The sequence below is a fragment of the Dipteris shenzhenensis genome, chromosome 30, assembly GCF_047967505.1.
Source record: "Dipteris shenzhenensis isolate YYH24624 ecotype China chromosome 30, Dip_SZ_1.0, whole genome shotgun sequence".
In the NCBI taxonomy this organism is placed as follows: Eukaryota; Viridiplantae; Streptophyta; class Polypodiopsida; order Gleicheniales; family Dipteridaceae; genus Dipteris; species Dipteris shenzhenensis.
In genome coordinates, this window is record NC_141625.1 from 37,352,035 (window position 1) to 37,424,123 (window position 72,089).

General features: G+C 41.6%; 1 protein-coding gene across 2 annotated transcripts; it reads right to left on the minus strand.

The window, feature by feature from the left end:
* Positions 1 to 23,453: 23,453 nt before the first annotated feature.
* Positions 23,454 to 57,764, minus strand: LOC147882066 (inner membrane protein PPF-1, chloroplastic-like). Of its 2 annotated transcripts, none has more exons than XM_087401304.1 (11): positions 56,657 to 57,764; positions 55,578 to 55,688; positions 43,656 to 43,730; positions 38,430 to 38,490; positions 38,275 to 38,348; positions 25,517 to 25,621; positions 25,279 to 25,386; positions 25,081 to 25,184; positions 24,451 to 24,618; positions 24,140 to 24,314; positions 23,454 to 24,061 (listed from the first exon to the last, which is right to left on the minus strand). In XM_087401304.1, the coding sequence occupies exons 1-11, from the start codon at positions 57,038 to 57,040 to the stop codon at positions 23,960 to 23,962; spliced, it is 1,467 nt and encodes a 488-aa protein (XP_087257430.1). In that variant the 5' UTR covers positions 57,041 to 57,764; the 3' UTR covers positions 23,454 to 23,959. The 2 variants fall into 2 exon arrangements, with proteins under 2 accessions (XP_087257430.1, XP_087257431.1); XM_087401305.1 differs by having other exon boundaries at positions 23,470 to 24,058.
* Positions 57,765 to 72,089: the final 14,325 nt, after the last annotated feature.

The following is a 72,089-nucleotide window of genomic DNA, read 5'->3' on the forward strand; positions in this document are numbered from 1 at the left end:
ACATGCTTCTTTGGATGTCCAACAATACTTGATATTATAGCTTTGCTCTCATTTTTTCCCTTGCACATCGCAAGAACATGGATTTCACTTTTCATATGCTCCTTTAGAATAGTTGGCAAATTGGACCCTCTAGGACATAAGTGCATCCATTTTCTATCAAAAGTGCACATCACTCTCACGAGATCTTTGTCCTCATAATTATGCAAAGTAGCCTCAACAAGCTCAAACTTAGCATCTGCATTATCAATGGAAAAATCATTAAATAATCTAAACTTAGTGAAAATATTAACAAAGGCAATATATAATCATTTGATAAAAAGGAGCTTACAAGCACAAATCTATACCTTCATTTGAAATATTGAAGGATTGAAGCTCCTCAATGGCAGCTAGGATTTGAGCCGCATCATTATGTGTTTCTTCTTCTAGTGCCACTAGTGTTAATGCTTCTAATTTTAAGCCACGATTGATTAGATATCTTCTCTCATGACTTTTCCTTCCAATATATGAGTTCTCATGAAGTTTGAGAGATAGTTATAGGCTGCTTGCTTTCCTTCAATAGAGCCCAGAACCATATGGTATACCGCATTCATGACACCATACTCGAACCATTGGCTTCCCATCTAAATCCTCTGTTAATAGCTAAAACTTATCATCTCTTGATAGTTTGCTTGCATTTAACTTCATATTCCAACCAACCTCTTTCTCCCAAGCCGCAAGAGTGGATTTAGATAGTAAGGTACTTCTATACATCTATGTAGTCTCCACAAGGGAAGCATCTTGCATGATAGGAGGGTGTTTTGAACCATCTCCATCATCTTCTACATTAGACTTATCATCATAATCAAATATATTTGATCTTATGCATTGCCTTTTTGCTAGTGAGCTCATGTCTTGAGATATGGACTATTTTTGTTTGATGAGAACACTACTTCTCTCTTCAAGATTCCATATCTCTTCTTGCTTTGCATTCAATAAGAAACCATCCTCATCCATAAAGTCAAAAGGAACTAATGTAAGCTCATCTGCAATATCAATCTCCTTTCATACCAAACTATAAGTGGGATTTTAAGAGACTCTAACTGATCCCAAAAGTTCATTTTCATTCTCTCCATGATTATAAACCTTAATCTTCATGTATGAACCCATTACAAAAAGAAATGATCAAATTAGAAGTCACGTGCCACCTATAAAAATTACAACAAAAACCTACTAATTTTTTAGACTCTAGAAAGGTTACAAAAATACATTCAAAATTTGCCCAAGTTTGCAACCATACAGTAGCCAATAAGTTTGCTTAGTCTATAGCAATACATTAGCTTAATGATGGAGTCCATTCATGCAGTACAGCTAATAATTTTGCTCAATCTACAACAATACATTAGCATTTTGGTTTGCTACAAGAAAATCATCCCCTTTAGAGTTCTCCACCATAAGCAAGGAAGTAGAAGACAATGAAGTCATGATGGCAAAGACTTGTGTGAAGGCGGGTGGTAAGCTAAGATGAAGAACCAAGAAAGAAATGGGCTAGTCATGGTACCTTTTCACATGACCATACTTTCCACAATAAAAACATTTAACACAAGTTCGAGAGCTAGACTTGCTCTTGGAATTCCCCCTTGAACATGATATTTTTTACCAGTTGATTTGCTTTTGAAGTGCATATTGTGGATGTATTTCAGCCCATCAGGGCATTTCAACCCATCAACAACTTGTAATTTCAGCCCATCAAGCTATAACATAACACTATCATGGTCATACATCCGGCATATACGAGTATATAACTCATATGCATGGCAGCCCACACCCTGTACACCATCGTGTACCTATAAGTAGATTAACTTTGAGAGTGATAACTAAATGATAGAGCATGCTTGCTCATCCATGTCATCCCAATCACTCTGTTCAATGCTATTAGGCTTAACACCTTTGCATTTAATGGGTTTATACTGCCTCTTTTGCACCAACACATGATAAATCTTCTCTTTCCAATACTAAAAGTTTGATCCATCCAACCTCTCAATATCAAAGAGGGCACTACTAGCTGTAGATGCCATATCTGTGGCATAATAGCTCACAACCAAAGAGCAGTACAGTGCAATAAGCAACCCAAATGACCAAAAAATATAGAGTTGTCTAGACCAATCAAGTCTCCAAATAAACTGGCTGATCTAAGGCTCAAAAGCACTCAGCCATAAAGAGGCATAAACAAGAATATATGCAGCCCAGTAACCTGCCAATGTCTAGCAATCCAAGTAAGCAATGCACTGAACCAAATGAGCAATGCCTACTTAACCAATGGCAATAGGAGCCCAGCTCAACTATCCATAAACATCAGTGCAGCATCCATCAGTGCAAATCCATAATGCATCAAAATCCATATTCAAGTAAATCCCAATCATGGCTGACATGCATAGAACACCAAAACTAGATGGTGAACCAAATGATCATTCAAACAGAATGACTGCTGCTAAGTGACATCATGAGAAATACTATGGGCATACATCAAGTATCCAACAAGTCAATGAGCATAAACCAACTTTGTAGATCCTTCAAAACACTACAACTTTTCGATTGGATGCAAGTTGATCCAATTTTTGGATCAAAAGATCTTGCTATTTAAATACAGTGACATGAAGTACAGTGCCATTTTTCTTTTACATTCCCTTGCATTCTTACGTTGTACAATCACTCCCGAGCCATTCTCTCCCTCATCACAGGGCTCGGCCTCTCTTATCTAGTATGCTGGTACGTGCATAACTTCTTGCAGATGTCACGAGGGTACAGTGGATGCATGATATTGCTGCTTATTTGGATGCCTATGCTCAAAAGTTGGATGCACAAATGCTATAGTGGTACTTACCATTTGGATGCCATTTTGGTTGTCAATTGACACATTTTGGATGCATCATTCCTCACATGTTGTGAGAGGTCTCAATGTTGAGCAAAAAATATAGCTTTGGTAGCATTTGTGAGGTGGAATACCTCTTTCTTGTTTGGCACATTCTGTTTGTCACCTCTCAGTTGTGCTTTATACCCAGGCTATGGTTTGATAGTTGTCTTGATGCTAAGTTCAGTGACATTCATAGTCACTTTGCATTAATTTGTTTGGCTGATTTATATCTTTTGGACAACTTTGGTCCTTCAATTTTATAGTGACTTTTCATAGGGGAGACTTTGACAGATTTATGATAGGCATTTGGTACACTTTTATGCATGAAAGTGGATACATATTTGAAGCTGCAGCTTAAAGTTTCCATGAATCTTGGTTAAAGAGACTTGCCAAATATTCTATATCAAGCTTTACTTTTAGCATGAGTTAATTGATTCAAAGGAGCTTCCAAAATGTTTTGTATTGTTTTAAAGGCTAGATTCTCTTCGATTATCTTATGATTTAATTTTGATTTCCTAAATGTTTTGTGTTATTTCGAAGGTGAGAGTTACTTTCGATTACCTTATGATTTTGAAAGGAGGTTATCTTTCATCTTTTATCAATCAAGCATGCCTATAGACCATCCATTGTATTTGATTTGGAGTAGGGTAAAGATTTGATATTGAGCTTTTCATTTATTAATTCTTGGAGGTTCCTCAACTTTAACACTCTCTTGTCATTCTGGGATGACTTGCTAATCATGTAGGTGTGCTTGATATGCAAAAGAAAATATGGATCTAATGTTTTTTTTCTCTTTTATAAGCTTACATTTTGCTTGACTTGCTCATCGTCATGTATTCAACACTAGCTTCACTTCAAAAATTGGTTCATCCTACGAAAGAAAAAGAATTGCCGAATGTTTTGTGTTGTTAACATCCTAACATGTTTCTTTTCTATTTAGCTTTGATATCATTACTTCTTGGATGTGTTACTTCACATATGCGAAGGTGCTTCTCACATATTTCCTTGTCATTTTCAAGGCACTCATTTGTTTCCAGACTGAGTTCATATGTTCTCTTTCATCACACTCAGTTGTGTCTCTGAGTACATGCAGGTTTTCATAGGTGACTGGATACAATCCAATGGACTAAATGCACATTGCATACCTACATGATGATTACATCTGCTTTCTTTTTCATACTCATCTATATTTACGAGTGCATGCAAGGTCTTGCTAGACTAGCAGTTTGTTTCTTCTTTCTCAATTAACTTATTGATGACTTATGGTATGTATTTACTTATTGGTTCACCTTGTATCTTCAAGCAAGGCATACTTTTATTTCGCCCTTCTACTCCATCCTTTATGTGGTGAGGTTCAACATCTTTCATGTGACAATATTTATGAACACATATGGCTAACTGCTTGAGTACTCATTTGGATGTGGCATATGGATTACTTATTGAGTACTCGTTTGGATGTGACACATACTTATATGGCTTTCACGATGAACACATATGGATTACCTATTGAGTACTCATTTTGACGTGTGCATAGCATCTATACTTTGCACTATCCACTTGCACTTCGCAATGTATCATCCAACATTACATTGTATCATTCAAACTGGCCTATGGCCATCCTTTGTATATATTTTTTCACATAGATATATATATAGTGGCTTGGGTTTTCCCCTTGTACTCCCCAAGGGTTTTTTCATCCGTAGCTAGAGGGCATAGTTTGAGTGGGGGTGTTAGTGCTATATATAGCTTGCCCTAACATAACGTAGTCATCAACAATACATGTGCTTATGATCTATGAATAGAATCACTTCCTTGGGAGCAACTCTTGTGTCCATCTCTCTCCTCTTTCTCTTCCTCTCAACAGCGGGGAGGAGGCTATATCTCTATGCCTTTTCCCCTGCCTCAATGGACCCACCTTCCTCAAAAAGAATATCCAAAACCACTGAAGCACCCTTCTTACAAAATGTGGACAAGAGGAATTCCAAGAACTCAATCTTCTCCAAACTTCCTCTCAATGGATTGTTGTCATCACTATTTGTGGTCCATTCTAATTTTGGAAGATGGCTCATAACTTTTTAGATTAAACAACTTTTCTTCCACTTCTCTTTGTCTTTTTCATACAATTTTAGCGCATGAAATTTGCAACATAAAATGTACAAATCAAGAGCCATGTCTGACATAGCATGCAAAACCAAAGCTAGAGCGTGACACACAACAAAAACATTCATCATTTTCTAGAATCCATGCTAGAAAGTCTTTCAAACAAATAATACACTCTCTACAAACTTTTGCAACTCAAAAGTAATTCCTTGTCTACCATCAACTCTATTTCTAAAAGAATCCACTCCACCAAAATGAATAAGATCACATCCACAGAGACCATGCCTCCCAATCTAAAAGAAATCAATAGCAACCACCACGAATTATCTGACATTGCAACATTGAGACCAACGGCTACCTCGATCATTTCAATAGCCCACACATTCCAACCAGGCATGCCATCAAACCCTCTACTACCATGCTAGTGGGCTTGTCCAAAAGTATGGCATTTGTACTGTATGTTGTTAAAACCCCCTTTCTCATTCTTCCTTCATGCCTCTTATGCAATAGCAAGAAAATCTTAATGGCCTCAATCTCATTTGACCTTTTCTTTCTTCATAATGCATCAAACATTGCTACCACATTAGTACAAATGACAAAAGACCCAACAAATGGACTTTGACTTATGACCTTACCCTTCCTATAGTCCAAATCTTCAATTCTTCTCTTAGGCTAGAAATCCCTTACTCTTGAAATCCATTTGTCTACTATGGTTTGCTTGCTTGTTCTTTTTCTTCATTGAAGTAGGTAGCTACACCTCAACTTCCCTAGGACTTATTGTGAATAGTGTTGTGGCCATCTTTCTAGCTTCTATGTCATCCTCCATGTTATGTGAAAATAAATATTTTTCATGATGCTCATACTGTGACTTTTCATTTTCCAAAATTGGCCTAAAGGGAGTTCTAATAACCAAGGATCATAGTGGCTATAATTGAATAAATGCTCACATACTTGACTATTTTTTGTTTGGTTCCACATATCAACCGCACTATGCATGTATTTGATCATACCACTTGCAAATATATGGAACATTAACGTGTCACTTAAGTCCATTGTTATCACAACTACTATCGTGAATTTTATTTTCAACAACACCCAACATAAACTTTAAAAAATGTTTACCTCCAATGGCATACAACCTATTTTTTTGCCAACTTTATTTCCAACTATAATTTTGGGGCTAATGTGGAATCATAGGCAGTGCGTAGGAGTTCATTAGCTGGCCCAATAGATATGAAGTTTTCTCTTACCATAATATGCTTGGTAGATTTTCCTAGATTCCATGCAAGGCTATGTTCTATGGTTACCATCCCAACAAAGGAACACTGTTTGTTTTAAATCTCCTGACATCTCATTTTCTTGTAAAATTTCCTTGAATTTCTAATTGACCTCCTCCCAAACAAGATTCCAAGTAGCAATAATATCATCTGATGAGAATTTTTGCCCTCAATGGACCTTTTATGGACAACAAAAACTATCCCTTCTCCTCCAAAAACCATATGTTCTTTTCCAAGTAGACCACCTCAAACCAACCTACCTAACACCATCATGTATGTAAATGTGTGGAGGTGGAGCATCTCTCACAATCCTAAGCCGATCCATTTTTTGGGCCAACAATTACACTTAAGAATGCAACAACTACATTGTTTGAGACAACAACTACACTTAAGAATGCACGTAGGTATTTCACTGTAGGAGTCATCCTCACTTTTATCTTTCTAATTCTCCTCCTTTCCCTTCACCCCATCATCTTTTGGCATTGAGTTATATATTACTCAAGTAGATAGTTCATGGGGCATGAAAATAAAAACTCTAATATAGTTTGGCCAAATTCATAAAATTCACAACTCTATGAAGACCCAACAAAGTTCTAGTCTTGCACTACTTTGACTTCACAATCAAATGGAAACACACTTATTAGTTACAAGTTGTGTATTCCAAAGAAAGAGTTGCTCTCACAAATTTATTTTTAGCCATGGGATTAATTTTAACAAGTGAGACAAATGCATGTAAAAATTCATTTCTTTCTTTATTCCCATCCCCACTACTTGTTCATCTTTGATTTTTCCTTTTTAGCATCAAATCTTTTGTCTAACAAAAAATTATGTCCCCCCATGTAAAATAAAATTCAATAATTTTGGCCCCATCCTTTCTGTTCATTTTTCCTCATTAAATTGGCATTGGACCCCTAAATTTGTTTGCATTTTATGTCTCTCTCCACCCCCAAATTAAGACAAAACTAACCATTGATCCTACCGTGGATTGAGTTGCTATAAGGAAGAATCCACAGAGTATACATAGTAAACTTGTTTCTTCATTGCTCTATTTATTAGTGACCCTTTGCTAATTGTTTTGTAACTAGGATTTCAAGAAATGAGAAAGGACTACAATATTGGTAGATTTGGTTGATGTCCTATGGGCCAATTGAATATGAGGTTGAGGATCATAAAGATCACAACCAAGAACACCATCAAGAAGAGTGTAAGAACATAGGAGAAAGTTGGCCTAGTGGTGGTTAAGAAGTTGCCTTGGTGGGTGAAGTAGCAAAGAGAGGGGGATTTGTTAAAGATGAGAGAGGTCCTAACTAAAGCATGGAAGAAGAGATTCATGCAAGGAAATGGAGATAAGGACTACATATAGAGCTGCTTGAAGCATTAAATTTTCTTTTTGTTTGATTGAATAAAATTGCATTCTTAATATTTCACAAATAGTTTTAATTGCCACCTCATGTGTGACATGACTCAAAATCCAAGAGAAGAATGCAAATATAAGTATGATAATGCTTGGCAATATAAAAATAGTGAGGCAACTATTATATAAATGCTCTTATATGAATGGTAGGGATTCGAGAATGTTTGTTTCATTTTTTAAGGATAATTTCTTATAATGGTCCATGGATATTTTTAATTAGTGAAAGGGGATTTCTTGGATGGACAAAGAGAACACGTGCCTATAAAACATATCAACTAATTCCAAATACTATAGACTCTCACCTCTTAGGATTACACATGTTTTATTTTTTGGCTAGGAAATAGCTTGTATGGGAAAATGAATTTTTGATAAGCTATGTTATATATGCATACGATCTTGGATACGCTTTATGCAAAGTTTAGATAAATTTCTCAATATGCCTTTGGAAAAGGGGAAGAGAGAGAGAGAGAGAGAGATTTCCATACCAACCTAGATAAGCTTCTAGGTAGAGCATTGGGCTCAAAATTCTCTAGGCATCTCCATTGTATGGATTGATCTAGTAAACAAAAAACAATAAATTTCACATTCTAGGTGTACTAGCCCTTAATGTCTCATGACACATCTTTTGTGGTACATAGCTAGCTAATTACCATAGGGTCGCGAGCATCTAGATGCTTGCACATGATCCATAAAACTTTGTGTCCAGTCCAATTGCCATCTTCGATACCCACATTGCATATGCATATGTGCCCATTTATTGACCATAAGTTTTGAATTAATTTCCAATATGCATCATAGCATATCAAGAATTGGTCATTCTTCCATCTTCCAATATCATACATCATAGAGGATACAAAGGAGGAGGAAGAATTAGCACCAACTTAACACCATCAAATAAGGTACTCTTTCAATGGCTTGTGAATCAAAAAGAGCCCTTTTGGCCACCACAGGTAACGAAGGATCACATGAAAGACCCCTCCAATGCCATTTTCTTTGGAAGGAGGTTGAAATGTTTTCAAAGGAAGCTAAAAAGGCTTGGATAGTATGATCCCTCCATCACCCCAAAATGAGAAGGGTGATCCCATAGTTCTTGGTCCCTAAATATGCATTATCAGGTGCTCTGTCTTTCACATCTAGGCCGAACTTCAACCTATGATCGGGAGATAGCCACCCCATTTTCATGACCACGTATAAAGTAGTACTGTGTAGAATGAATAGATGGAAGTGCAACCCAAAAAGAAGAGATTCAGAAAGGTTATCTTGGCTCTTGCGAAATGAATTTGGGCCATCTAAAGAGTCTACACAATGGGCTATCTACTATAGCATGCAATGCTAGTTTCCATGACCGAACTGATCTGGAGTCTGGGTTGCTTGAAATGAGGATTTTCAGTCCTCTGCTCTACCTACTTAGCTATCCTGGCTAGTGATTCTGCGATAATCCCAAACAAAGATCCCAGCATTCCTGATCGAAACTTTTCCCAATTTGCAAATCTACTTCTAATGCAAAGAGAAATTCAACTGAAATATTAGAGTCTTACCTAATTTTGTGGGACCCAAAGCTATATCCTTCTGAGGGAATCCAGAGCTATGCTATATCATTCCATCTCTGTAATTCCAAAGCTGTTCCATGGGAATCATCGTTATAAAAAAAGGCACTAAATGGGATTTGAACCCAAAGCCAATAGCTCCAATAACGCTATCAATGCAGGTATACACTGGAGGAAAAGCCACCCCTCTCACCCCCTACAAGTCCGATGAAAAATGGTTCATGAGTGAGGTTAAAGGAATTAGGATTGTTGATTTCCCCTCTCAAGATTGAGATGAGTCAATGTTAGTTGATGGTGTCAAAACACTTTCTAGTGTTGAATTCTAAAAACCAAGAGGTTTCAGCCCACTCTGTTTCGATTTGTCTGAGGGCTGAGTGGTAGCCTCGACTCGGGCATAAGACATGCAAAGTATCTCATCCCATTGATAGGGTGCTTTTCAAAAGAGGCTATGCAAATGATATGCCACCACCTCATGGGGGTCACTCATAAATATGTAAGCATAGCATGTGGGTTCAATAGGAGAATTTTTTTTAATCCCATTTTTACACATTTTTCACATATAAAAGGGTATCATATAAAGGGGGTATTCATAGATTGAATAGAAAAAGGGTGTTATTTATTTGTGATAAAGTTAGAGATATGGGGTTTTACCTTGGTTTTACAAATAGGCCTTGAACGCACATGTGATATATAAGGTTTATACATTGTGAACCCCCTAAGGCAACCACACACATTGGATTGGCTATCATTGGGCATCTTTTGTTAACAATAATGTAGGTATTATAATGGAATTTGGTGGGGAAATTAGTACTTGGTGGGGAAACTGGTACTTGGAAGAATCATTAATCGATAGACATTCACATGCTTTGCTCCATTGATGATAACCATGGCAACACCTCAAAGCAGTTTATAGCTTCATCCACCATCCAAGGTAGTAATGCAATTCAAAGAACTTAATAGATGTTTTGGGGACCCTCATGGTTGAAATTAAAGACCCCTTCTAATGGCATTTTTTGTGTTGTGGTATTAGAGGCATTCCATTTGTTCTCATGCAATAATGGGTTCTTTGAGAGTCTTCAATGGAATCACGTCCCACTGAGCTCCTAAAAGCTATGTAAGAGACAATGCAAGGAAAAGGTGGCATTTATTGTAGACACATTTGGGTCATTGTTTGCTTGGGTGTAGCCATTTTTGGTAAGGTTCAGGGACTTTTCTGTACATAGGTATCTTGCATGACCCATAACATATGCATTGCTCAATGGATTTCGACAAACTTTGTTTTCAAGTTGTAGTACACATTCCAAACTTCAACATGAGAGCAAAAAATTATGGAATAAGGATTTGTAATGAGACCGTTAAAGCATTACAAGTGCTATGTTGCATGTGAAGCATGCATCGTGAAGACTATAGCAATCTATCCAAAAACATCAAAATTTTGCTCTATACATACATGCAACCAAGTAATCATTCAAAAGTACAGTACTAAGGTTCTCCTCAACCTAAGGACTCACCTAAATGAGAACATTAGGCATGGGTTAACAAGCCTCCAATGTTGTGCTAAGTGATGCATACCCATTTGATGGCACACTCCATAAGTTTTTTTTTATTTGTTGAAAACCAAAATAAATTGAAAATTTGGAATCCAAACTTGTGGGACTAGTGCATGGTGGTCTTAAAAATTTGATAGTTGTTAGTATTAGTATCTAGATTCACCCTAAAATGGAAGAAGTTGGAAAAGTGCAATTTGTGCATGTGAAAAGATATTTATAATTTTAAATTGTTTCTTTTTCCATGCACTTGCTTGCTATATGGCTCATAATCATGCCAAAGGTCATTGCATTTAATAATACATAGCATCAAACCCGATATCGTGTCCTTTGGCCTATTTGTATTTTGAAGCATTTTAGGCCACATTGCACTTGTTTGGGATATCCAACTGACATGTATCGCCGAAGGGGGAGAAACTGGCAGTTGAAATTTTGCTACTTCCATGAATTTCAAATTTTTACACCTCCTGCCCATCAAATCTTGCAAGACTAAGTACTTGCAACCTACCCCTGCCCTATAAATGCCCTACAATCCACACGTACCTCGACATGACCTTATGCAAGCTTTGGTTTGCCATTGTCTTCTTTTGGGTAAGTTGTCTTCTATTCTTTGCTTACCTCACCAGCTAGGTTCTCTGGGTCTATTCTGGATTGATCGTGGCCATGGCATTAATGGCAACATGCAACTCACCATGGCTTGAAAGAGAAGAAGACAGAGGCTGTGAGATAAGAAAGCTAAAAATCTAGGTCACGGTACAAGGGATAGAGTGTGGGTCAAGGAAAGCACTGGCATGGTATCAAATCGGCAAAGGAAGACACTTTTGCAACATCTACAAAGGGAGAAAAAATTAGAAGAAAGAAGACTCCTTGTAGAGCAGCAACAAGAAGCAGTTGCAGATGCACGCATTCGATCATTGCCATCGGAGCAAAGAACATGAGCTGTGGTGTCACAATTGGTCTCGGGGGGGGGAGGGGCACTGCTAAGTATGTAAGTCTAGAACGTGCATTCAACACAAGGTATTAAAAAATAATGTCAATTCACAGATTTTACATTTACATGTAGGGGTTAAAAATCATTGCATCTGTAAAAGTTTTAATTATACATATAGCATTTTTTAATTGATAATGATTGTGAAAGGTGTTTGCCTCGATGGTTAAAACCTTTGCCTTTGTCCTAGGTGACCCGGGTTCAAATCTGCATCAAGCAAAATTTTTAAATATTCAAATCCAACCCACTCATAGGTTTTCATCAAGGTCATTCTAGAAAACTTGGAGTCTCTGGAGGTTTGAGGGGATTTCTCTCCTGAGGTTTGAGAAAGAACAACTTGCTTCACTCACACTTTTGCTCTTCTATTTCCCTTTACCAATTTGAGCATTCGATGACTTGGATTTTGAACCCGCCAATGAACGACTTTCCTTTTTATCGCCTTTTGCCTCTCCATCAGCATCTCCCAACAGTGGTTTTCAGACATGGGATTGGATTCCTGAATTCTTGCCATGAATGCTGGGTTGCATATTGGGTTCAAGGATCTTCACCACAGCTTCAAACAAGTGGACTGTACTCTTTGAAGCCAAAGGACTCTTGATGAGAGAACCAAGCCTATTGTGGCTCTTAGATAGAAACAAGATTGATCGAAATGTGGACTCTACCTGACGAGGTGACAATGTGGGGAGTTAGGAGAAGAACATAGGTTTTGGGTCATCAACTCTACATGTGAGTGCCCCAAACTGGTTCCCATTGTGCTCGCTTTGTGGCATATTTTCAGCCATCTCTTTGGTGGAAGTAGGCACATTCTGTTTCCCTAAATTTTTATCGAGTCTGATCAATTTCTCATTGAATGATGGAGTCACATATGACACTATGATGAATGTTGATTTTGTGATTCGCCTTTTTCTTATAGTAAATCACCAACTGTTCGCCTGTTGGGGATGCTTTTCAGATGTTAATTGTAGCAACCATACAAAGGGTTATAGTCGCAAGTGCAAACATTGGGAAGTGTCCAACTTCAAGAAGCTTTTCCCGACCTATGGTTTTTGGTCAGTGTTTTTGGGTCTGCATTGTTTCTTCTCTATATGAAGTTGTGTATGTTCACTAACGACATTCCAAGCATTGAGAAGCTAAGGAGGAGGCATCAGCTAGGTATTATTTTGTCAAGTGTTTTTTTTGGAGGTTATACTTTGCAAGCAACTTTAGGAAGCATCCTTTTTTACAAGACATATGTTTATTAGTCGGTGTTTGTAGCAGACTAAGTTCAATCAAAGTGTACTAGGAAATGGAGCAACAATAAATCCAATCATGAAATAGGGTGGTGTCACTGGCCATGCTTCTACAAATTTATTTTTGCGATATGCCAAGGTGTTGAGAAGAAGCATCATCTTTATTTTGTCAATTGCAGCTGAGAAGAAGCAACGTCAAACTTTTTGAGGTAGGTCGTATCTCTACTACTACAGGTAAGAACTTGGGAAGATCTCAATTAAAGGTGTCATTCTTGGAATGGTTCGTTAAAATCTCTCATCATTGTGAAACCTCCATCACATGGTTGCCTATGTTTCTTGTACGTAGATTGTTCAGTTTCAAGATGCCATAAAATAGTTGAATTTGAAGAGTCCAAAACATAAACAGTAGATCTGGGTTGCAAAATGTCAAGCAAAGTTTGCATCCTTATGAGTTTGAATTGTTCACCTAATCAATGTCTAACCTCAAGAATATGGAACTATGGGTGGATGTTGCCTTGCGAATTTTGTAGCTTTCCAGTGTCATGTGAGTCTGTATTATGTAACCGTCAATAAATGGAAAGATAAGAGCTCCATTGAAACACATACATTAAGATTGGATTGAAATTGCAATGAATGCTCATCAAGAATTCTTGGGAAACAATTTTTTAATCTATTTGGGTGTGATGAGGGGACATACATCTTTTGGTTGGGTTTGTCCGCCCTCATATATACATACACCTGCAGTTATGCTCTTCACTTACACACCGCCTTGCCAAGGCGACAACAAACACCTTCCCAGCTACCTCCCTCCCTACACAAGACTGATTTTTGATTTCAAATTATTCACTATTACTGCTCGAAGATGGCCCATCTCTTGTAAATCTTCTTTGACTTATGAGTTGTCAATCTAAGTCAAGTCACTTCCATTGAGTTAACATAAACAGTTATATGTGTCATCTAGAGTGTCAATCAAGTGTATACCCACCAAAGGTTCATTCCATCTTCATAGTTTAGTCAAGAAAGTCTATATATTCTTCTACTCTTCAACATCCCATAGCATACCCAAATCTCGTTTCATATATGTCATTTCTAGCTTCAACGTCAAGTCTCCTCTAATTTAGTTTTTAATCATGTCAGACCACAATCCAGTGGTTCCGTTCATCTTTCCCATATGCATCTAGGACACAACACTCTAGTTGTGATGTCCATTAGTTACTGTAGTTGTGACACAACACTATTGATGTGACATTTAACATTTTAGTTACTATGAAGACGCATCTTATCAATCCTCCCTAGGTGTTGGGGGTAAAGGATAGTGTGCCCGCCCACTTATACAAGGCCCATGTATACTCATATATATACTAGAGAGGAATAAGCTAGAGTAGCTTTTGCTCTACCATATACGGTGTCTCTTATCCCTTCCTGTGTGCTCCCTCTTCCCCCACAACTGGTATCAGAGCCAAGGAGAGCTTGGTGAGAGCTTGGTGAGTATGGCCAGCAAGGTCAAAGAGGAGCAGCCCGGTGGGAGCTTCAAGAAGAACCGAGAGAACCAAGCAAAGCTGTGATTTCTCTACATTGGTGCCTTCTACGAGGAGGAACATGAAGTGGGTAGACATGGCAACTACCTTTATCGACAGCTAGTGTCAACGAGCTAACAAACATCAGATAGAGGGAGGTCTATGTTTCTACCAAGTGCTGATGTAGCAGCAACTCGCAGAAAGAGCACTTACTTTCTTCCTCTCTAGTATCAGGGCACATGTGGTAGAATCGTCTGCCATGAAGCTTCATAGTTTAAGATGGAATATGGTTGTCCTTCCCCCTCTTCTGGCTTTGTCGTTCCAGGCTGGTTGTGGCCAATAGTGAAGACCACCTCAAAGAAGGTATCTTGAAAAGTCAAGATCTGATGCATTGATATCTTTGGCAACAAGCAACTTATTACTTCCAACATGGAGGTTAGCATTGTAGGGGACTTTATAGATCATGAGGTAAAGATGACAAGTTTGTAGACATTTAGAAATCTAGACGGTATTTCCCTATTACTGGTATAGGCTATTTCAAAAGGAAGAGATGTGAGCAAAGGAACAAGAGCATCCTAGCACTAGTAGCAACTCCAACTCGTGAGAAAAGGAAGAGCAGCCTAGTGATAGTAACAACATTCACTTTGGAGAAGAAGAGTGATAGTTCTTTTTTTTTTTTAACTCTAGAGATTAAGGTCACTTCTTTGCCATGACCATCACCTTGAGGGATGAAATGATGCAAGCAATGGATCAAAATCTTCGGGTGACCGCAAAATCCAGCATGTCCAAGGTGAGAAAATGTGTGATGTTTGTATTGAATGGCAAACCATATGGCAAATGAGTGTCGCATGTTTATTTTTAGGATCAATACACAATCAAATCCACCTTCAAGGCTATGGTGTCATATTTGTGTAGTTGATGGGCACGATGAGAGCAATTGCATATTCAACATGCAGAACAACCCACGCCGACCTCAACAACATGCAACCAACATTTTCCCAAGCACCGCCAACTCCAAGACCGAATCTTGTTCCATTCCGAACCCAAGCTTCGCCAACTGCTTAGAAACCCAAATCCACAACAATACACAAAAGCACCAAACCCCCCCCTCCAAAAGTTCCACTACAACAACTTCAAGCTGAGGAAGTGGATCCACAATTTGAATATGAGGTTGAGTACCTAGTGTTCTATGTGGAAGGGGTAAAAGGATCGATATCTTTCTACGAATCAAGCTCATCCAAACACATATCGAGCACCAATCAAGCACTATGGTTGTGGAGAGAATTACCGAATTGCAGAGTGCCCCCATCGTGGTAGCCCCACTACTTTCCAACTAGATTCATATACAAAACTCTTGGGCATCATGGATGGAGTATCCACAAAGATAGCAGGGATCTACTTTTCCCTCTAGTTTACACTCTTGGGTCTTCCCAATACTTCCTATCAAGTTTTACTTGGAAACCCTTGGCTACGAGCAGCATTATTGCTCCATGATTGAGTATTGATTAACTCAGGATACAAAATTGTGAAACGGCAACGGCGGTGAGAATCAATGTGGAGACAAGAGCAATAAAACCCATTGTGCCGAGACCATTGGATGATACCTCCTCTACCACAACATCTAGCAAATCGTACCTTCCACAAAAAATGTCTTAGCAGGTGACACACAAAGTAATATCAACAATTGGATCCAAGCACTGGTGGCGACAATCAACAATTGCCATGGACTATATCCAGTCCTCCCAGAAAATGATGCAAAGGTCATGCGAGTAGAATCTCCACTCATGCTTGAAAGCCCAATTGGTCCTATAGTTCCAATGTTTATGGCTGACTTTGAATGGGGTAGTGATCTTAAAGAGACTATCATTGACAGTGATGGCTCTAATGGACCATGGGACCTTGAGATAAAGGCTGCAAATGCTCAACTCGAAGACCATGTCTTCGGCAATGATTTAGCCATTCTACATGCCCTCATGGCTATTGAGCTGCCCAAAGTCAAGCATCCAAAGTTACATAATAGCAAGAGATCTTGAAAGAAGGCCAAAGGTGGGAATCGATGTAAAGCCAAGATTGAGCACTACAATTAGTTTGTAAGAATGCAAGATTGAGCACTACAATGAGTTTGAAAGAATGCAAAACTAGCATTATGGAGCTATACCTCACCAAGCTAGACCAATCTACAACCAAGCCTCCTCAACTTGAATGGGACCCAAATGGTCTTGAAGGAGTGTGCACAATAGGTGAACCATTACTTGGGAATACTTTACCAGTGGAAAAGTTACCCCATAATTCCTAACAGAAAAAGTTTTGACCCACATGTGAGAATGAAGATTGATTTTGACACTACAGCAAAACAAATCCCCCAAGATACTAAAAGTATTAATGATTATACTAAGCCCCCCAATGATGATACCATTTGCTCAACCAGTTCAGCACAATCCCAGGTGGATATTCGTGAAGTACCAGATTTCTTCACAAACTATGCAAGTGGCAATGTACCAATGTGGATATTCATGAAGTACCAGATTATTTCATGAACTATACAAGTGGCAATGTCCCCATAGCAATGCCAAGGCCACTATGGGAGCCAGAAGTACAAAAAGTGATAGCATTGGTGAGACTCCAATATATGAGGGACCAGCCAAAACCAAAACAATTAGCCTCACCCTTGAAGAGGAGGGAGAAAAAATATTGTTCAATTGGGAAACAACTCACCCAAGGAGAAGAAAACAACCTCAAGAAACTCCTAATGGAATATCAAGACTGCCTAGGATGGTGATACAAAGAGATGAAGGGAATTTCACCAAAAGTGGCAGTGTACCACCATACCTACTAGGGAAGGTGGACACCTTAAGGTATGTGGACCATATAGAATAAATCCCAAATATGACACCACGGTGTATGATGAACTAGAGAAGCTCTTAGATGCAAGATTCATCTCTTAGATAGAGCACACCGATTGGGTTTCTCCCATCATCATTGTGCCTAAATGTAACAAGAAGCTACAGATATGTGTGAACTTAAAGAATGTGAATGTTGCCACCATCAAGGATCATTATCTCTTGCCCCTAACAAAAACAGTATTAGAAAAGGTGGCAAGATAAGAAATACACAACTTCTAGATGGATTTAGTGGCTACAACCAAGTGCAAATAGCTCCTAAAGATGAATCTAAAATAGCATTTGCAACAAAATGGGGAATCTTTAACTATAGAGTCATGCCATTCAGATTATGCAATGCCCTATCACATTCCAAGGAGTCATGTTCACCGCTTTCAAGTCTTTGCTTAATAAGTTTCTACATGTCTTCTTGGATAACTTGTGCATCCATTACAACAAGAAAAACCACCTAGAGCTCCTTGAAGTGGTTCACATCAAACGCAAGGAGTATGGCATCTCCCTAAATCCAACAAAATGCTAGTTCATGGTCACCCACGGAGTTGTTTTGGGACACAATTGCATGTTATTCCACTCACAAGCAGAATGAAGCACACTCGAAAGAACCAGAACCAAAGCATGAAACACGTTTAAGCGAGAAATGAAACAAAAAATCGAATTTTTCCATTGATTGCTTGAATTTGTCTGCACCCACGAGAATTGGAAAGAAGAAATGAGAATGGAACGCAGAACTAAAGAGTAGAAATAGAAGCAAGACCCCTATGGAATGTGTTGCTCTCAGACCTAGAGGTACCACAAGATGATCACACATTAACTTCGTTGCATCGTTGCCCATAGGCTACCACATCTTTGTGAGACTATTGACAAGACGGTCGACATTTGCATTGTCTATTAAAGTCAAGAACCTTGAATAGTGCTGCATGTGTAGGGTTCCCATGCACCCCATAGCTTAGCTAGACAAGCCTTATAATTCTCCAAAAAGTCTCAAGTAGGATATTCTCAAGTGTCATCGTATATTTTAGGGTCTTGAATAGACTATGTTTCATGTAGGTCTGTTAGAATACTAAAGCATATGTGTGACAATTGCTTAATTGACCATAGCCCCCTTATTGTAGGCATTGGGACCCTCAAGGATGGTGAATCCAATGCCCCATCAAATCTAAATTTTTGAAGGTAGGCTAGGAGCCAATGTGTTTTTGATGCTCTTATACACAACAAAAAATAGCTTGATGAAATCTAAGTTTAAGTTCTAATTGCCATACTGACTAGAGGCCATTTCTCCCCCCTCTTCTCTTCTCACATTCTGGTAGTTTGCTAAACCCAGTGCTCTCATACTCACTCCCCCTTGAAATTTGTCCTCTTGCATGCATCACCATGACTGTTCTAATGTATGTTAGTACTAGCCCATTAGGACTACCCTTAGGCAACCACTACTTTGTAGAAGTCAAACTTAGGTGACTTAGGTCACTAATGGTAACTATCTTGCAAGAGATCTTGCAAGATATGTACTCTATATACTACACCTTGGTGAGGTAGCCCTTCCTAATTACACCATGGGTTTTGCAAGACTTGTACTCTAAACACTACACCCAAGGCATAGTGACCATCCTAATTGCACTAACAAAAGTTGTAAGGTGGAGCCAAAAACCTTTTAATGTATGGGGAGATGGTGAGAAAGCAATCTTGCACTCCTTCTCTATTTTAAATCTCCTATTTTGTAAACCCCCCTCACTCTTCCACCTCACACCTTGAGCGCATAGCGACTTGTCTTGTCACCTCACCATTTGGTCATTTGTCCTTCTCCCTCCTTGCCTTGCTTCTCGCAAACCCCATCATAAGAGTGTGCTTTCCATCCTCCCTTTCTTCCCTCCCCATCTAGCCGTGCCCATCTTCGTCGGTGGACTTCTTTGTAGAGATTTTTCTCTCCTTCCCAATGACCATCGATTACTTGCGTTGAGGAGCAAAATGGCTTTGTTCATTCCAAGTGTTTCTCACATGGATCTTGCTTCATCTCCTCCCGACGAGCCTATATCTTGAAAGAAAATGGAACATACTAGAAGATAACAATGAAACACAAGCACACAATAGAAAATGGACGTAGTGGAAGATTACAACGAAACACAAGTACTCAATAGAAAGTGAAGAGAATAAAAATTGTTCTATACCAAAACTGCTAATACAAATGCTAATATATAGTGTGCTATGCAGGTTGGTAAGATTGTTCGATTGTAGATCCTTTGAGGTGGTATTGTAGAGTCGACTATCAATCATATACAAGTCGTATTATTGAGTTGATTATCAATTATATACAAGTCGTAACACTCGAAGGCCCCTAGACCTTCGAGCCCCACTCCCCTGCTGCCTCACGCTGCTTGGGGGTGCCAATGCCCCCCCAAACCCCCCTCTCAATGTTGGTCTCAAGCTTTATCCCACTCCACACTAAATGGTCAAGTCCACATAGGCTATCACATAACCATGTGGTCTACAAACTAAGACCCCTTCCACTGTCTAAACTCAGGACACTCCCAATATCCAGTACCCATTATGGATTCTCCTCATATGGGGGCCATAATTTCAGTCGAAAGGAACCCCTATGGCTTTGGAAGAGTCCCTATATGAGTGTTCTGTCTCTACGACAAGAACTTACAATTGTGCATCCTGTTGGTGTGTTTTTTTGTACAAGTGTTTCTGGTCTATAATGATTGTTGAATGCACTATGGGTTACAATGTGTTTGACCCTTTTTTGTGTGGTCTCAATTGGGCCTATCTACTAGTTAAAACTTGGCCTAGTTGGTTGTGCTATTTCCTCCTATGTCTAGTATTGGTTGCTATGTGCCCACAGTGTGATGGATGTGAAACAAGAGGTAGTTGAGTAAGATGTTCATTGATTTGATCCCCCTTACCTCTTGGTTTCAATTAGACCTCACGTATGAAGGTGTGTGGCAATGGATCGACTAAGTAGCTGATGAATTGTCGCCAAACAACTCACACACACACATGTTTGGTGGCATGGTGTTGTGGAATCCCCCCCCCCAATGTCCTTCATGTGTCTACATGGTAGAATGTACCAAACCATCAAATGGGTTGGGATTAAGAGGGTTGTAGAGTCTGATGCTTGCCTCCTTGCTTGGTCAACTTAGCTATTGAAAATATACATGATTCTTGATTCATGTGTATACTTTTGCGTACCAATTTTTAAATATACATGTTTCTTTATTGATGTGTATACTTAGGCATAGTAATTTTCTATTAAGTTCTCCTATACATGTTTATATTTGTGTAGGTTTTTGTTTCTTTGTGGTATGCAATGGTGAGCATGTTTATATTTTGTGTGTATGCTTGTGTTTATTTCTGCATACCACCAACCAATGACGAGTATGCAAAAATAATCCTAGCCCTTCATCTCTTACAGGGGAGGATGTTTTGGCTTGGTCATGTGATTTACCAACATCTCGGTCTCTATGCCTTTAACAATGATGATATTCAATGGTTTACATGATGTGTGTTTGAATAACATTCAACAAATGATTAATCCAGTGTACACTATGTATTTAGACTCTTAGATATTCTTAAGGGAGAGCATAGAAACATATCTTGATTTGAATTCCTGTCTTTATGTGGATTTTGCTAAAAAGTAGGTTTAAATCCGCTTGTTTTTCTTAGCAATTAAATTCTGATATGTCCCCCATGATGGGCTATTTAGACATGTGTGTGTGTGTGTGTGTGTGTGTGTGTGTGTGTGTGTGTAAAAAAGGGAGAGAGAACTCCTCATCTCTCAATCTCGTCTCAATCATCACTTATCAAGACTATTCGGAATAAGCTCTCTAGCTTGGACAGGCCACTTAATTCACGCCGCTATTCCTGAATCTAGAGGCGAACATGTGAGATGGGGTAATTTACTTAACTGCACTACCACACCCCCAAGGTTTGGGACCATTCTTTTCGGGTCAGTGGAGTGTTTATGCACAAAGTCCGGACTCCGCTAGGGAGTAGGAACTGCCATTTTAACCTTTCCACTCAACACATGCTATGAATTATGCTGAATATTTTTGACATAGGGTCATATTTGCCTAACTAGCACTTGACACCTTTACACAAGATATATATGTTGTGACTCACTTGAGTGCATAACTTTGTACATGACATTGCAACAATAGACTTCCATTCCTAGCCTTGAAGACCTTTTGATTGATTTCGCATGAAAACATGCTTGTAGACTGGTCCCTTAGAAAGTAGGTTTAAATGTCTTTATAAGGAAAACAACAATCTCCAGCATCAATGGTGTAGTCGTAACAACTAACAATTGGTGTGGCATGTTGATCAAAGCTCCAATGGTGGTCGAAATTTGGACCTTATAGTATCTAAGTGTGGAAATCAAAAAGAGTTGAGAGGGGGGATGTGGCACTCAGTGGGCATCTGCTGGCGGGGCCATTGCACATTAATGCTAGAGCTTGTCTAAAGAGGGGGGGGCATAAGCCTTACAATCCCTTGAGGCCAATGGCCGAAAACAAGAGAGGACTCTTAGTTCCGCATGCAATCTAATCTAATCAGAGAGATGATGACCCTCTAGAGCCCCCTCCCAACTTGGGAAACTCTAACTACTTATATGGTTAGGAGATCTGGGTAGGTGATCAAGACTCCCCATGCCCACCACTACCTTTGGATCCGTGCTCTCGACTCATAGCATGACACAGTGTGACTATTGGATGCAAAAACAAGCTTCAAATTATTTTTTCAAGTTTTTACACTATGCAAACAAGTTTACTATAAAGAAATTAAGATTACGTTCTTAGACAAGTTGCAAACCCACAGAGATTGACTCATAGATAAGTCACAAACCCACAGAGAGAAAGTGACTCATAAAATTCCAAGGCCCTTATAGAATTGTCCATTAGCGTCACATGTTAGCTGTATATTATCAGATTTATCAATAAGCAAGTGTTACACAAACCTATACCAAATGAATTTTTCAAATCACTGTAGGCAAGGGCAACATGTCCTAGCGAAGGTGTATTAGCAGTGGTCGATTTCTTCGCCCATATATCTCACTTTGGATAGAAATATTACATTATGCTCAAGCATTGCTCAACATTCGAGTTGTCTATCTTCATATTTCTTCCTAAGAGAAGGCACACGATCGAGTTTCGAAGCAACTATAATTGCTTGGAGCTCCCAACCCACTATTAGCCCCATTGAAATGGAGTGCATGAGAAGATGCTTTGTACTTTCAATTGCATTACATGGGATCATGCTTTATGTGAAATACATCTCACGAGTGCCAACACACAATTGTGACAAGAGTGCCCATGACTCGAATATGACGAATAATCTGAGGATCATAAATGCAACAATAACACATCCATATGTTCTTAGTGCAAGAGTTGTGTCTGCTCGCAGAGAGCTTCTTGCTGTAGAGGCAATGAAACACAAGCATACACACACACACACACACTTCTTTTTTTCTTTTTGGAGAACGCGCGTACGCGTGCACCCACACGCATGTATGTACGTATGTATGCATATAATATAGCCATTCTACCTTCTAACTTGTGCTCTAGTTCTTGTCTTCCTGCTGTTAGTGTTTTTTGTTTCACAGCATTCATCAAGCCTCACTATAAATTAGGTATGGCAGGAGCCAACCAAACTCTTCATCGGTCTTTGAACTCTTTCCACAAACTTAAATACCCAGCTGATGCCCTAAAGCGAAACATTATCCATCCAAAACTATACGAACATGATATTACCCAACATTGTCTAAAAATAGTTTTAGTGACAAGGCCACTATTATCAAAATTCCTACCAAAGACAGGACGTCTCCTCGGAGATCTCGCAAATCTTTGCAAGGGAGAAACCTTTATTAGCTGCCCAAATTTATCCTGTTTAGTGGGTAGGTAAGCAAATAGAAATATTACAGTCAGCTACAAAGTTTACTTAGCTAAGAATATCCATCTTCAGAAGCAACTAGATTGCAAAAGGAAAAGGTATACGAGATGTAAGCGCCCACTTACTAAAATATGGAGCTTTGAGAAGCCAATTAAGAGGCATGGCTTGCTAGTGCGCTATCCACTTCAAGAACGACCCGTTTTCCTTTGTCGGCCAAGAAGTTCACTCATAATATAGATAAGCATGCTCCCTAATGAGGATAGTGAAATAATTTAAAAAACTAGCATGCTCCCTAATGAGAATGAGAGAGAGAGAGAGAGAAATGTGAGACACAGTCTTTGCACCTGAAGATGCCATCAAGCCATGAATATTGTCGAATATTGTCCAAGATACGAAGGGGAAAATTTTACATACCCACCCTCCCAAATATCCTGTACGCTCATGATACATTGAGGCGTTCCTATTCAGAAACCAGAAGATGCCTCTGCTTACAAGCTGCTCAGACAGCCTGAAACATTACTACAATTTTCTGTGTTTACTCCCACAACCAAATAACCGTCACGCAGCAAAGATTTAACATTGCACCATTCATCTTCGAACATACCATCATGAGCATCATGGCTCAAAGCAGAAGACAGTTGAAGATTTAAACCCAGTACTGCACTTGCAATTAAGCTGCACGTTTCCTCTTTGAACGCTTGCTTCGTTTAGATGTAGACGGATCTGGGCTTGCTGCTCCATTCGTACTGTATATCTCCTCCAACGAATCCTGCTGAAATAAAGGAATCATGCTGAAATCCTACTGTAGTATACATAACCCTTAAAATGTTTCTAGATAGCAAAGCTATACCTTTGCAGAAGATACATCTAGTATCTTGTCACCAGTTCCATTGTCATCACTGTCATCCTCCCCCTGAGAATCAGAAGATTCAATGGCTGCAGCGTTGGCAGCCTCAGCAGCACGCTTGGCAACCTCTGCTCGCTCTTCCTTCTTTCGTGCTTCCTCCAACTTGCGCTGCCTAAACCTATCAAAATGTTTCAAAGTATAAACACATCCCCCACTGACATAGGGAAACTTTATTCTGTACTGTAGCGAGATATAACAAGAGATAACAAAAGAGAAAAAAATCACAGCTGATTTTGATTTCATCACAACGGCACCTTTCTCCACGACGTTGCTCCTTAGAATCTATTACCGGTGATGAGGTTGAGCGCAATGCCTGTCCTGCGCTTATAATCTCACCCCCATCTTTAGTAACAGAAGGATTTGCACCACCCAGCTGCCTCAGCCAGACTTGTTGCGCCGTAGTCAAGATATTACTTGTTAACCTTAACAAACCAACACACGAGTGCTGCCTCACTATTGAAGTAAAATTCTGCATTGATTACTTAGGCCAACCCAACAAGGGCTCACAGTAAAGATCTAAAACAATTGCCTGTTTACACGATCGATCAGAGAGGGGCAGGTATCCACCTTAGCATCGATGTAAATAACAGGTGAATGTTAACGTATTAGTGCATTTAATACTTGCATATGTCAGCAGATATCAATACTATTCAGGTCAATCATAAACCTGAATCTGCCAAGGTATTTCCCCATGCCATCCCCAATTTAATGCTAGCTACGACCAGTCATGGTACCTTAATTTTGAAGGAAAGGTTTATTACGAGCTGAAATGGAAGTAACCTTGCTCAAGCCCACGACTTTCAAGTATAAAGAACTAACAAACTGACGATGACCCACCTCAGTTTGCTTCAACATATTAAAGTGCGGGTGCAGCTGAAAATTACCAGTATAAACTGAGGCCTGATGGTACCGATAACGAAAAGTAACCTATCATCAACGGTAGAAACTTTAATATGACCTGCGTGTTCTTCTGGCTCGGATCATCTGTCTGTAGGACAACTTGTAAGTAAATCGCCACATGCATCTGACGAGCAAAGCTCATCATTGAAATAATGCCAGCACTGTTTTTCCCAAGGGTTTACCTGTGGAGTTTGCATCATTTGCATAGAGACATATTGTGAAACTATCAATAGCACAGGCAAGACCAGGTAGGCTATAGTTTCACCCCAACCTAGTGGGGGTTGGCCATCCTGCAAGATGAGCAATCTGAGATATTAAAGTTTTTATCATATCCTTCGGAGAGAAACATCAACATAAGCCCAGTTAAACAAAGAGAGATTTTATTTAGTACAAAACAATTTAACGTGAAGAAAGACTTACAACAAAGGGGAACAGCCATGACACACCACTTCCGCTTTGACGGGCCGATATGCTAGTGGGTCCAGCTAAGGATGGAATCCAAAAGAACCCTTCAGTCAGAAGACCCTGGCAACAAAGCAGCAATAAGACCAAAAAAGGGACAAAGCTTCTAGAGTTTGTGAAAAAGTTGTCATACCAGAAATACAGTAGATACATGTGCTCTCTCTCTCTCTCTCTCTCTCTCTCTCTCTCTCTCTCTCTCTCGCCCCGCTCCAGCGGCTCCTTGAAGGCTGGTACAAAGAGGACTCCTCTTTCAGTGAGACGCGCATGTCAAAACATTGAATGGACAGTTGCCAATGATGGTGATGATGGAGAAACTAACATCCGGCATTCTAGAGGACATGCTATCATTATGCTTAACTCACAGATCTATGGACCAAGCTTCTCCGACAATCTTACAAGTTGAAAGGGAACAAGGTATGGATAGCGAAGGAGCTCACATGAGCTCAATTGAAGAATACGGCAACAAAATTAGCCAAGGTTAAGGCTGCTAGGAAGGATGGAATACAGGCAGTATACCATGAAAGCATAGCACTCATCAAAGAGTTTAAATCCAAACCAAAAGACTGTCGGTCTTGAAGTGATGTATGGCTGATTATGTTCCCAGACTATTAAGTAGGTACTCTGAATAACTAAAGTAGCTTTTTGCACTCACTGGGAGCTGCCATGTGCCCTCCCTAAGCAGATGTACTAAATGGTTTTTTTCTGTCCCATAGGCCTGTTGGTCTCCTGTGGACATTAATAGACTTTCTTTCTTTCTTTCTTCTTTCTGCAAAGGCAGATCAGAGCACCCATCACAGCTCTACCCGGCGGCGACTGTGCAGAGCAGAGGCTTCACTCTCGGTATGGCCCATCTGATACAAATATCACAGAGATTGCGCCCCCCGCCACAGCGAGAGACAATCCGACAGACACATACATGAGACATCTTCGCAGCTCACAGAAGAGCCACCATGGCACCTAGCTATGCATTTTGACCATGAGATTGAGTACTAGTTTTGAGTTTCACGTTTTGAGTTTAGTTTAGCTTAGTACCCAGCAAAGGGCCTTAGTGAACCCTCTACTTCAGCCCACAATGGCTTGTACGAGTTACCCTTGGATTGTAATTTGTCTCATAGACCTGCGAGGCCTTCCGAAGACAGTAATACATCTCTCTCTCTCTCTCTCTCTCTCTCTGATTGAGGCTCGATATGGACAGTAAGAGAAAAAAGGGGTATGCTATAATAATTAGCATGGAACAGAAAATGGACAGCATAATAAAAAAAGGGTATGCTAAAGTTATCAGCATGGAACAGCAAATGAAGAAGAAAACACAAGTGCCGAAAGGGTAAGAGAAAAAGGAACAAAGGCAATACCCTCATATGCAGCAAACACAAGACATCATTAGTACTATTGATGATATAGTGAAATGTAAAATGGTTGAAATCCATTCACTCTGAGAGAGGAAAAGGAACAGCAAGAGAAGGCACTTAATCTCTGGATAGTGGGAGTAGAAGAAAAAGAGGACCAGGATATATAAAAGATTCTAACTGATGTCTTCCAAGAAAACAATGCACATCTCAGCCACTTAATGGTACGAGGCTGGGAAGAAAGGAGGACAAAACAAGGCAAATCCTTGTCAAATTCCAGGACAACCAGTCCCATCTCAAGATGTTGAACCATAAGCATCATCTCAAAGAGCAATCCATATGGGTCGATGGAGATTTCACATGGAGTCAATACTACCATCCCCAGAGAAAAAAGGACTTGTAAAATCTGCCCCATAGGAGAGGTAGAAAATGAGCAGCATGTACTCCTAAGATGTAGAGCTTCCGCTCAGAGAAAGATATGAGGGCAGCAGAGACAATTTGAAAAATCTGTAGGTGCAGCCAGCCAAAAAGCTAGGAAGCTACTTGAAAGAGATAATGGAACATCGAAACAAGGTATTGGGTCTAGCCCAACAAGTTCTCAATACATAAAGTTTGTAATATTTTATTTCACTGGTTGTAAGGGATCACTATTAGTTGATAGTGATCGCCAGTCCCATAGATCCCGAAGGTCTCACATGGACTTAAATACAATCATATCATAGCATCTCTCTCTCTCTCTCTCTCTCTCTCTCTCTCTCTCTCTCCCCCTCCGACGAAGGGCTGGCTTTTGGACACTAGTGTGTGGCCGACTGCCATGTATGCAGCACCCTTTTGGGGGAGTGATCTCTTGATGACAGAGTGGAGGAGATTTGAGCAGCTACAAGTGACTATGGGATCTAGAATAATTCGGAGTAACCCCTCAATCCCACGAGATGATACAAGCAGAGTTCGCCATGACACCTCCCAGGTTGATGCTATCTTTCAAACAGTGACGTCCATCCACAAGGTTTGGGGCTTACCTCACCAACAAATAGTGGAGCAGGGCAGACACATGGTATGCACGTATATCCACATGGTTGGCCAGACACAGTATTCAGATGGACAAGCTTCCCCTCTTTCAGTACAGCATGGACATTCCTCCTGAGTCAAATCACACGAGATGAGTTAATTGTACCATACATTTAGATCTCCTCTAGCTCCATATATCTCGGACTTTTGGGGGGGAGGGAGGAGGGACCCAGAGCTCCCCACCCACATCCAGTTCTATCGCGACCACTTCCTGAGAGTATCAGAGGAGGGATTCATCAGCAGACCCCAGTATCTCGAGGACAGAGGAGTCTCACATGAACTGAGGATGGCCATTGGAGAGATGCCGGTTTCATCCCATCAGCTCAGAGAGTAGCACGTATACCCAGAGAATAGCGGATCTATATATGTTATGCACATTGGGGGTGGTTCAGACAGGAGTATTTTCTTTTTGCCTGCCCAACCTACTAGGAGATCCAGGAACGATACCATTGTCTCTACCAAGAGGGATGCCACTTCGATCCACTCTCACGAGACTGATCCGTTCCCATGACCATGTCTATATTGGGCTCTATCTGATTGAGATGCATCGACACAAGGAGTATCACGACACATCAGAGAGTAGCAAGAGGCAACCATACCACAGGTTACAGACGGCTGACCAAGCACAGTCGTGCATCACAAACTTCTATGCATTTGAGTCACCTCCAGGGCACAGCAGAGAGGAGGAGGAGCTAGCTAATATAAGGGCAGTCTAGATCAGCAGAGAGCCAACACAATGTTGCCGAGAGAGGGATGCAAAGACTACTAACGACACGGAGAGCGAGTAGAGCATACTGTATTGAGATCCGATCTATCATAGCTTTCCTCAAAGGAGACCGCCAAAGACAAGGGGTCACTCTGGACATAGTTCAACAAGTTCAGAGATGGAGAAGACCACACCCCCCACCACATCACATGAGACATCCCTCCAACCTATCACAGCTTTCCACAAGGGAGACCGCCCTACGAGGCGTCACTCTAAACATAGCCCAACGGGTTTAGAGATGGAGGAGACCACGCCCTCCCGTGCCACCACAGCATGAGACAGCTCGACAGACGTAGATCCGAGACATTTTTGCCGCTCACACACTAGCCACCACAGTGCTGGGCTTTGGCTTTTGAGTCCCAGCTCTCAACCTAATTCAGCTAGTCTCTGGTTTATATCTGATTTTTGGCTCCAGCTATTGAGCTCTGTAGATCAATTTAGCACTCAGCAAGGGCCCTAGTGCACCCTTTGCTGCAGCCCATTGAGGCTTGTATGAGGTTTTCCTTTTTGGTGTGCTTTGTACCCTGTGTCCCATAGGCCCGCGAGGCCTCCCACAAACGTTAATACATCTCTCTCTCTCTCTCTCTCTCTCTCTCTCTCTCTCTAGCTACGAAGATACCCCAAAACCATGGTTTGACGATGAGTGTTACAACATTAGATCTCACCTCACACATGAGCGGGCTTTGGGACATCTTACGATGCTTGAGGCACAACGGATATCACGGGGCTTGAAACGTAGTAAGAGACGGGCTGTCCTCACACATAGAGGTGATCAGTTATTTCGAGAAGGGGATCCCACTATTGGATGGGGACTTCCCTCTGAGGGTAAGCCATGCATCCTCATCACAGATCCAAGCATCTGACACACTTATGCAACCTCACTCTACGATGTCCCGATCCAAGCACCACCCAATGTCATCTCTACACAGGCCCACTACATCCATCCTATCACTACGCAGAATATGCGAGCTACACTGCGCAAGCTCCACAACCGGAGAGACTAGGAGCATGAGGAGATGCGGACTGAGCACTTTGCGCATGGGCATGAGGTCTTTGCTCAAAGTAGGAAACCCCATGGACACAGGGAACATACTGCACCCTCATGATTGGCCACACACTAAGATTTATGAATTGGTACTAGGGAGAGAGATCAGCTCTTATAGAGGCACATGGGCACTGAGCTTTGGGAAGACTGGTTTTTGGAGGCAACATTCCACTCTTGACCAAATCTTTACAATATGGGCTGTCATCGAGGAGGCAAGATCGAGATCCCAAAAAGTCTACGCATGCCATAGTTATCAAGGAACAGGAACGTTTCGGAAATTCAAGTGTTGGAACGAAAACGTTCCGAGAAGGGGAAACGGATCGGAACGCCACATCATACACAACACGTCATCATATGACATAAAACTAGGTTAGAAACTTACATTTTACAGCTTTAAACTTTCTATATAAGCTCTAAAATACTCATTTGAACCTTTCAAAGAGCCCCAAAAAAAAAATTTGCCGTTCCCGTTCCGACTTGCTTCCAAGAACGGCGTTGCAAACGTTCCAGATGCCGGAACGCCATTCCCTGGTAGCTATGACGCATGCTTTGTAGACTTTCGCAAGGCCTTTGACACAATCCCACAAGCCTGCATGACTAGAAGACTCCAGGAGATACAAATCCCAAGGGACATCATCTGGGGGGTGATGAGCCTATATAGTTAGTCAGAGGGAGGAAGCCCTATAAACCTGTCAAATTGGGTTGAGAGCACGATCGGAGTAAAGCAAGATGCCCCCTCTCACAGAGACTCTTTGGGCTCTACATTGATGAAATCACAACTTTCATTGATTGCTTAGGAGGGGAGGAATCCTTGCATGCTGATTTGATGATACATTTGCTGCTGTACACAGATGACATAGGCCTTACTTCCCGCTCAACAGCAGGCCTACAGAGACACCTAGAGGCCCTAGAGGTCTTTTGTAGAGAGAGAAACCTGACAGTCATCCTTGGTAAGACCAAGGTTATGATCTTCAACACCTCACAAGGATTACTTCATCGAAACACCTTATTGCAACTAATCAAACAGCACGAGGTGACAGCAACACAAGAAACAGATCGAGCACAATGACACATCGCAGACTTCTATGCCTTCAAGTCAGCCCCAGGACACATTGGGGTAGAGGAGGAGGAGATAGCCAATATGAGAACATCATGGATCCGCGCGAAGAGAAGGCGTGTAGCGGTGAAGCCAAACCATGCATGATGCAAATGTTGACCAGACCAGCATGGGTTTGCGGGAAGAGAAGGCGCATGGCAATGGAGCCAAACCATGCACGATGTAAAGGCTGCCTTGAGCACGCACAATAGAGGTCCAGCCCATCACTTCTCTACTCAAAGGAGACATTCTAAGCTGAGGTGTCACTCCCGATCTGGCGCGCTGGATACAGAGATCACGGAGACCATGCCCCCCATCACAAAACTACAGACGGCTAAACAAATGCAAATACGCGACACCTTGTCTCATCAGAGAGCCACCATGGCGCCCTCATATGTATTTGGAGCATTCTGAGATTATTAACTTAGCACTCGGCAAGGACCTTAGCAAGCCCTTTGCTTAATTTCTTGATTGTACTTTGTCTCATAGGCCCACGAGGCCATCCAAAGACATTAATCTCTCTCTCTCTCTCTCTTCTCTTTGAGATGCGATGCGATGGCACCGAGACATGCTACGATGACAGATCAAATAGCAGCAAGCGGATATAGCATCACAGGCTCTGGAGGCATCTCTCTTTCTCTCTCTCTCTAGCCCACAACGCCACCTAGCTCAGTGGGGCCGTCGTCTAACCCAACCTCAAGCTGAGCTGAGCCCCTGGCTCAATCTGGGGTGTTAGCTTCAACAAAGGCGTCCCGGAATGCACAGGTCTTTCCTAGCATGGAGTTCTTGAAGACGAAGCTCTTTCCATCAACTCCAGCTAACAAGAAGCCATCCTACGCTACCATGGCGTCGACACCTTCTCCTTATGCCTTGACTTTTCACAAATTTCAAAGCAAGCTTGATCCACATGAGCAGATCCTACAACAAGAACTCAAAGATGCAAAGCTTCGCATTGCTTCCCTGAAGAAGACAGTTTCAAAAATGAAGAAGACGACAGACATGAGGTAATCCAAGAAGTCCTACAGCAATGCAATACTACAACTCCACCACCACAGCGTGTAGCCAAGGTCCAAGAAATGGTCACCACTTAGCTCAAATCCATGGGACAGGAAATTACAGCAACAATACATAACAAGATCAACAAATGTAATGTTTCTACAGAGGTAAGAGAGCAGCAAGCCATAGCAAATAGCAATAAGATTTTACGTGTTGGGGGATTGCAAGATAGTTGCCTTAGCTATTTTGAAATGGAAGAGGAAGAGGAATGTATTGATGAGGAAAAGATTATCCAACTCAAGAAGGCAGTGCCACAAATCGATTGGGATGAAAATGACGTAAGCCTTATCACTCGAAAGGGAAACCAAGCACAAATTTATTTCAAAGAAAGGATTTTAAGAACCAAGATCCTTAGACAAACCAACAAGCTCAAGGGCACTAGGATTTGGATATCTGAAGAGCTCACTCCAACCCAACTCAAACAAAGGGAAAATGACCTTATCTAAGTGAAAGAAACAAGGAAAGAAGGTAAATGGGTGGTTTATCGAGACAGGCAAGCACTCATTAGAGATTTCAAACCTAAACCCAAAGACTCTCAGTCTTAAACTGATTTATTCAGACCACCCTTTATATAGTACATATACCTTTGTAAGACTAGAATAAGTCCAATCATACAAATTTAGATTTGTTGTTGTTCTAAAGATCAAAAATCTACAAAGAATATAAAAGAGAAAATGAAAGAGAAGAAAAAAGAGGTAAACAAAAACTTTTATGAAAAACAAAAGGAAGGCATACTTAGCAAGCAAAGCAACACTTATGTCATCGTCAGTGCCCCAGCATAAGCAGCTATACTGGGTTTCTAAAGACCCGCGGAGTCTCTTGGGTAAACCCAGTGCTTACTAAAATACGCAAAATAAACAAAAGAGAATGAAAACAAGAAATAAAGAAGAAACGAAGCAAGTGACTAAGCAAAAATAAACAAGCAAGTCAAGAAACAAAATCTTCCAAAAAACTAGAAACTCTCTTATTTAAAACATAAAAAGCTAAATGGCCCTTTACACTTATGTATCGTTTCTACAAAGAGGCAAAAATACATTTCTAACTTAGAAAGCACAAGCATACTCAAACAAACTCTCTTTTGAAACTAAAAGACAAACGGGCTATTCAACTCCCCGCTTTTTGTTTTCAGCTTATGTTCAATCATTCTAAACATCCTAAGGCCGATACACCATAGATAAAAGACTTCATATCTAAGAATGTGCAAACTTTTTTCATTATTTTCCTTGGATTATACCTCTTGTGTAATAGTAAAGTGATCAAATTACTACATTGAGTGATAAAAGACTCCTTAGTTGTACAAAGGCGAGAAAATCTATGGAATTGGGAAGAAATGACTCCATATTTTGCCAAATCAATGTGAGGCATTTTTATAATGTGTAAACCACTATATTCAGATTGTTCACGTTTATCGTATATATCAACCTCTAACCCTATGGTAGATTGAGAAAGTCTAAGATCAAAGAAAGCACAAGAATCCCCTCTTGAAGTGCAGTTCAATTCAGAGAGTCACGAGGATAGATTCCTTCTCCAAAAGCTCTAGCGTCTTTATACATAAAGTCTTGAAAGTTAGGAACATATGGTACAAATAAATCATCTATAAAACACCTAATTTGACTAAGCTTATGTAAAATGATAGGGCAAGTATTGATAGAAAGGGCAGTATGGATAGAAAGAAGACGTTGCATAAACTCAAATTCATAAGTGAAAACATAAAAGTTTGCTAAAAAGACGGCACAATTAGTGCCCATGGGGATTCCTATAACTTGTTAAAACAAAGAATCACCTATTGTGATGTAAAGATTATCTAAAAGAAAATCTATCCAAGAGCAAACATCTTCCACTTACTACCTTTGTGTATCTTTTCTGTTTAGAACCTATGTCATGATCTTTATTTTTTAGCCACAAAAAGTCAAAGCATAAGGCTGTTTCCTCAACTTTTGGCACTTTGCATCTATCTTTGTCAAATCTCAGCTTGAAAACTTCAGCCACTAGCTTTTTAATTCTAAACTTCAGGTCTTCCAGCTCGATCTTTGTGTAAAGCGTGGTAAAATCATAGGTTTGAAGGAGAATAGGAGGCTCTTTTTCCTGAATGATTCAAGAGAAATTAAAAAATTTTACAACAGGAATGACTCCTACAGAGTCATTTCAAATCCAGCTTGAGTGCGAGGGGACATCTGCCTCTTTTAATAAGTCCCTCCAAAGTTCATGGACACTAGGCAACATGGCTTTGAAGCAGTAGCTTAGCCATTTAGAGACATCTGTCAAAGTAGTCTCACAAGCAGCTGCAATAAATCTTGGCTTTTTTGGAGTTTTATGAAACTTCCAAGCAGCACAAAGAAAAGGTATACTTGGATTGCAAACAAACCCAGAAAACTTGCAAAAACTCTGATGTTTTGAGATCAAATCCTTTTGAGAAACTAAGGCAGGGGCATAAGTTTTGGCAGACGAGTTCACTTCTCTCAAAAGACATTCTAAGTAAAACTTTTTGCAAATAAAAACAAAGTTGTTGGAACATTTGTCCACATAAGAAATGACAAAATTCCTATGGAATTTTCGAAGAGAAGAGTTTCATCTTCTTTAGAAAGATGGTTACTTTTCTTTGAGCAATTAACCGAAGGGACTTCTTCTAGTTTCAAAGCAACTTTCTTCAAAATCTTCCCTTTCCATTCTGATAAGATATTTTTAACTCCTAAACATTCTTCTAATTGCAAAACAAACTTTGAGATTCCCTTATCGATAGCTTTTCAAAGGCAAGACTCTTTAAAAGAGTACAATCGAAATTTCGTGCCTTTCATGAAAAGGTCTCTTAGGTTACTAGAAAGCAAAGGAGGTATCAGCTGTGACTACATGTCCTAAATCAGCATCAATAAAGCTTTGGAATCTCTTACTTTTACAACAACAAGGTTCTTTAAGGATAGCAGATTTTGAATGCTCTGAAAGCCTTTTACCTATCTCTCCATAGTCGGAAGCCTTTTGTCCTAAAGTTTTTACATACTTCCAAGCTACTACTGGATGCTTCCAAATTCTTCTCACAAAATGAGGGAGAGAATCCATTAATTCATGAGACTTCAAAATGGAGTTTAAGCCTATCTTGTCAAGTGAGGGAGAAGTGAAAATACAAATCAAGAGTTTCCTTATTTAGATAGACTTTGAAAGGAAGCTTTTACTTTCAAGAAGCGATCCAACGAAGTTTTAAGTTGTATATAATGGAGCTTATTTAGATTCAAATCCTCAAAAGAGAAGTTTTCCAAGGTGTATTGAAGTTTAAAAAGAACTTTGACATTATATTTTTCAAAAACTTTTATTGAAAAAAGACCTAGTGACATTAATCTATCTAGGTAGAGTAGTCTTCTTTTATAGTCTCGAGAAGCAAAAACTCTTGGAACTGAGGAAGTTAAAGGAACTAAAGGAGGAGGAAGTGGAGGAAGAGGAAGTGAGGGAGGCAACTCACGAACTACATGTGAGATTGCAGGAGAGCTAGGACAACCTCGTAACATAACTTTAGGTTTCCATACGATGTTAGGTGTATGACTATGTTGGTAATGAGGAATGTTAAAGAGCTTGATATGAGTTCTCCACATCAAAGGGTTCTTTTTAGAGGTTCTTTTATTTTTACGAAGAGTTGATTTTCCTTCCAAATTAAAACCTCTTGGGAAGAAAGTGTGTAAAGTTCTCATCCAAAACAATTCACGAGGACGAGCAGCCTTGTAAAATGGCCCTCTATATGCTCAATGGGAAAGCAATGAAAAGATTCAAACTTTGCCATTGCTGCATATAAGGGTTTTGAATTCTCAATTAAGGAATTCTTCCTATGAACTTTTCTAGCTTCCCTACCATGTTCTTGAAAACGAATAAAAGCTGTCCTACACGTTTGTCCTACATAAAGCATATTACTACTATGTATGTTATAGACAACATAAATTACTTGCGTGGCATGAATAGGACTAATAGAAACAGAAGTCTTGAGATGCTTGTTTCTAAGACGTCTTAGTTTATTAAGAATTCTTATGTTATTATTAGTATAATGAGTGCTAACTAATAAAGCCTTAAAGTTAGACCAATTAATGTTACCTTCCCCAAAATCATGAAGATTATTCATGTTTGACCTAGCTAAAAAGTTATACCTTTCTCTATATATGTTTCTTCTAACTTTTTTGTTTTGATTTACCGAGCTAGACCCAACTAAATCACCTACCAAAGAGACAAGACCATCACTAGAATTTCCAATGTTGTTCGGTGAGGTCAAACGATCCAACATTGGGAAACTTGCTTGCACTCTCCCTGCCCATCCCAAGGCAGTTTCTCCCTTGCTATATCCCCTAACTCTAGCAGGAGCGAGACTAGTATTTAGGGGGGGGCTTGCTTGCACAGTCGTTACTCGTCCCAAGGTAACTCCTCCCTTACTACTACAAGGGAATGTCACAGGAGCCAGATGACATCCCAAGAGATTAAATGTAGTTATGCTGTAATAATTTGGGGCTGAGCTGCTATACTCCCCCATAGACTCTCAGTCTCTAACTGATGTTGATGATTTTGGTGTGCATTTTGTCCCACAGACTCTCTCTCTCTCTCTCTCTCTCTCTCTCTCTCTCTCTCTCCCCCCGTTGAGATGCGATGGCATCGAGACGTGCTACTATGACAGATCAGACAGCAACATGCACATATAGCATCACAGGCTGTGGAGGCAGACCGAGCACAACGACATGTCACATATTTCTACAGTGGGGGGGAGGAGGAGGAGGAGCTAGCTGACCTGCGAGCATTGTAAATCAGTGGAGGAAGTCGACATGATACCGTCGACCGAGGGACATAGAGTCCACACACGACATAGAGAGTGACCAGGGCATGCACCATCAAGGTTCGACCCATCTCTGCCTCCTCAGAGAGGATCACCCAAGACGAGGAGCCACCCTTGACATAGCCCACCAGCGGATACAATGGTCGAGGAGACCACACCCTCTGCCACAGGGTGAGACAGCTCGACAAACACAGATTCGAGAGATCTTTGCAGCCCACTAGAGAGCTACTACGATGCCGGGTTTCAGTTTTCAGTTCAATGTCGAAGTCTCAGCTCTAGTTTTGTTTGAGTTTCTGAGTTTTGAGATATATAGCTATAGCTTAGGCTAGCATAGCACTCAGCAAGGTCCCTAGCCCGCCCTTTGAGGCTTGTATGATTTTCCACCTCTATTTGATGTACTTTGTCCTTTCTTTATTTTTCTCTCTGGGCTTGGTACCCTGCAATAGCCGGTACAATGATAAGTGTAAGCCTCCGTGCTGTTTGAGGCTAAGCATCACCTTCTGAGTGAGGCAGAGGCAATACATGAGTATCGCCGTCTAGTCTGCCGGAAGAGGCAAATCTTTGTTCACCAAAACGAGGAGTTAATAAGCATTATGTTTAGTAATAACTCTTAAGAACTTCTCGAGTGATGAGCTCCCTCCCCTTTCATGCACACCACACTATGGCACTCCTACACACGCACACTGTATGACATTTCTAACCAACCATCACCTAACCTCTCACAATTACCCCATCCTACCTCTTGCACACTTTTCACAGCCGGTGGCATCAAACATGAGCCAATGGTAGATATTCCCCTACCTTGTGAGCCTTCAAAAATCCATGCCCCATCTACACAAAAACCAAGAAATTTATGTCTACAATATACATTCACTATGCTTCATCCTTGATTACAGCTTAAGTCACTCAACATCACTCACCAAAAGGTTACCTACTCGTGACCCTTTGTAACCCATTTTATGGCAAGGCTACATAGTAACGCAGCATAAAATAAAGGCTATGAACATAGTGAGACAGTGTGAGAAGCCTATGGATTGAAGAACACATAGGCCAAAACCCCAAAAACAAACAAACAAACATCACAGAACAAAAGAAACTTTTCCAAAGTCTTGAAAATATTAAGGCATCGATTTTCACAAAGCTCAATTGAATCATAAAGTAGCAATGTAAGAAACACAAAACCTTCGATAAATTTAATCAAAATGCTTTGAAATACACCAATCAAATTACTTGGTTGTGTTTATATGTGCCTACCGGTAAATGTATGCACATATGTGTATAGTTTGAGGAAGAATATACATAAGTGCACCATTTTAATCAGCATGATTATGCATGAAGATGCGATTCATACACGGCGGGTTGTGTATATCCGCATGCACGTAAGTGGCCAATTATTGACAAATACGAACATTTTTTGCACATTCACAATTGTGTAAATTGTAGGCTTAAATCAAAATTTACATGGAAATCAAATTGAAAATTCTAACTTGTCCACCAAGGTCACTAGAATCTCAAAATATAATATTTGTTGCATTTCTCACCTCATTAGCCACATTAGAAAGGGCTCGATACAAACCAATGAAAACCGGGATTGTTGCCAATGTTGGTAGACACCCTACAAAAATGAACATACAATTTAAAAAGAAAGACAATGGAGAAATAATAGATTTAAGAAAAAACATAGCTTCTCTTTCACCTGCTAATGGATTCACACCAGCTTGTTTGTATAGTCGTGATGTCTCAAGTTGTATTCTTTCCTGTGAATGGAATTGGTCAATAGTTCAAGAATCAAAGTTTTTAAAAGAAAATACAATATGTGTGGAGCAATAATTTAAACAAAATACACAAAAATATTGAAATTTTGCATAGCTAAAGCTTTAGTAAAGGAATAAAATAAGGGATGCCTTTCCTAAAAGCTTAGCACCACACTTCCACATCTCAAACACTATGAGAGGGATTAAACCAAGAGCACAAAGATGAGCGCATCGACTAAACCCCAATAATGGTCACGACCAAAATCTCCTTTCATCCTTTCTACTCCTTTTAAAATTATCAGCTCTCTTTCTTTCTTCACCTTGCCCTTTGTGGCTGTTACAATTCAAAGCAGAATGAATCCTACAAACTGCTTTCCTCTTTTCTTCTTGTACCCCCTCTTTCACTAGATGATTTATCATTCTGATGGCCCTGTCCAACCAAGTGACAATGCCCTTCTCTTCTTTGTCTTGAGAAAATTGTTCCAAATTCAGCATATATTACAATCATCTAAACATCATTTAGCAAAGAAACATTAAGGTTTTAGTATGTGTTACTACAATTGTCCTACTTTCCTCTCCTACATCCACAATAAACGGGCTAATGGTAACTTAGGGTTGTAGCATATCTACATTTTCTTTACCAACATGTAATGGATGTTTATTTTCATTTGTTGCTTTGCACGCATGTTTACTAACCATGTGTGTGAGTTTACCAACCAGATGTTTATTTCCACTTATTTCAATTATTACTTGCATGCATGTTTACTAACCATGACTGTGAGCATCCATGTGTTGTAAGAGGACGACACAAACTAGCCAATTCTTGAGTGATAGTCTATAGAGGATCAGAGTAGTAGCAGTAGACCATAGACATAGCACCAATCACTTCAGAGGAGCACAGGTCACAGTGACGCCTCCTCTGGTTGTGGGATGGTCAGCCCCTCAAGGGATATAGTGAGATTCGAGCGAGTGGTTTTGGCCGTCCAGAGTAGGGCACTTGGAGAGATGTGTGGAAATGTTTTTTTTGTCGTACACCCCGAGATGCATCAATCGTTGCCTCCAGCTAGAGGCAATCGCTCGGAACCCTTCGAGAGAGTGACATTGTATGGACCAACAGCTGCTCAAAAGGTCATTTTCAGATTTTGGCCACGCTTCTAGGCTAGCCGGCGGCCAATAAAGATTACTTAATTCTTCTAAATGGTTGCCCGTGGGAGTCTACCCACTGGTCCTTGGCTGGAGCAGATGCACGTTGACGGGAGCTGCAACCACTAGAGGAAGGGAGACCTTGAGACAATCTCGCACAGTCTCTGGAGCTGCCCTGCAGCACAGAGGGTTCAGCAAGCCCTTCGGATAGTGGCTCAAACACAAAAGTCACAATGGACTCCCCCTTCTCGGCAGCGTCCTATTTCTTCCTCAGAGGACAGTGTTTGGGAGTGAGAACTCCAATCATGATTAACTATACATAGCAAAGCTGGAGAAAGAATGTCCCAGAAAGCCACAAAAAAACAAGTCCATCCTCTCCCAGAGATTTCTAATGATCACATTCATGTAAAACATCAGAGAGCTCTTGACGTGTAAAACGCTGCTGCCGTTCAGCAGCTTGATGTGAATCCATAATAAGATGAACGTCTGACAAAAATACTTCTCTGGCTTATACTTCATGGGTTGAGGTGCCATGAGCAAAAGCAAACAAATTCTGAAAATGAACAGCATATGGTTCTGCAAGCTGCAATTTACAGCATGTTCAAAGGTGAATACCATTTCTAGCCCTGTGTGTATTAAACGCCTGTCTTTAATGGTGCAAATTTTTTGAAAGGCTTTAGATGAACATACCCTTGTCTAGCTGTCTGGCTCTTATCTGCCAGTTAAGGAGCTTTCGATTATCATTTAGCATTAAAAGTATGCCGAGCTTCACATAGAGTTGGAAGACCATGATTCTGCAATTCTCTAACCTGGCTGAGTTCAACCAAAGCTTTGCTAATGCGAACTTGCATCCTGTTTGCAAGCCATGCCAAAGGGTTTGCAGTAAGCATAGCCGTGGTGGATGTTCAGGTAGGTGAGGGCATTGAAGGAAATCTAAAACCATCTGAGAAGGAAAAAAGCGACCACCTTTTTCACAATGCCAGCAAAATGAACATGCTGTAAATAACTATTGTTGATGATGATCAAGCGCTTGCACTACAAAGGTCTTCAACCCCTGTGCCATCCACACTGGTGCATGATCCAAGCCCTAGCATGTATGATCAAGCCATAATTGAGTGAAAACATTTTATTGTAAGGCATGAAGAATATGCCATCTATCAAGCCTTGCCCAATATTCTTGGCATTCTCCATTGTCATATGCTGCTGATCGGTGGGCTCAAAATCAGCATGCCTGGATATACGTACAATCATAATGCCCATTTGCAATCTGCCATGAGTTCGAACCAAGCAATGTCAAGAAAATCTGGCACATTGTTAAAATCACCACATAAGAAAGAGTTTTCCTTCCATGGGTATTTGAGCATTTGAGCCCATAAGACACCCCGATTTCGGGACTTTTGAGGAGCATTCACAGCTGCAAATTTCAAAGATATTACCTTCAAGGAGGAATTGCACAACCATCCATATACCTGCATGCTATGGTAGGCTTAGGCAAATGTCGAATGAGCACTACCAAGCAAGAATACACACCCATGCCAGCAAAATGCCCAACACTCCCAGTGAAAGAATAATTATTATGTTCTTCTAATACAACCACATGAGGCTACATTGTATGCATGTAATCCTACACTAGTCTCCATTATTTAGCATTACATAAACTCTCTACATTGTAAGAAACACTTTATGTGCATATATTTACAGAGGTAGATATGCACATTGTGTACATTGTAAGAGACATTTTATGTGCATCATATTTACAATCAGAGGTAGATATGCACACTGGCAAAGAGAATGGATACCAACTTTCCATGGGCACACCAGAAGCATCAGCCAAATCTGTACACCTTTCCAAAACTGGCTCCTCAAAGACCTCATCCGAGTTTGAAGTAATATGACCGGATGCATTTGTGACCACTTTGTCAAAGAGGACATCTCTGTGCTCTTATAAGGGACAATCATTTAATATCCCACAATTTGCCTACACCCACAACATCATGCACAAATTTGGAACCCAAAGAGGAAGTCCCAGCTGTAGGTACTCCATGAGTGCAATTTCGACAAATCCTACACCTGGTCTTTTTAGGGGATTGCCAAGCTCTCAGAGCTGGCTTTTCTAAGACAGGTGGGCTTCCCCAAATGAATACCTATATACACCAAAAATGCAGGGAGGTTTGAATATCTTAAATATACACGTCCATATACTTGCTAGAAAAGGTATGACATTGGCTAATTTTTTAGGTTTCAAAGCCGTGGTGCAACATGCTTCTGAGCCTTATGGCTAGTATGCATACTCTTGCATTTGATCACTGAGTGGTTGATCTTCTTTCATGGCCACATTAAGGGCTGGCTTTTTGCTTCTTAACTGATTGCTAAGGTCTCTCTTGACTTAAATTGCGCAGAAGACAAGACTCTAATGGTAATTCTATGAGATTGGAAAGTCTCAATTGGTCAAAATGTTTTGCAGAATGTTCGCTGTTATACAGCCCCAAAAAGCCTACTTTCTCAGTACTTTTGGCATTACGAAAGTGAAAAATGTTATTGATGATGCTGGGTATGTCTTGTCATTTCCTCAAGCTGCAGCACAATACAATGTATGTATGCATCATAGGCCTTTATGACATGACATTTGTGACTTGCATCAGCCTTTTTCTGCCAGTCCCACCTGTACAAGAAGAGAACAGACTGCAGGATTACGTTATTTGTAGTACCAGGGAAGAGGGAGTGATTTGCCCCTTCACAAGCTCTTTGCTGCAAGTTTGCAGAAGGTCCATCTTCCTTCACATTAAGTGCATCGTCATGCTGACCGAGTGTGGCATATGGATAAACCTCTTCCTTGGTGGCTGCATCAGCTCTCCTCCAAGTTACCCCTTAAGCAAAAGGTTTATCTATGGCGATGTGTACTTGTATATTTGCTGTTGGCAGATTTCTTGTAAGAAGACACAACTATGCTGTTTGCCTGTCTTGTGGTTTTCATCTTGAGACGGTGCCCAATCTTTTATGGAAATGCCCAACAGCCCGTCAACTTTTTGACAGGTTGTCAGCTGATCTAGAAGCCTGTTTTCCCAGCAAAAGGTTTGGCAGATTTTTCTGGCAGTTTGGCAAGTTGCAAGCCAACATGGTTCATCATCAAACACCTTTCGTTAGATCAGATTATGGGCTCTCTGGCTGCATCGGACTCATGCTCTTTTTGGGGATGGAAATTTCCACACTTCAGGCATTCATAGAAGCAATCTCTGCATGATTGTTTGCAATTAGATGATATTGATCAGGCTTCCTTTGATGTGTTTGTATACTGGTTTTGACTTTCATACTTCCTGATCCCTCACTTTGAGAGTTCCTCTTACTATATGACTGGCTTTTCCATAATATACATAGTGGCTTTACAAACAAAAGTAAAAGTGTGTAAGTGTGAGTGTGAGTGTGAGTGTGTGTGTGTGGAGAGTCTGAAATATTCATAAGATTGCAAGAACGGATTCCTCAGTCATGCCTGGAAATAGTTTCTCTTTGCTTTTGATTTCCTGTTGAGGCTCTCTGTTTTTTTGAGACCCTCATGTAAATTTTGCTGATAATATAATCATGGATTTACCAAAAAAAGAGTGAGTGTGTGTGTGTGTGTGTGTGTGTGTGTGTGTGTGTGTGTGAGAGAGAGAGAGAGATACACCCTCCAAAGACAGTACCCACGATAAGTAAAATTTGTCGCTATGAAACATTTTACACAAAGGCAACTGAGCAAGGAAACGTGAAAAATTTTAATTAGCATACATATCTATGTATAATGTAACAAAACCCCCTTATCCAAACCCATAAGGATAAATTCTACTAATGACCCTCCTCATGTAGAGTCCTTGAGCTACATTATTTCCTCACCAAGTAATCGAGAGCATGCAAAAGGTACACGTTCATCATTAGTAAAACACTACTCCCCAATGCCTCTGTAATGTTATATTGGGCATTGTGTGCCCACACACAAGCACTCAATAAAATGTCGACTAAAATAACCACAAGGCAGAGCATCTAAAGCAAACCTGATTTCCAGCATAACGTTGTTGGATAGCTTTGATCTTGGGTGACAATTTCTGCATTGCCAGAGTTGATTCAACCTGTCAAGGAGAAAATTAACAATTTAATCATGTGATCCAAAAGAAAAAATTCAAGCATTGAAGTGACCAGCTACCAAGGTCGATGGGCCACAAACGATATATGTAAACAAAACAAAACTGTATCTTTCAAAACAAATTTGACATAGGCAAGCAGCCCATGAAAATTTTTGGGGACTTGTAGAACCTAACTAGGCAAACAAAGCAAGGCCCTAGAATGTGTTTTACAAAGGTCCTTAAGAACCAAGTTTCAACTTTAGGAGGACCTATGATACCAAACACTCCACCAAAAGATTTACACGTATTTATGAATCACGCAATGGTACATCAGTGATCAATGTGTGAACTCACATAATCCACTCTCTAATACTATCTACAGAAAGAGTTTATAACACTGCAAGATGATGAGGAGAAATTGCAACCTGGGTCTTAAGTGGCATATCAAGAACTACTTATGTAGATGGCCATGTAGGAGAACGGTATTTCTTGTTCATTTGATGTATTCTAATGACAAGGTCTTCACACTATTCTGATGGAATCAGACTAAATCTACAACTTCACTCTAATCTATAGGTAGGTGGCTCTCAATCCAAAGATACTCAATTTATCTCACATGCAGTAAATTTGTAGTGTCATGAAAGAAATCTCAATGTGTAACATGGACACATCTTCCTAACAATTGCCTCATGGATGCACATGCTTGGCTAACATACTTGTGTCAATAGAACTTCTTTTGCAAAAAAATCACATTTGGATTCTTTAGAAAAAACATAGGTATCTCTGAGCAACTAAAACACTTTTCTCAAATGTTCCATATGCTTTTTCCTTGTTTTACTATGGATAAGGATATCATCCAAGAATACTACAACAAATTTTCCTAAATATGGCCTCTAAGACACTATTCATAAGTGTCACAAAAGTTGTTGAAGCATTTGTTAAACCAAGAGGCATTACTCTAAACTGATAATGCCCATAACTAGTATGAAATGATGTCTTAGAGACATCCACTTCTCTAATTCCCACTTGGTAATAAACCAATCTTAAGTCAAATTTAGTACAATATTTTACCCTGTGCAATTTGATCAAGAGCTTATCAATGTGAGGAATAGGACACTTATTTTTTATTTGTGATTGTATTTAAAGCACGTCAACGTATGCATAATCGCAAAGTACAATCAGTTTTCTTTACCAGTAAAATTGGAAAGATAAGGTAAGCTACTTGGTCAAAATTGGCCTTTCCTAAGATATTCAATTAATTGTCTTTCGACCTCACGTACTTCCATTTCACTAAATCTATTTGGGGGATTTACAAACAGGTGCAGATCTAGGATTCATATCTATCTTATGATCTACTTCTCTCTCAGGGACTAAACCATCAAACAAAGCAGACAGAAAAACATCAGAAGAAATATTCTTGAGTTTGAGGTTTCTTGGACGGTGTCTGAAAATCCTCCTCCTTAAATTGCCTCTCCCTTTGTCAATTGGAAAATTTATTGAGCCTAGGAGCAAAACCAGTTTGTTCTAAAGTTCCAACTCTAGGTTTTCCCATAGTATCGTGATATATCTCGACACACCTGATGGCTTCCTCAAAGGTTTTAGGAGAATTTCTTCTCACCTCAACCTTGTAGGTGTCTTTTAAACCCCTCACGAATCCTCGAATTCATCTACAACAATGGGACCCTTTTATAGGGCTCAAGCTCTCTTAGACTAGTCATCCAGATCTACAGACTAGGTCAGTCCTACTCTTGACTGATCTGCCACATGGCAGGTGCCTATTGGTCTAACCACCTCCTATACTGCTTGCAGTCTGCTCATATTTGGCCCAACTACTGTCTGCAATCTGCCGACCTGTCCTGCTACTGTCGACTGCCTAGACTAGGCCTTACGTGAGCCAGTAGACTACCGAATCTGTTTGCTCCCTATTCCATCTGATGACCATTTCCTAGGCTCCCATAAGATCAGTCCGCCCCAATGACGTTCAAGGAATTGGGACTATCATTGATACAGGAAGAACAAGGACATGAAGTAAGAGGGAGCCAGCAATGAGAAAAGTTTACCACTTTTGAGAAAGGGAGAAAGGGAGCGGTAATGAGAAATGCAAGCTTGGATAGGGTGAGCCTTAAAAAAACAATTCTACCGAGGATGGGGAAGGATCTCACAGTGACAGCAAGGAAAAGAAGAAAAGGTGTTCCTACTGTGATGAGCCTGGGATCAGAAAAAAAAGAGAATCAGTCCAAGGAGGAAGGGTCTGAACCAGAGAGAACCAACTAGTGATGAACAAAATGGCGAATCTGACATAGGGGGAGCACCAGGCTTCTCCTTACGCCCCCAATGTACCTTCTTCAAATGACTTCAGTGGGAACAAGTGGAAAAGGTAAATGGCCCTCCTTATAAAGGCCTCGAGAAGGCAGAAGGCTCGCAGAAGGTGACTGAACAGGAAGGGAGATCGGAGGCCGGTCCCAAATCAGGCTGACCAGACTGCCAAATAGATCTGGTCCACAAACAGCGCCCCTCCCTCACTTTTGAAAATCAGCAGCTGCTTGTACCTTTTATGTTTTGCAGACCAGTTGTCCATGATTAAAGCCTATGATACCAAACACTCTCCCCAAAAGATTTACACATATGTATGAATCACGCAATGGTACATCAGTAATCAATATGTGAACTCACATAATCCTCTCTCTAATACTATCTACAGAAAGAGTTTATAACACTGCAAGATGAGGAGGAGAAATTAGAACCTGCATCTAAAGTGGAATTCCAAGAACTACTTATGTAGATGGCCATGTAGGAGAACGGTATTTCTTGGTCATTGGATGTATGCTCATGACAGGGTCTTCCACTATTCTGATGGCATCAAACGAAATCTACAAGCCTGAGATTTGTGAGGGCAAATACTAACTTCTCACTCTAATCTATAGGTAGGTGGCTCTCAGTCCAAAGATACTCAATTTATCTCACATGCAGTAGATTTGTAGTGTCATAAAAGAAATCTCAATGTGTAACATAGACTCATCTTCCTAACAATTGCCTCACGCATGCGCATGCTTGGCTAACATACCTGTGTCAATAGAACTTTTGCAAAAAAATCACATTTGGATTCTTTAGGCAAAACATAGTTACCTCTAAGCAACTGAAACACGTCTCAAATGTTCCATATGCTTTTTCCTCGTTTTACTATAAATAAGGATATCATCTAAGAATATACACCTTTGTAAGACTAGAATATGTCCAATCATACAAATTTAGATTTTTTGTTATTCTAAAGACCAAAAACCTACACAAAAAACAAGAGAGAAAATGAAAGAGAAGAAAAAAGAGGTAAACAAAAACTTTTATGAAAAAAAAAGGAAGACATACTTAGCAATCAAAGCAACACTATGTCGTCATCAATGCCCAAGCATAGGTAGCTATATTGGGTTTCTAAAGACCCACGGAGTCTCGCCCCCAGTGCTTACTAACATACGTCAAATAAACAAAAGAGAAAGAAAACAAGAAAGAATTAAGGAAGAAGGTGACAAAGCAAAAATAAACAAGCAAGTCAGGAAACAAAATCTTCCAAAAAAAAAGAATAAACCTCTCCCTCCCTCTCTTTCTCTCTCTCTCTCTCTCTCTGCTCCAGCTACATACATCTCGGGCTTGGGGGGGAGATCAGAAGTTCCCCACCAAGACCAAGTTCTACCGCGACCATTCCCTAAGAGTCTCGAAGAAGGGCTTCATCATCAGACCCCAGTACCTCGAGGACAAGGGAGTCTCACATGCACTGAGGATCACCATTGGGAAGATGCGGGTCTCATCTCATCAACTGAGGGTTGAGACAAGGAGAGCAGCATGTATACCCAGAGAGCAGTGGATCTGCATGTTATGCACACTAGGAGAGATTGAGACAGAGGAGCATTTTCTCTGCACCTGCCCAGCCTACTACGAGATCCGAGGGCGATACCATTGTCTTTATCAGGACAAGAGTGAGTTCGGCCCGCTATCGCGATTAATCCACTTCCATGACCAGCTCTGCATTGGGCTGTATCTACTTGAGATGTGCCGCCACAGGGAGACCTTGCTACAACAGATCAAGGAGCAGTAGGAGGGGACCAGACCACAAGATACACACGCTGACCAGACACAGCGGCATGTCACAGATTTCTATACTTTTGAGTCAGCTCCAGAACACAGTGAGGTGGAGGAGGAGCTAGATGATATGCGGGCGGTATGGACTACTGAGAGAGGATTGCAGAGGTTACCCATGACACGGAGAGCGACCAGAGCACACTTGATTGAGGTCCGACCTATCACAGCTTTCCTCAGAGGAGATCGCCCAAAACAGGGGGTCACTCTGAACATAGCTCAGCGGGTTCAGATTTCGAGGAGACCACGCCCTCCTCTGCCACCACAACGTGAGACGGCCAGACGGACATAGATCCAATATATCTTTGCCGCTCATAGACGAGCCACCACAGTGCCGGGTTTCGGATTCTGAGTTCCAATTCCAATTCTAGCTCCAGCTCTCTCCTCCCCACTTCAGATAGCGCATGATACAACATGACATGACATGATATGATACCACATGTTTTGTTTTCGATTTTGCTTGAGCTACTGAGATCTTTTTTATTTCAGCATAGTATAGTACTCAGCAAGGGCCTTAGCGTGCCCTTTGCTCCAGCCCTTTGTGGCTTGTATGAGTTTTTTTCACTTTTGGTATTTTCCGCACTTTGTCCCTTAGGCTTGCGAGGCCTTTCGCAGACTTTAATCTCTCTCTCTCTCTCTCTCTCTCTCTCTCTCTCTCTCTCTCTCTCTCTTATTGAAAACATGAAAAGCTAAAAGGACCCTTTACACTTATGTATCGCTTCCTACAAAGAGGCAAAATTACATTCCTAACTTAGAAAGCACAAGCATACTCAATCAAACTCTCTTTTGAAACTAAGAGAAAAACAAGCTATTCAGCTCCCCACTTTTTGTTTTCGCTTTAATTTCAATCATTCTAAACATACCTAAGGCCGATACACCAAAAATAAAAGACTTAATATCTACGATTGTGCATACTTTTTTTATTACTTTCCTTGGATTATATCTCTTGTGTAATAGTAAAGTGACCAAATTATTACATTGAGTGATAAAAGACTCCTTAGTTGTAGGCAGAAAAATCTATGGAATTGGGAAGAAATGACTGCATATTTTGCCAAATCAGAAATGTTTGAGTCAATGTGAGGCATTTTTATGAGTAAACCACTATCTTCAGGTTGTATCTTCAAGTTGTTCATGTTTATCGTATCCATCAACCCCTAATCCTATGGTAGATTAAGAAAGTATAAGATCTAAGAAAACACAAGAATCCCCTCTTGAAGTGCGGTTCAGTTCACAAGAGTCACGAGGATAGATTCCTTCTCCCAAACCACAAGCATCTTTAGTGCCAGATGAGCATAGGCATCATCTTTATTGCTCCTCTTGCCAGCATACCACTCTGTTGGCCTAAGACCTAGGACACCTTGCACCTGTATCTTGAATACCTTCCCTTCTCCTCCCTTGCCCATCGACTCGTGCACGGTCAATGCTTGCAATGGAAAGTGTACAATGTGGGAGCACATGTCGGCAAATGCAATACAAAGTTCTATTTGTGCTCTCCCTTCAACTTGGCCTGTGTCAGCATTTGCTTCTGGACCACTAGCCATCTTAGTCATATGGACTAGGGCACTGGCTGTTGTCTTTCCGATGGCCCCTTTCTCCTCTTAAACGCGTAACTTGGCTAAGCTTATGTAAAATGATAGGACACGTGTTGATAGAAATAAGACGTTGCATAAACTCAAATTCATAAGTGAAAAGATAAAAGTTTGCTACAAAGACGGCACAATTAATTGTGCCCATGGGGATTCCGATAAGTTGTTGAAACAAAGAATCACATATTGTGATGTAAGGATTATCTAAAAGGAAATCTATCCAAGAGCAAACATCTTCAACACTTAGTACCTTTGTGTATCTTTTCTTTTTAGAACCGATGTCATGATCTTTTATTATTTAGCCAAAAAAAGTCAAAGCATAAACTGTTTTCTCAACTTTTAGTACTTTGCATCTATCTTCAAATCTTAGCTTGAAAACTTCAGCCACTAGCTTTTGATTCTAAACTTTAGGTCTTCCAGCTCGATCTTTGTGTAAAGCGTAGTAAAATCATAGGTTTGAAGAAGAACAGGAGACTCTTTTTCATGAATGCTTCAAGAGGAATTAAAAAATTTTACAACAGGAATCACTCCTACAGAGTCACTTAAAATCTAACTTGAGTGTGAGGGGGACATCTGCCTCCTTTAATAAGTCCCTCCAAAGTTCATGGACACTAGGCAACATGGCTTTGAAACATTAGCTTAGCTATTTAGAGACATCCATCAAAGTCGTCTCACAAGCAACTACAATAAATATTGGCTTTTATGGAGTTTTGTGAAACTTCCAAGCAGCACAAAGAAAAGGGATACTTGGATTGCAAGCAAACCCAAAAGACTTGCAAAAACTCTGGTGTTTTGCCCCTTTTGAGAAACCAAGGCAGGGGCATAAGTTTTGGCAAACGAGTTCACTTCTCTCAAAAGACATTCTAAGTAAAACTTTTTGCAAAAAAAAACAAAATGATTGGAACATTTGTCCATATAAGAAATGACAAAATTCCTATGGAATTTTTGGAGAACACTCTCATCTTCTTTAGAAAGATGGTTACTTTGCTTTGAGCAATTAAAGGAAGGGACTTCTTCTAGTTTCAAAGCAACTTTCTTCAAATTTTTCCCTTTCCATTCTGATAAGATATTTTGAACTCCTAAACATTCTTCTAATTGCAAAGCAAACTTTGAGATTTCCTAAGAGGCAAGACTCTTTAGAAGAGTACAATCGAAACTTCATGCCATTCATGAAAAGGTCTCTTAAGTTACTAGAATGCAAATTGAGGTATCAGCTGTGACTACATGTCCTAAATCAGCATCAATAAAGCTTTGGAATCTCTTACTTTTACAACAACAAGGTTCTCTAAGGATAAAAGATTTTGAATGCTCTGAAAGCCTTTTACCTATCTCTCCATAGTTGAAAGCCTTTTGTCCTAAAGTTTTACATACTTCCAAGCTACTACTAGATGCTTCCAAATGCTTCTCACATAATGAGGGAGAGAATCCATTACTTCAAGAGACTACAAAATTGAGTTTAAGCCTACTTTGTCAAGAGAGGGTACAAATCAAGAGTTCCTTTATTAGATAGACTTCCTTGCTTTGAAAGGAAGCTTTTACTTTTAAGAAGCGATACAACGAAGTTTTACGTTGTATATAATGGAGCTTATTTAGATTCAAATCGTCAAAAGAGAAGTTTTCCAAGGTGTATTGAAGTTTAAAAAGAACTTTGACATCATATTTTTCAAATGAAAAAAGACCCAGAGACATTAATCAGTAGGTAAAGGAGTCTTCTTTTACAGTCTCGAGAAGCGAAAACTCTTGGAACTGAGGAAGTTAAAGGAGCTGAAGGAGGAGGAAGTGGGAGGAAGTGAGGGAGGCAACTCATGAATAACATGTGAGATTGCAGGAGAGCTAGGACAACTCTGTAACATAACATTAGGTTTCCATACAAGGTTAGGTGTATGACTATGTTGGTAAAGAGGAATGTTAAAGGGCTTGATATGAATTCTCCACATCAAAGGATACTTTTTAGAGGTTCTTTTATTCTTACGATGAATTGATTTTCCTTCCAAATTAAAATGTCTTGGGAAGAAAGTGTGTAAAGTTCTCATCCAAAATAATTCACAAGGACGAGCAGCCTTGTAAAAATCCTTGGCACTATTAAATGGCCCTCTATATGCTCAATAGGAAAGCAACGAAAAGATTTGAAACCAGACTTTGCCATTGCCGCATATAAGGGTTTTGAATTCTCAATTAAGGAATTCTACAACAAATTTTGAATTCTCGATCCTCTAAGAATACAACAAGACCAAGTTAAGCTACTTGGTCGAATTCGGCTCTTCCTAAAATATTCAGTTAATTGTCTTTTGACCTCACATGCTTCCATTTGACTAAGCCTATTTGGGGGTTTACAAGCAGGTGCAGGTCCAAGAATTATATCTATCTTATGATCTACTTCTCTCTCAAGGACTAAACCAACAAGCAAAGCACATAGAAAAGCATTAGAAGGAATATTCTTGAGGTTGAGGTTTCTTGGACGGTGTCTGAAAAACCTCCTCCTTAAATTAGCTCTCTTTTTCAATTGGAAAATTTATCGAACCTAGGAACAAAACCAGTTTGTTCTGAAGTTCCAACTCTAGATTTTCCCGTAGTATCGTCATATAGCTGGGCATACCTGATGGCTTCCTCAAAGGTTTTAGGAGAATTTATTCTCACTTCAACCTTGTGGGTATCTTTTAAACCCCTCACAAAACCTCTTCTCTTTTGGAATTCATCTACAACAATGGGGCCCTTTTATAGGGCTCAAGCTCTCTTAGACTGGTCATCCCCGTCCACAAACTAGGTCAGTCCTACGGTTGACTGGTCTGCCATATAGAAGGTGCCTACTGGTCCCACCACCTCCTATATTGCTTGCAGTCTGCTCCTATTTGGTCCAACTGCTGTCTACAATCTGCCGACCTGTCCTGCTACTGCCGACTGCCTAGACTAGGCCTTACGTGAGCCAGTAGACTACCAACTCTGTTTGCTCCCTATCCCATCAGATGACCATTTCCTAGGCTCCCATAAGATCAGTCCGCCCAAATGACGTTCAAGGAATTGGAACTATCGTTGATACAGGAAGAAGTGGGACATGAAGTATGAGGGAGCCGGCAATGAGAAAGGTTTACTACTTTTGAGAAAGGGACTGGTAATGAGAAATGCAAGCTTGGATAGGGTGAGCCTTAAAAAGACAATTCTACTGAGGATGGGGAAAGATCTCACAATGAGAGCAAGGAAAAGAAGAAAAGGTGTTGTTACTGTGATCAGCCTGGGATCAGAAAAAAAAGAGAATCAATCCAAGGAGGAAGGGTCTGAACCAGAGAGAACCAACTAGTGACAAACAGACTGGAGAATCTGAGATAGGGGGAGCACCAGGCTTCTCCTCATGCCCCCAATGTACCTTCTTCAAATGAAGAAGGAACATTGGAGATTTGGAAGAAGGAATCAGATTAACTGCCCTCATCTGTTTTTACATGTCTGGGTTTTTAGTGACCAAAGTAACATAGTGTTTAGAGCCAATGAGTGCATGAACTCAACATTCCACCTCGTATGCTTCTAGAATGCTTATAATGGTTCACATTCAAAGATTGAGAGACTTATTTTAAGAGGCATCATATGCGGTATCAATCCCCCTCTTAAGAATTAAGTTATCATGACGAGAACTTTTTCCCGTGGTATGCTTTGGGGAAGCTGTTAGTGTCGTAAAATTTGGACACTAAGCTCAGTATTAGTTCATTGATGGCCAGATGGAGTGAGTTGACAAGATTCTTGACGATATGCTTCGTGCATGTCTCTTGGAAGCAATCTGACTGGGAAGAGTATCTTCCTGAGATTGCATATCATAGTGCAAAACACACAGCCACTAAGTTGAGTCCACTTGTTTTTATGTATGGATTTCAGCCTAAGGCTCCATGGACAACTGGTCTGCAAAACATAAAAGGTACAAGGAGCTACTGATTTTTTAAAGGGGGGGAGGGATGCTGTTTGTGGACCAGATCTATTTGGCAGTCTGGTCGGCCTGATTTGGGACCCCGGCTTCTCATCTCCCCCTGCTGGTCAGTCAACTTCTGCCCTTTCCAGTCCTATATAAGGAGGGCCGTTTAACTTTTCCACTCATCCCCACTGAAGTCATCCCATTCACACTGAATCTTGTGTGTTGTATGCATATTCTTTCTAAAACCTTGACCCATACATGTAGCACGACATGTGTTGCTTTAGGAAATGATCTTAGCTAGGTTCGAGTCTCTTACAAAATGCTCAGTTTCCTTGTATTTTTAAGAGTGCACAATTCCTTCTTCCAAATCTCCAGCTGTGAGTTCTCTCCTATCTCCATTCCTCTTCAAGCACCATTCACACTGAATCTTGTGTTGTTGTATGCATATTCTTTCTAAACCCTACACCTTATGTATGTCATTGTGTGCTATCTGAAGCATCGTTTTGTATTTTTTTGGAATGTCATACATAGGAAAATTTCAGCTTTTAAGTAAGTGTTTTAAGTCACGTTACTATTTAGTCTTATTCATAGGGGCACGCTACCCCACATGCTCTTTATAATGACTGTACATACATTAGATTCAGATTTGAACCCATGGTTTTGCCACAGATCTTGTACGCTTACACTGCCATCTCTGGAATTAGGAGAACTAGGCATATGACAATTTTAGTAAATGAGATATAATAGGGGGGAAGTAAGTCTGGTTCTGTAGGGAAAAGAAGCTGGACCTGAAAGGGGGAAGTGAGTCTGGTTCTGTAGGGAAAAGAAGCTGGACCTGAAATTTACTACAAAACCTTTTTGATCCAATAAAAACACATGTTCACCTTTTGACACTCAATGAACCCTGATACATCCAGACCTTCACGTTAAATGTTACGTCTCACTTTTTGATTTTGTTTCTCATATAAAGATACCAGTGATCACCAATCATTTAGACTTCAGCCATATCAGATATACCTTTGTAAGACTAGGATGTGTCCAATCATACAAATTTAGATTTTTGTTTGTTCTAAAGATAAAAAATCTACACAGAAAATAAAAGAGAAGAAAAAAGACGTAAACAAAAACTTTTATGAAAAACAAAAGGAAGACATACATAGCAAGCAAAGCAACACTTATGTCGTCATCAGTGCCCAAGCATAAGCAGCTATACCGGGTTTCTAAAGACCTGCGCAGTCTCTTGGGCAAACCCAGTGCTTACTAAAATACGTCCAAAAAAAAAAAGAGAGAGAAAATAAGAAAGGAAGAAGGTGACTAAGCAAATATAAACAAGCAAGTCAAGAAACAAAATCTTCCAAAACAGGAATAAAATCTCTCTCTCTCTCTCTCTCTCTCTCTCTCTCTCTTATTTAAAACATAAAAAGCTAAAAGGACCCTTTACACTTATGTATCGCTTCCTACAAAGAAGCAAAATTACATTCCTAACTTAGAAAGCACAATCATACTCAATCAAACTCTCTTTTGAAACTAAAAGAAAAACGGGCTATTCAGCTCCCCGATTCTTGTTTTCAGCTTATGTTCAATCATTCTAAACATACCTAAGACCGATACACCATAGATAAAAGAATTCATATCTAAGATTGTGCGTGTTTTTTTCATTATTTTCCTTGGATTATACATCTTGTGTAATAGTAAAGTGATCAAATTACTACATTGAGTGATAAAAGACTACTTAGTACATCAGAAATTATTTCAAGTTGGCAAGGCCTGCCTTATGCTGGTTGCAATACAAAGCATAAACCTTCAAAATGAAAGTAGGGCCAGTATATGTATTCAGCCTCAACCATTCAGCAATAGCTAAAGCAAGTCCTGGAATAATTGAGGAATTCACCGCACAGTTGAGAGCAACTTGGAAGATGTGTTCACTGACCAGACATTCTGTAGGCACGAAAAGCAACAGGGATGACCAACATATAAGGCTTTGGGCTTAAATTCAGCTGCAATGCATACACCTGCTTCAAATGAAGCACGAGACATACCATACAAGTTGCAAATGCACAAACTTTCATTGCCTTTCTGTCGCTTTAAAAATTGCTGGATTTGACCTTTTAAAATCTCCCCTAGTGTAAAAGATGGTACAGCAAATATACCAGCATTCAAGACTACATTCAATTAGTGATCAACTCTCTCGATCTATGACCATCATTTGAGCTGTCAGAGAAAATGGCTAAAATTTTTATATACCTGTTGCTTTGTCAAAGGCAGAGTAGCTGCTTTAACGATTATCGTCAACAGAATGATGGCAAATCCGTATGCATATGGTACATGTAAAGTTTGGAAACCATCCTTCAAAACCTGAATAGAAGACAAACATACAGCCATTACAACCAATCTAGAATCGTCTTTGCCTTCACACATATACGACAACACAGAACTGCCATCCACTAAAAAGTTTGCTTAAAGAAAAGATATTCCAACTACATCTCATTCCATAATCACCGACTCAAGTAAATGTGAACCTATTTAGCATCCTAAACATGTAAATCATAACCCATTCATTAAGGCGAGGAGTCTTATTTGCTTCACAAAGCAAGCACATGCTCAAATAAACGGCACGAATCATATCGCTGGAGATGCTACTGCACAACCTAACTACTTCAAGCTTCCCTTTACTTGTGCACAGAAACCCAAAACGCAAATGTACATCACTGAAGATTCTATTGAGCAACCTAACTAGAGCAAGCATTTCGTTTACTCTTTGGAGGATCAAGCGGGGAGACCACAGAGTATTAAAGGTTTTACAAATATAGTACCCAAAGATAAGGAAGCCTAAATATAGATAACAAACACGAGGATGGAAAGAGTGCTATTGTGAAAGGAACAAGAAGCAACCGAAAACATGAATTTCTTCAAAAGCTCAACTGGTTGGATGCGTGCTAGCTGCTACACAGCGACAAAACCTGGCCACATATATATACGGACCCACTGCATTGAGGCATAACACTATTCGTCTAAACAGTACGACAGTGCTGCTAGCTTTCGTAAAGGTGTTCGTAACTTAGTTGAGCAAAATTAATTGCAGTTGCTTATGCTAAGTCCGGAATAGTAACTCCACTGAACCAGGTCTGAAACTACCGGACTTGGAGTCTAGACTGTGATCCTGTTAAATTCTCAAAAGCTGATTTCCAATTATTCGCCTAACCGTTCGTCAAGCAGCATACGTGTAAACGGTGCACATCCCCTTGCATGAAGCTTCCTGTCAATACAATTCCATAGCCATGCAATTCTGGGCCGACAAGACCAGCTATAAGTCAGAAAAGCACCTTGAGAATAAATTCCAGTCCATCCGTAAGCCCACTAAGCCAGTCGCGACTTTGTGTTTGAGCAGTGTCAGCCACAGCGGCGTCGGTAGAGACAGCGGCGTCAGCTAGAGTGTACAGGATACCCTCCGTTCTGGCAACAAACTCGGGGACGGTCCGAGAAATGACTTGGGAGGCTGCTTGGACGCTCTCGAAGTGGTCGAAGCTACAGCGCACAAGAACGGCACCACCGTCACAGTCATGGCTGGGTCGCCTCCTGCTGAAAGGATCAAACGTGAACCGGCGAAAAGAAAAGGATAGGGAGGGGGAAGAAAAACAAAGGGAGGATGAGAGGCTGCGGCAATTAGGGGCTGGAAGGAGGAGATAAGAAGATAGAGATGTCGCCATAGCTCCTCCCTTGGTGAGAGTCGCTTGTGGAAGCGTCTGATCAGAAGAGCTTTCTTCTTGTTCTATCTTCGCTTCTGCTTCTGCTTCTGCTTCTGCTGCTGCTTCTTCTTCTTCTTCTTCTTCTTCTTCTTCTTCTTCTTCTTTCTTCTTCTTCCTCTGGTTGCTGCTTCTGCGTCCGCTTCTTCTTTCTTCGTCCTCTTCCTCTGCTGCTGCTTCTGCTTGTGCTTCTGCTGCTGCTAGGAATGTAGAATGGATTGATCCTCGTGCTTGAATCCTTCCTCCTTTTTCTTCTTCAATCGTCTACCTTCTTCTTAGTCCTCGTCCTCCGGTGCTGGTGCTGGTGCTGGTGCCACGTCTGCTTCTTCTTCCTCTTCTTCTTCTTCCTCGGCTTTTGCTTCTGCCTCTGCTGCTGCTGCTTCTTTGCAGCTGATTCTGCTGAGGAGGCAGCGGCTGCTTCTTCTTCTTCTATGCTGCTGCTGCTTCCTCTTCTTCTTTGCTACTGCTGCTGCTGCTGCTGCATCTTATTCTTCTTCTTCTTGTTTGCTGCTGATTCATATAAGGCTTCTTCTAGCAGCGGTTCACGAGGCTGCTATGCACAGCTGATGTGCGCCGTGCACGCGCTCTCCCTCGGTGATGGCTGTGCGCTGTGAGCTCTGGCTTTGGATGTTTCCTTGGCTTGTGCTACACTCCCCTTTGTATAGTCTCCTGGACTGCCATCGTAACATCCGAATCTTTATCCATTAGATATTTTATTCCCAATATTCTACCTCCATTTATCCCCTTTCAACGTCTTTTTTACCCAAATCAAAAATGAAAAATTAACAAGGTGAATTATATCTATTCATTCATAAGCCCTCCCCTAGCGAAAAAGAAGACATGCAGTCGAGATGATGAGATCCAAACAAGCGAAAAAGAACAAGTGTAGTGGAGATGATGCAGAGGAAAGGGGATGGAGATTTCCGGAGATAATGAATTGAAAGTAAGAGAGCCACCGAGAAGGGCGGGAGAGAGAGAGAGAGAGAGAGAGAGTGTAGAGTAGAGAAAAAGATGGAGCGTTTCAAGGGAAGGAACTAGCAAGTGGAAACTTAGGCCATTGATAATAATTTAGTAATTTCATAGAAGAAAATTAGGAATTTCTCTTCTTAGAGAATCAAACCTCCAATAAGACCTACCCCTCTCGGCAAGGCAAATTTGATTTTCATTTTTCCATATTTATATTTTTGGCCTGCCCCATGGGGGTAGCCTTTATTCAGCAACTGAGCAATCCCCAATTTACGGGGCAATCAAATAGCTCACAGGCTAGCCAAAAGGCCAGCTCTCTCAGCCAAACAAATGGCCAGAAAGTCCAGCTGGTCTGGCCGACCAGATCTGGCCGACCAGTTGGCCGACCAACTGGCAGGCCCACCGACCAGTTGGCAAGCCCAACCGACCAGCTGGCCGACCAACTGGCAGGCCCACCGACCAGTTGGCAGGCCCAACCGACCAGCTGGCCGACCAACTGGCAGGCCCACCGACCAGCTGGCCGACCAGCTAGGTCTGGCCTATAAAAGGCCTCTGCCCTCACACTTCCAGTGACAGGACAGGACCTGCAGCTGCTCCTCATCTCCTCCATCTTTTGCTGCAGGCCCACCTGCTCCATCTACCTCTCCTCTCCACTTCTGCCTCCTCTGCTGCCTCCTCTTCTACCTCTGCTTCCTGCCTCCTGGCTGCTCCATCCTCTCCTCCAGATCTGTCACAACTTCTGCTCCTCTGCTCAGATCTGCTCCTCTACTACAGCTCAGCTCCTTCTGCTCCAGATCTGTCCCATCCTACTCCAGATCTGTCCGCTCCAGATCTGTCCCATCCTACTCCAGATCTGTCCCCTTTTGCTCCTCTACTTCAACTCAGCTCCTTCTGCTCCAAATCTGTCCCATCCTACTCCAGATCTGTCCCCTTCTGCTCCTCTTCTCTAGATCAGCTCCTTCTGCTCCAAGATCTGTCCCAACCTACTCCAGATCTGTCCCCTTCTGCTCCTCTGCTACAGATCAGCTCCTTTTTCTTCATCATATTGCTATTCCAGATAGCCTGAAGGTTCCTTCCTCAGAGCATGCTGGTTTCAGCCATTTCCTAGGGCAGTTCCAGCTCCCATCATCCTCGTCATCATTGAGCTACACGGAGGACTGCGTTACGCTCCCTCTGCTGCTATCTTTTCTAACTGTCTCTCTACATGGAATCATCTTTCTGATTCACCTCAGCCACGGTCCTTCAGACACGTCGGCTTGAGGTTCTTGTATTCAGTTTTTCATATTACCGACAGGCACTATGTTTTCTGAGTTCCGATCTTCAGTTGTATCTTCAGTTGTATCTGAGTATTGTCTATTTTTCTGATCGCTCCACTGCAAACCCTATGGTTTCTCTATCGTTTCTCTATATGGTATCAGAGCCATGGTGATCTAAAAGACCCCAGATCTCTGGTGATCTAAAGATCCTGCTTCTTCATGGAGGCCATAGGTACAGGGAGCATCACTCCTATGAACATATCAGTTTCCTCTTCATTTCGCTGCGCACTAAGGGAGAGAACTCCATCTTCTACTCCCATCCCTCCCTCCCTTTCAGAACTCCATTTTCTACTGCCATCCCTCCCTTCCTTTCTTACCTCCATCTTCTACTCCCATCCCTCCCTCCCTTTCAGAACTCCATTTTCTACTGCCATCCCTCCCTTCCTTTCTTACCTCCATCTTCTACTACCATCCCTCCCTCCTTTTCTAGGTTTCTGGCTTGACACTCCCTATTCCTTCGAAAGAGGGGGTCATGACACTTCACCTCTGCCTCCATCATCGGCATCGACTTCCAGGATCTACAAGTTCTCCCGAGGCGGGACCCTTTCTGTTCACATGTGTCTTGATGACTGTTGTTTCGAATCTTCTACCTGCATGGAGGTGGGGATAGACTTCTCTCTCCCGAGGTCCATGATCGGACACACACTGGCTCACTTTTCAACTCCGACCTCTCTGGATTATCAGCACTGCTACGACAAATTTGTTCTTTCCCTTTGCACTTTCCTCCATCTTTCGGCGGTGAGAGGGGGTGGCTTATTCTCTCAAGCTTCACAGTGTTCTTATTTCTATCTGGTATCATACGTGTAACTACGACACTTGAGGAAGTGAACAATTCCCTTGCAAGGGCACTCCTCTTGTGATCTTCTATTGGGCATTTCATAGGGATAGCCAGCACCACCATCAACATCCCTACACGAAGCTCCAAGCACACAATGTTTGCCCCTTAAAATTGGCAATTGAGAGGGGGTATTCAGCAACTGAGCAATCCCCAATTTACGGGGCAATCAAATAGCTCACAGGCCAGCCAAAAGGCCAGCTCTCTCAGCCAAACAAATGGCCAGAAAGTCCAGCTGGTCTGGCCGACCAGTTGGCCGACCAGCTGGCAGGCCCACCGACCAGTTGGCCGGCCCAACCGACCAGCTGGCCGACCAACTGGCAGGCCCACCGACCAGCTGGCTGACCAGCTAGGTCTAGCCTATAAAAGGCCTCTGCCCTCACACTTCCAGTGACAGGACGGGACCTGCAGCTGCTCCTCATCTCCTCCATCTTTTGCTGCAGGCCCACCTGCTCCATCTACCTCTCCTCTCCACTTCTGCCTCCTCTTCTGCCTCTCCTTCCTGGCTCCTGGCTGCTCCATCCTCTCCTCCAGATCCGTCACAACTTCTGCTCCTCTACTCAGATCTGCTCCTCTACTACAGCTCAGCTCCTTCTGCTCCAGATCTGTCCCATCCTACTCCAGATCTGTCCCCTTCTGCTCCTCTACTTCAGCTCAGCTCCTTTTGCTCCAGATCTGTCCCATCCTACTCCAGATCTGTCCCCTTCTGCTCCTCTTCTCTAGATCAGCTCCTTCTGCTCCAAGATCTGTCCCAACCTACTCCAGATCTGTCCCCTTCTGCTCCTCTGCTACAGATCAGCTCCTTTTTCTTCATCATATTGCTATTCCAGATAGCCTAAAGGTTCCTTCCTCAGAGCATGCTGGTTTCAGCCATTTCCTAGGGCAGTTCCAGCTCCCATCATCCTCGTCATCATTGAGCTACACGGAGGACTGCCTTACGCTCCCTCTGCTGCTATCTTTTCTAACTGTCTCTCTACATGGAATCATCTTTCTTATTCACCTCAGCCACGGTCCTTCAGACACGTCGGCTTGAGGTTCTTGTATTCACTTTTCATATTACCGACAGGCACTATGTTTTCTGAGTTCCGTTCTTCAGTTGTATCTGAGTATTGTCTATTTTCTGATCGCTCCACTGCAAACCCTATGGTTTCTCTATCGTTTCTCTATAGCCTTAGCAATGCTTGCGTTTGGGAAAAGTAGAAATTACCTATTTTTTGAAATTGGAAGGGTAATTTGCATGTATTGGATGCCACATGCACTTTGCCGGTGGCATTCTTCTTTTTTGTCTTATAGCGCTGCAATTTCGCCTCTGGATGCATTACCGCAGCCTCATCTTCAACAAACAATGCTAGAAGGACGTGTCGAATGCCAACAACATCTTCCTTTGGGGGGAGCCCTTCGATGGGAACCTTCATTTACTACTAGATCATTCACCATGCATGTATGTGTTAGATATCAATGCTCCACTCTGGTGTAACTATGTGGGAACCAGCTAACTCTACTTGTAAGCCCCCCGTATGAGGAGAAGGCATTTGAGTAGCTCGGTTATCCGGTAAGTCCTGGTTTGGACACCAGATGGGGGCCATGTGTGGCCTGATGGCTGGACGGCTTCAGATAGAGTTGGCACACCGCCAACTAGGCTACATGCAAGTGCGGGAAGGCATCCCTTGACTGACCGCACTGAGGGTAGACAGTGCATTTCCCGGGGCATCCCACTCTCAGGTTGCGGGGCCTGTTTGGAGCCTTAAATGATCTCGGATGGCTCTGGGTCGAACGTAGACCGTACATTAGTTGCTCTGTTTTGCACACCGGTTCTATCGTATGGTCGGTGGCCTATTTCGGGACCGACCCCCAGTCGACCGTTTTGGGCAGACTAGGTCGATCACCCAATTGAGCCTAACCGACTACGACTGGTGGCTATATAAGAGCAAGCCCGTGAAGCCCATTTCATCACTGGCTACAGCAACCCTGATTCCTTAGCATCCAGCCTCTGTCTTCTACTATTTCCAGCATGCCATCGACGCTTCTTTCACAGGAGCGCACAGTTAGGAGGCAGTGCCATCTATTGTATCAATTCTATAGTAATCAAATTTTTGATTCTCCATACTATCTTGTTTTCTCTCTTGCGTACGAGATCCTATTATCTGTTGAGCACAAACGTTGTATTATTTTCTTACATGGTATTAGAGACTGGACTCTAGCAAGAAGATTTGGTAGTGTGTTTCTATTTGCGAGCAGATTGTGAGAGATGGCCCAGCCCGCAAGACTACGAATCCCACCGTTCGGCGAAAGCGAAAAGTTGGATGGCTCTAACTATCCTTTCTGGAAGTTCAAGATGAAGACCATCCTAAGCGCATATGAGCTTTGGGACACTGCTACTGGGGTGGACGTGAGGCTGGTTGCGAGACTGGATCCAACCAATGCAGGACAATAGATAGTACCAACTGCGAATGAGATTCTCGCGTGGACAATAAGAAATACAGATGCGCTGTGTTCTATTGTTTGTAGTGTTAGTGATTCCGTCATGGCGTTAATTCAACATGTCACCACAGCGGAGGAAGCATGGACAATCTTGAAAAATCAGTACGAGACCACGAATCAGACGCGGATTTAGAATCTGGAGACTCAACTTGCGAATGAGAAGTTGTCTGAGTCTGAAGCGGCAGAGAAGTTCATCACTAGGGTGAAGAATCTGCGCGATCAGATGACTGCGATTGGCATCACCATCACTAGCGAGAATCTAGCACGAAGGTGCATACGGATTCTCCCACCAAAGTACGACGATCTTGTTATGGCGTTGAATACGCAGAACAGAAATCTGCCCCTCAACTTTGAGGATTTCAGCACGATGCTTCTGGAGGAGGAGATGCGTCAAAAGACGAGGATTGGAAAAGATTCGGCTTTGTGGACCGGATCAATGAAAGGTAAGGGTAAGGACTCTAGTAACCCATCTTCTTCTGATGATAAAAAGAGAAAGAAGAAGATCAAGTGCTTCTATTGCAACAAGGCAGGGCACAAGCAGAATGAGTGCCGAAAGAAGATTGCAGATGAGAAGAACGGAGTAAAGAAAGAGTCTAGCAACAGTGTGCAGGCAGTACAAGTAGAGCTGTTCGTCGCAATTGAGGAGATTTGCACGGAGGCAGTTCATGTACTTGCGGATGAACTGTGGATCATTGACAGTGGTGCATCGCGCCACATGACCAGTCGGAAGGATTGGTATACCTCTCTACAGCCGGTAGGGAATGACATCCTAGTAGCAGTCGGCAATGATGCAAAATGTCCAGCAAAAGAAAAAGGTACGATTGCTCTCAAGTCACATGGAGTTGTAAAACAGTTGTCCGATGTTCTGTATGTGCCAGATATCAAGAGGAACTTCTTGTCCGTTTTTGCGATCACGGATCGGGACCTCAAAGTTCAATTCGATAAGAATGGTGCATAGATTATGGATCTTCAAGGGAAGGTCATTGGTAAAGGTACACAGCGCAACAACATTTATGAACGCTCAGCTTTCAGTGCTCGAGTAGATGTGAAGAACACTAAGCTGTGGCATGAGAGGTTTGGTCATCTAAATCTTAGTTCTTTGAAGGAGATGCATAAAAGTGGAATGATTGCAGATGTACCAGAAATTTCAGATCTACCTGATGTATGTGAAGCTTACATGATGGGCAAACAACATCGGCATCCCTTTCCTAAAGAGGCCAGCAGGGCAAAGGCTCCTCTAGAGCTCGTTCACACGGACCTCTGCGAAAAGATGGAGACGGAAGCTTTGGGTGGTTCCTACTACTTCATGACGCTGATCGACGACTACAGTAGAAGGATATGGATATACTTCCTGAAGACTAAAGACGAGGCTTTTTGTAGGTTCAAAGAATGGCATGTAATGGTCGAGAAAGAAACGGGGAGGAAGGTGAAGAAGTTGAGATCAGACAGAGGTGGAGAGTTCACATCAACTGAATTCGAAAGTTACTGCAAAAGTCACGGAATCAAGAGGCAGAAACCCCTGCCACATACATCACAGCAAAATGGAGTGGCAGACAGCAAGATGCGCATCATCTGCGAAATGGGCCGGAGTATGATGAAAGGGAAAGATTTGCCAAAGACTTTCTGGGCTGAAGCATGTAACACTGCAGTTTACATCCTGAATCGTAGCTACACGAAGGCTGTGAACGGGATGACTCCAGTGCAAGCCTTTTCTGGTAAGAAACCTTCAGCTGCACATTTCAGAGCTTTTGGATGTGACTGTTTTGTGCATGTCCCTGATGCTACTAGGACCAAATGGGAATCGAAGAGCCCGAAGTGTATTTTCTTGGGCTACAGTGAAGAGGCAAAGGGTTACCATCTCCTAGACAACCAGGACCAGGATATCCATCCAGTACCACCACCAACAGCAGACTGAACAGGATTCAAGACAAAGAAGATAAAGAAGAGCCTACAGAACCACAACGGCAACAGCCATTCCTGAAGTGGGTAAAGAAGCTTTTGGATGACAGAGGACCTCCAACCATTGAGGAGGAACCATCCGAACACCGCCAGTCCAAGAGATTAGAGGAACAAAGAAGGGTGCAGGAACACTTGGTCAACTATGCTTTGATGACAGAAGTGATCCATGCTGATGAACCCAAGTGTCTTGAAGAGGCACAGGGTGATGATAGGTGGATGGATGCTATGCAGTCAGAGTATGGCTCCATAATGAAGAACAACACTTGGGACCTTGTGGATCAACCACCAAAACGCAAGGTAATCAGAACCAAGTGGGTGTACAAGACCAAGTACAAGTCCGACGGCACGTCGGATAAGTACAAGGCTCGGCTTGTGGCAAAAGGATTTGCACAGGTACATGGTTTTGATTATCAAGATACTTTTGCTCCCACAGCTCGACTAACCACAATTCGCAGTGTTTTGGCTTTAGCTGCCCAGGGAAGTTGGCCCGTGTTTCAAATGGATGTGAAATCCGCCTTTCTGAATGGAGATCTCAAGGAGGAGGTATACGTGAAACAACCACCAGGTTTTGAGATCCCCGGTTCAGAAGGTAAAGTCTGCAAACTAAAGAAGGCACTTTACGGGCTAAAACAGGACCCATGAGTGTGGTACCAGCAGATTGATACCTACTTTCTGCAAAACAGGTTTAGGGGGAGCCCATCTGATGCAAATTTGTATATCTTCAGAGAAGGAGGCAGGTGTATGATCGTGGTCCATTATGTGGATGACCTTGTCATAGCAGGGAAACATGAAGAGAAGATCTCGCAGACAAAGCATTTGCTAGGAAGAGAGTTTGAAATGATAGACCTCGGACTGATGCATTTCTGTTTGGGGATTGAAGTTTGGCAGGAGCCGAAACAGATCTTCATTTCACAGCTGAAGTATGCTGGAGATATGCTGGAGAGATACTGAAGGCATTTGGCATGGTTGAATGCAAGATAGTTGGTACCCCTATGGAGGTTGATGCGAAGCTCTCAAATGAGGATTCATCACCACTGGTGGACGAAGCGAAGTACAGAAGGCTTGTGGGTAGCTTGATTTACCTGTGCAACACACAGTCGAACATCAGTTTTATGACTGGTGTACTAAGCAGGTTTTCCAATAAGCCCCAGGAGAACCATTGGAGGGCAAGGATGCGGGTGCTAGAATACATCAAAGGCACACGTGATTATGGCATCACCTATACCAAGGGCAACATCTTGACCGGATTCTGTGACTCAGATTGGGTAGGAGACGTGGACAGCAGTAGATCAATGACAGGGTACTGTTTCTCACTTGGATCTAGAGTTGTGTCATGGGTTAGCAAGAAGCAACCCACAGTTGCTCTTTCTTCTACCGAGGCCAAGTACAAATATGCATGCTTTGCTTCTTGCGAGGCAATGTGGTTGAGGAGGATTTTGGGGGACATGGGTGCAGTGCAGAATAAGCCTACGCAGTTATCATGTGACAATCAGAGTTGCATGGCGATTGCAAAGAACCCAGTGTTCCACGCTCGCACAAAACACATTGAGATTCAATATCACTTTGTACGCGAGCTCATCATGGATGGAGAGGTCGACTTGGTGTACTGTTTGGCTACAGAGAATGCTGCGGACATCTTCACGAAGGCCCTTGGAAGAGACTTGTTGGAGAGGCATCTTCATCGACTTAGCATTAGGCCGAAAAAGTAAGTTCACTTGCGGGTGGACATTGAGGGGGGGGGTTAGATATCAATGCTCCACTCTCGTGTAACTATGCGGGAACCAGATAACTCTACTTGTAAGCTCCCTGTATGAGGAGAAGGCATTTGAGTAGCTCGGTTATCCGGTAGGTCTTGGTTTGGACACCAGATGGGGCCATGTGTGGCCTGATGGCTGGACAACTTCAAATAGAGTTAGCACACCGCCAACTAGGCTACATGCAAGTGCGGGAAGGCATCCCTTGACTGACTGCACTGAGGGTAGACGGAGCATTTTCCACGGCAGCCCACTCTCGGGTTGTGGGGCACGTTTGGAGCCTCAGATGATCCCGGATGGCTCTGGGCTGAACGGAGACAGTACGTTAGTTGCTCTGTTTTGCGCACCGGTTCTATCGTATGGTCGGTGGCCTATTTTGGGACCGACCCCCAGTGAGCCCCTAGTCGATCATTTTGGGCGGACTGGGTCAGTCACCCAATTGAGCCTAACTGACTATGACTAGTGGCTATATAGCCCGTGAAGCCCATTTCATCACTGGCTACAGCAACCCGGATTCCTTAGCATCCAGCCTCCATCTTCTACTGTTTCCAGCACGCCATCGAAGCTTCTTTCACAGGAGCGCACGGTTGGGAGGCAGCGCCATCTATTGTATCAGTTCTACAGTAATCAAATTTTTTATTCTCCATACTATCTTGTTTTCTCTCTTGCATACGAGATCCTGTTATCTGTTGAGCACAGACGTTGTATTATTTTCTTACAGTATGTTCCTTGGGCAGTTGAGATGGTGAACTTCAACAAATGGAATGTTTCTAATGTGATGAGGACAATTGGCATTGTCATAATAAAGTGGCCAGCAAGGAGGGCACAAATGACCAAATCATTGTTGCTGATGGTCCATGAGATGAAGATAGAGCTGCAGTAAGTTAGGTTCACCATAGCTTCCTCTTGCAAGCTTTCACAAGTTTACCTCCTTCTCTTTGAACACGTTTCCCTAATAATTTTTGCATGTTGTAGTTAACCTTTGTGAATGAGAGGAAACCCACTCTCACCCAACTTATACAAGAGTTCAATGAAGAAGGTGTGGTCATGTACATCTTGAAGAATGTATCGTTCTTGAAGAACGTATTGTTCTTGAAGGCAAAGGGTACCATTTGTGTGTTCAACTCTACCATATTAGCAGAGGTTCCCGATGGTCCAACAAAAGATGATCTAGAAGCCCTAACAAAAGCATGAGTTCAAATGCAGCACCAAACGATGGCATTAGAAGAGTTGGCAATGCTTTCTTGAATACTCAACCTATAAGTTCTGAACAAGCTGTTGTGTACGTAGCACTATCACTACCACTCAGCACAAACATTGTCTTTGATGACATCATCACAAAGTACTTGAGGCACCAAGAGGATTTGCATAGTATTTGCCTTGCAAAGTTTGCGAGCGGCTACACAATCATTGGAAACACAACAAAGCAAAGGAAAAAAGAGAAAATAAGATGATTCAACAACTACAATGAGACAAAAGATCCTAAAAACCACTATAGAGAGCTATGCCTTCTATTCTTCCCATACCACAACATCGAGCCATCTCTTTGACAATGATACTACTACATGGCATGATATGTACCGCAAGTACAAATACATCATAAATCCAAATAAAGCAAATTTCAACAAGCTCATTCCCACATTCCCAACAAATTCTTCATGTACTAGCAATGCCACAAAATCATCCACAAGCCATCACACAACAAAAACATTGAAGTTTATGACATTAGGATTGACATGCCAAACCCCCCCAACAATAATCAATTCCACAATAAAAAATTGCTGATAATGATATTACATTACCTTCAAAGCATTAAATGACGAACAACGTCTAATTGTAGAGGACATTATGCTCAACAAAAGAATCTCAATGCGACGAAGCCATTTTATCTTTTCCTCACGGGGAATGTTGGAATGGGGAAAACTTTCACCCTAATGGCCATTGTTCAAGCACTTCTATGCAACTACTTGCACATTGAGCAACATCTCTTACATTAACAACAAACACATTAGACAACCACTGCAAAAGCAAAACATTCCCCACTTGTTCTACACTAATGCTTCAAAAGACATTCACAACAAAGAGGTTTTCCAATTGCTTGAACATTATCCTCATATCCTCGAAGCAATAAACAAAAGACACAAGACATTTAACAAGATAATAACTATCCCCCCTAGCCCAATAAACATAGTAGGATTGCACAAGACACTTCACTTGAAGCCAGGAATGATTGCTGAGATTTGTTCTGGGAATCTTGACATTTTTGATGGGTTGGTCAATGGAACTGACGGGATATTTCAACATTCGACCCAAAAAAATGAAAATTGTGTTGTGTGGATCTTATTCAACAACATGAGCATAGGAAGACAAGCTCTCTTCAATAACTCCTCCATTTATGACAACGACATTCCCAAAAATGGACACCCATACATCCAATCACAAGAGAATTTCAAATAGGCAAAAATAACTTGAATTCAATCTCTAGAAAACAATTTCCCATACAACTAGCAGCAGCTAGAACAATCCATCGTTCACAAGGTCTATCCATGGATTGCCTCACATTCGACCCTCGTTCATCAAGTCACATGGTCTCACATACACAGCACTATCATGGGGCCTGAATAAATAATAATAAGCTACCAATCCACCTTGAGCTCCACCCATGATAAGTCAATGTAAGCAATTACCTTATAAAAGCCATGCTTACTTTAAAAAGGATAAAACAACAGCAAGATTGACACCCTTAAACCACCACCAAGAACCACAACCATATACCATGGCCCGTATCAACCATTGATAATTAAATCAACAGCTAATTTCGACTTCTTCTTCTAGATAAGAGCAAGAATTGGGGCTCTCCCTGTGTGACCTCCTCTTGCTCCTCTCTCCCTTGGCCTTAATTCTTCCCCCTACCCCTTCCCATCCCCTCTGATTGCCTTCACTCTCACACCCACCCCCTTTTCCATTCCCCTCCTTGCTCTTTCCCCCTCACTTTCTAGTGTGACTTGAGTTCGCAGCTCAGGCACAGCTATTTTCTTGGCCCTACTACACAACTCTTTATGGGGATCTTTTCCCATTTTTTCATGTTTGAACTTCTCTAAGAGCAGCTCAATTTGAGGCTGCTGCCCCACCTTTGTTGGTAACTATTTGTTGCTTATGGAAGGCTTTTTCATGCCCCTACCTGGCCTTGAGCCATCTAGGCTGGTTGTTAGGATAGCTTGCCTTGCTAAAATCCCACTTTAGGAGATTTTTTGCAAGTTTTTATCTAGTTTTGTGCATCAAATCTTTCATTTCCTCTACTACTCCCCTCTTTTTCCACATAGAAGGAGCAAGTCTTTTGTTCAGTTTTATGAGGAGTGGAATTGTGGTGGTAACCTCATTTCATGACAAGTCATAGGGGTTCTTATGGTGGCAGCCCTTGACTCCCCAATCATTGGAATTTTTCTCTCCCTAGAGGACAAACAATAGGTGGAGATTTCAGTCCCTTTAGGATAGAGCAATATTGGGCCACGTTGTTGGCCTCATGCCCATCGAGTTTGTCCTTAGAGGGTGACCATATTAAAGAAGTCACTTTTAGGGGAGAGGTGTTTAGACTTCTTCTCCAGCTAAGTTCCCTTGACATCAACCAACACCATGTGGAGTAGAGCCCATTCTTCCTCGGCCCACATTTGGTCCTCTTTATACCATGGCTTCACTATTGAGGAGATGCATTCAATACACTATGTGCCATGCTCTCTAGTGACTCTTCATTTGGTATAATGTTAGAATCTCCCCACATAGTGGCCTTGATACTAGCGAACGATGAGGTTTCTCAACTTAAGGTGATCGAAAAGTGCCAGTAGTCCTAATAGTAGCAATGATATCTTTCTTGAGACCTTGCAATAGCGGAAGATGTAAACACTATGGGTTTAGCCTTTTGGGTGATCTTGCACTTGGGTGGACCAAAGGAAACTGAGCAAACAAGCTATAAAGAGTCATAAACATCAAGCACGATGTCATCACAAGCGAGCATGAGACACTCACCAACTCCCCCGACCTAAGAGGAGCAAGAAGAGGAGCCCCCATAGGTCAATCCCAAACACAAGAGTGAGAGGCTTTCTTCGATTTTTCAATGGGTCCTCTTCCAACTACCCCCAAGACCCTTGATTGGCTCAAGAGTCTAGCCTAGGCTCAAGCTCATGAGAAGTATCCCTTCCTAGCAACCTACCCACATTATTTATCCCCCCTCCCCTGCGTCCAGATTCCCTTCCCCCTATGCGCCAACTTCTTCCACCCCCTCCCTCCTCCTCATCCTCCATTGGTTCACCCTTCTCCTTCCTCTTCGCCCCTTACAGCCATTGTAGTGAAGCCAAGGATCACCCTCACTACTTGCCATCCATTCTCCCTCCCTCCCTTTCCCTCCCCTACTACCATGGCCTCTTCCTCCCCCTAGCCTTCATTTCTTGCATTCCCCCCACCTTACCAATTGTTTGCGCCCACCTTTGCTTACGTCGTAGTCCAGAGCATAGCTTCATTGTCTCAATCCTAGCCTTATTCCTCATAGGCTTAGGACATAAATCCTCTAGGGTTGGCAATTGTGTATTTCTCATTCTCTTGGACTCCAAGACCAAAGGATTGCCCAACAAAACCCCTCCTATGGGAGTTTTGGTAGTTTTGGTTTTATAACTTCTTGATGTTCCATATCACTACCCCATTAATCTAGAGGTGTTAATCTTGAGTTTCCAGCTCTAGAAAGGGATCCTATTCCATCCTTTGTAGAGTTGCATCCACAAGAGAGGAGTAGGGGACCTCATACTCTTTGACTTGATGACGAGGGATCATATGTTCAAAATGATGGAGTGTTGGGACAACCGGGGAAGGAGCTATGGATCATACACAAACATGCAGCTACATTCCAACCCAACTGGGTCTTATGCTAGGTGTGATCGACTTAGGATTAGAGGAGTATCTCAAGGAGGCCACACAGTGGTTGCTAAACTAGTGAGCTAGCCATCTAAGTGTGGAGACCTTTTTTTTAAAGGTAGTGATCACTAGTGAGCTAGCCATCTAGGTGTGGAGACCTTTGTTTTAATGTAGTGATCACAAAGGTGGGCATAAAGCCAAACATGCCTTTGGCATGCCACTACATGAGTCTCGTTAAAATCACAAAAGTCCATGGTTGTTACAAAATTTTCCATGCATAACAATGCCTATTTTTCCACCCCCCCATAAGTTGGACCATGGTAAGTTGGAATGTGCATCATTTTCATGATTGTTAACCGGTTTGACCATCCCAACTGCAGGTAGGTGTTTAGATAACATGGCAAGTTCGAACATCGAAGTCACCCGACCCAAACACGTATTTGATAGGCCTTTAAGGCACAATCAAGAGGGCAGCCACTCCATGTTCAATGTGGCGATGCCCCTCATTAAGGCAACGCCACCTGTGCGGCTGTAGCCATTTTATGCATACAACAGTTAGTTCAAACCCCATGACTCCTTATGATAAGCGTTGGCTGGAAGTAGGATTTATAAGAGGTCCCTTGCCCCTCTTTATAAGTTGTTGATTCTTGACTTCTGAAGTGACCTTGATCAATCAGACCCCTCGGTTGTCTTTTGTGTTTCATTGTGTTTCTTTTAGTACTGTATCATTATAATTGATTCAAGCATCCCAACTCGAATGTGTACTATTTATCATCTAGCCACTTGCTTCAATTCCTAGC

Bases quoted from the DNA above. Each gene is read 5' to 3' on its own strand.
- LOC147882066 (XM_087401304.1), bottom strand. From the start codon at position 57,040: ATGGCGACATCTCTATCTTCTTATCTCCTCCTTCCAGCCCCTAATTGC. The intron at 43,731-55,577 runs GTATATAAAAAT...TCTCCTTGACAG, and splicing joins TGCCTTTGACAAAGCAACAG to GTTGAATCAACTCTGGCAAT. The intron at 24,062-24,139 runs GTATAGCTTTGC...CCTTTATTTCAG, and splicing joins TAGATGTATCTTCTGCAAAG to CAGGATTCGTTGGAGGAGAT.